Here is a 72,089-nt window from a genome sequence, read left to right as displayed (position 1 = left end):
TTTATTGTAATATTTTAGGTAAGGCAGCGGCAAACAAAGAGGAAATGCTTCTGCCTAGTCTCATCAGTTGACATACATTTCTTAGAATCACAAAAGAGGAAAACATCTAACACAAGGTTGTGATACAAATAACTTCCAAGAGACTAGCATAGAAAACACTCTCTTATATAAAACGTCTGAATGTCTTTAGTCATGTTGGAAGCTTTCCCCTGTGATTTAAATAAAACTCTTTACTTAAGGCTCAGCTGTGCTATGAGCTTAATGCTAACATTGGCATGCTAAAATCCTCCTTTTTGACCTCTACAGCCTTCCCTACAGCCATGCTGCTTGTGTGGTACCACGCAAATTAAAGTACTTCATCAACCAAACACCTGCAGGGTGCATTAAACGTCTCGGATTGATTGTATTTAACAGTGTGTATGGTGAGGGAGAAATTTTATTGTAACAGCTATAATTTTTCATCCTAATGTTTGAGAGCAGCCTGATAATGAATGTACTGAATAAAGGTAAAAATATGAAGTCACTGTACCAACATATTATTAATAGCATTAATCATAAAGGCAATTTAAGGGCACAATGTAAAAAGTCCTCTATCTTTTCATATCTAAAGTGCTTTTTTTAAAATCCGGTGTGTTAATCTCTTTTTGCTGTGTCATGGTGAGAACACTTTTTCTCCTGCTGAGTTGTGTTGTTGTGCACGTGGTGACCTTCTGTTCATACCATGGCCTGGACAAATGCTTGTTTCTAATTGGCCCAAAGGATTCTGTTAATTTAATTTATTCAAGAGACAGGGTGAACATGGCTGGGAGCAGGAAGTGTTTCATATCAGATCATCTCAAGGCTCTCTAGTACCGCAGACTTTAAAGAGTAGAGTCCCCGCAGTTAGTCAGCTTCATGCTTTCTTTTTTCTCTAACAAAACTATGAAGATGAACATTCACATGCACCGGCTTTTAGTTTGAAAACTACATCTATGACTGAGCGTTCACTGCTTTATTGTGAGCCTTTGCATAATTGAAACAAACATCCAAAGCAGTGAATACATACAGTGGTGGTTTACGTCACATTTAGCTCGTTTTACTATAAGCTTTAACTTTCAGGGGACTGAGTGTGTTTTGTTAAAATGAAGGACTCATCAGAGGGATGAAGGTTGATGCAGCTTTTGTCACACAGCTCTTAAGAAGCCTCACTGTCATCAGGATTAGCCAGGATTAGCTGCTGCTAACAGCAAACAGGCACACACCCTTGTACTTGGGATCAGATTAGATAGAGAATTTTATACCTTGTTGGTGGGGATATTACCGAGAAATGGAGAAGTCTGAATGTCTGACTCGGGTCGATATGAATGAGCATTAAATGTCCCTTGAGAGGCCTGGTATTAGCAGAAAACAAATGAAGCTTGATGTGCATGTTTAGATGGATTTGTTGGATTTTGCTACTACAGTGTTATCCATTCAAATCAAACATGCACGTCCGTTCATGTTCTCTTTATATTGTCCCTCCTTTCATTTGCAGCTGATATTAAAGGAAAAGTTTGAGAAATGTTTATGGTCCAAACTGAGCTGCAAAACTTTTGGTGTATTTGTTCCTAATATGTTTTGGTATACAAAGACACTTTGAGATGACTTGCAGAAATATGCAAAACATAAAAACTGTTGTGTTTTTGTTTTAAAATGTCCTTGTGATTGTTTCAATTTGGGGTTTTACTTTACCTTTCATTCATCATTTACCTTTTTAAATACAAACAGAGTATTGAAGCTCTACACTAAAGTCCAGTTCAGACCAAAGATTCAAGATGAGTCACAACTTGCAACTGCTTGCAGCAGGCTACTCCAAAGGCCTACCAGGAGGGATCGGAATTGAGGGTCCCATTGAGAACCGGTTTAAGTTGGTTCAATCCATCGACATCATTAACATTTTGTCTTTAACGATTCCGTTATCGATGCCTAACGCCCATGTGCCATGAAAAACATGGTCTTCCATGATGCAGTCGGCGACAAGAACAGAGAGGTTGAGGAAATAAATCAAGGATGTCAAACTCAAGGTCAAGGGGCCAAATCCAGCCTGTGGTACAGTTACACCCGGCATGCAAGACCATATCATATTCTTATTATAACTGGCCCTAAAAGATTTCAGTTTATTGTGGTACGTCCAGAGATCTAGCATCCAGAGACTAGTTTTATATTTGTATTAGGATTTCATCTTTTAAAGAAAATGAGCAGTAGTGTTGTATTCTAATTCAAGTTCACAGATTGAAGATCCAGAGAGCAATTTCTTTTAACTGAGACATTTCCAATAAAGAAGAGAATTTTTGTATATCTTAGCATGTTCTTCCCCCAAACACTGGATGTTTAACATTTTTAGTGATCCATAAAGAAAATTTACAGGAAGGAATCGATAAAGAATTTAATCCATAAGAAAAATCGAAAATGGCATTGATATCTTATGAATTACCATCCCTACCTACCAGTTCAGGCTGCTGCAACTGAGGGAGATGATAAAACATTTCCAAAGAAATAGCACAAAACACACGGGCGCCTTCCAGTGTGCTTCCAAGCGACTGTCTCCTTTACTTTCTGTGAACAAACTCACACTGGCGACAGCCAGATGCACATGCATGCACTGAGCTCTATTCCTGTTTTTTTTTTTGTTTGTTTGTTTGTTTTTTACAGTAAAATTGGGAACTTCAACTGTGAGTTGCTAATGGGCAGAAAAATCAAACAACATATAATTTAATAAAATAGATATTAAAATAGACTAACCTTCACTTTTTATTCTACTTACTCAAACTTGATATTTGGATACAACTCAATATTAAAACTAAGGGTGGCTGTTTCTTAGTTTATTTAAAGTTTGTTTTGAGAGCATACAGTACAGTTCTAGTTATATTTTTACATTTATAGTTTAAGTCAGTTAAATAATTACATTTTATTTGTAGTTATTTTGTTAGTTTTAGTTAGCTATGACAACCTTGGCTCCTGCAGCCTTGAATTTCTCATGTATTAACTCATGTAGCACAGCGTGTCCTGCTTTCTTTAGGGTAGAGGAGTGTTTATGGCCTGAAGTTTCCATGTAAAAAAATACTGATGTCATCACCTCCAAAATTCCCAGCATGATTTTATCTAACAATATATTCTAGTCCAAACAAATATTTGTCGGTGTTTACAGCCTATCAAACCTCCACTTCCCTTTTTGCATTTATCCTGAAACCTGCTGTTTGCTTCTTAACAAGCTGAATCACAGGAAACATCTTCATCATCATCAGGCAGCCTGATTCAAGCTCCAGCGGCTCGATCCAGACTGCAGTGACTGTTAACAGCAACGTTCTAAAACGGTCTCATTACGTCACAAATCTTTGGTCTGAACGGGGCTTAGGGGAGAAACACAACTATGTTCCTAATTGTGCGCTGTATCATCTAAATATTTCAGAGCTCCAAGGGGATGCACTTCATTTTGCATCAGCATGCTCTGTTTGTGTCTAAGCTGATGAAATGTAAAGTGTGCCCCACATTCCCAGTGTTTGTGTACTTACAGTAATTTTCTAACTCCTCTCTTTCTGTCTCTCTCTCCCTCTTGATTGCACAGCTTTGCATAAACCCAGATGCCTCCCCTCCCTCTTGATGAGCGCATAGTGGTCATTCAGCGCCCTAAAAACTTAGCCCTGTGCGAGGCCTCCCCACAGAGCATCCCGCAGCACTCCTCTCAGATATCAGCCTCTACCAATGGACAAGTGGCCCACCCTCCTCACCTCCACCCCTCTCAGTCCCATTTCTACTCACCCGCCTGTAAATCTCTGACTCTGGAATGCAAGCGCAGAGCCACTCGCGCGCAGAAATTCAAGGGCGAGCAGCCTGTGATCCCAGCGGGTGTCAGACACAACCCTAGCCACTGCCACAGCAATGGCACAGTGACTCTTGGCCCGCGGCTGCCCTCCCACACACATACTATCGATATCAGAGTGACTGTGGACAAAAGCGGACGGGGAGGAGGATATAGCAACTCGTTAGGGCGCAGCGGACCTGCTAGAGTTGGCAGAGGGAAATGTGTCACTTCACAGTGGGATCAAGGGCAATGTGAAAGAACTGCTGGTAAGCCAGGTGGAGCAGAACACAAGACACAGCGAAGCCGCCACAGTCTGCTGTCGTCATCCCCCGGAGGCGTCCTACAGTTTGTCCCGGCTCAGGCGCAGCAGCAGCACAGATTCAGGGGTGATAAGGAAAAAGAAAACAGCAGTTTTCCAAACAGAGGCGAGCAGGAGTTTCACTCTCAAGGTCTCAAGAAGAATCTCAAACTGGGAACTGCCCATCAAAGCCATAACAGTCACAGTCTGCCCTATCACCACAACTCCGTCCCTGTGCCCCATGCTGCCATCCTAAACTCCAACTATCCTCCGTCCCCTCCTTCCCAACACGCCCATGTCCCCATCTCATTTCAGCACCTCAACCAGCCCCATTTGTCCCACCGTAGAGATCACCGTCCTCACATCCTTCATGGTCTCCCCCTCTCCCCCTGCTCCTCCCATGCCGGAGGCTTCCCCAGCCCTGATCATACCTGCACCATCGACTGCACCCACCCTTTCGGCTGTGGCTGCTGGAGGCTGGTAAGATGCAGAGGGTATAAGGGGCGCTCAGCTAGCTGCCAGGGAGGTGGAGGAAGCACTTCCACCTCATTTTCCTGTGCTCACAATGTCGGAGCAGTGAAGAGAGGAGGCAAAGAGATGGGGCTGAGAAATCTTGGGGGGTGTCTCTCCAACGCCTCCACCTCCAACACTTCTTCATCTAACAGCACTGTGTCGGACTGCAGAGCAGGCCTGTTCAAACCTCTCCGCTGTGCCTCCTGCTCTGGTGAGGCAGGGAACTTTGAGAGTCCTGCTATCCTTCGCAAAAAACTGGTAGGTGGATGTCTTCCCTGTACCCCTTTATCCTCCTCAGCCCCTCTGAGGGCGATTCAGAGCTGTGTCACAGGCTGCAACCCGAAAGCCTCGCAGACAGGCAGCTCCACCTGCAGCTACTGCAGCAGCGACCCCATCGTGGTGACATTCAACCCTCGCCGAGGCAAACCCCCAGGAAGAGGCGCTCATCCCATGGGCATGTTCCAGACTGATGATGATGACTATAGCGTGCGTACTATCTGGCCTGAAGAGCTGGCCAAGAAGATGACCCACTCTAAAGCCCAGAAGAATCACTGTGCAGGGATGGGACTAGGAATAGGAAAGACCTGCACAAGCCAGGCACAAAATGGCAGTAGTGGAACGGGCCTGGTCCTGCTTGACTGTCAAAAACTCCCAGAATATCCTCAGTCACAGCTGATAGACCACGCTGGTAGACGGCGCCTTCAGCAGGGAAAAATGTCCACCCTTGACTTTGTTAGCCGCAGGTCAGAATCAGGGTACAACGAAGGCCGCAATTCACTACAGAGGCTCTTGAATAAAGCTGAAATGGGGGATAATCACGAGCAAGACGGAGATGCAGCATATCCACGTTCCCCTTCTCCATGTTCTGCCTTCCCGCCTTCACCTGTGTCCTTTTCACCTCCACCATCAGCCCCCAGCACACTCATCAAACCCAAACCTTGGCAGAGAGAGAGAGAGGGAGGGCACTCTCTGCCATCGGCTCAGTCTCTTCACCTGGCCCTCAACTCCCTGAACAGAGAGCAAGACGAGGAGAACAGCAGAAGTAAGGACATTTTCAATCAATCACTGGGCTAAAGCTGTATTTTTCAACCTGTTATGTACCAAGGATGCTCATCCAGAAATCCCTCACTTGAGGTTTCTTTTATGGAGTGCATCCTGTCAGAGTTTGGCACTAAGCTGTCATGACTCTGACCTCCTTCTCTTTGATGTGCGAAATTATTTGTCTAGGGTTTTAACAGACGCACACATTAGCTTCTTTAGACCGTAGATTGTTTTGTTCACGAATAATCAAAGTGCTTATTTTCAGACATTTTAATAGAGAATAAACGCTCATTAGCTCCTAGACTACAACCCTAATTCCTTAAAGGTTGGGCTGTATTGTAAAATGTGAATGAAACAGAACATGATGACTTACAAATCTTTCAAACAATTTGATCAAACACATTTTATTAGAAATAGAGCAAACATGAGGCATTGGTGGCCTTGTGGTAAGTACTCACTCATGCGACCTGTGGCTCCTTTCCTGCATGTCATACCCCACTCTCTAGCCAATTTTCAACTTTATCTACAGTTTTGTGTGCTCCCCAGAGGCATGGAAAAGGCCAAGATAGTCTTTAAAAAGTCAATACTCAGGAGTTGAAAGTGATATAGTACAGTTTAGAAAAATTTTAGTTTGGAATTCGATGCCAGCAACAGATTTCAAAATAAATTGGTCAGGGTCATCTTTACCACTCTGCAGTATCATCCCATTTCTTAATGACACTTTTTAAGTTTTTGGGACTGAGGAGATCAATTTCTCTTAAAGTGGAAAGAGTTACTGTTCTTGCTTGATGGTGGATTTCAGCAATAAAAGTTCAGGTCTCCTATTTTTTATTTTACATTTCATAATGCTCAAAATATTTTTAATGGGTGACAAGTTGAGACTGCAGACAGGCCAGATTTAACACCAGGAGCCACACTGGGGACATGCTGAGGGTTTGGTTTGGCACTGTCTTGCTGAAATGAGCAGGTCTTCCTGGGCCTTACTGGGAATAATTTCCACCCCAAAACATGTAGCATTCACAAATGTGCACTAATGACACTCCCCCACACACAGAGGATGCTGGTATCAGCTGAGCTCCGATAATGAGTAGTTTTCAGTCAAATATGAGGTTCAGTGTTTTGGACATCATGACATTTAGTTTTTATTTACCTTTTGATTTTACATAACATTGCAGTTTCAACTGTTATATGGTAAAAATCATATTAAAAATAGCCTTGGCATTGTTTTAATTACTGTCATGAAAAAATCTGCTGTGTCATGAGTGTAAGCTCATAATAAATTCTTTTAGAGATGTGTTTCCAGCATCAGCAGTACTGCCTGTGTTTGAAGATACCATAAAAGTGATGACAGACCTCCTATAAATGATGAAGGCCTCGTTTGTCAAATAAAGAACCTGTCAACTTAAGGACTCACTGTTTCGACTTGTCATGATGGCATCTGCATGAAAGAGGGAGGAACAGGGAGTGAGTAGAGAGGGAATGTGGGATGTGGCACACAGAGGTAGAGAAAAAGAGAAACAAGATTTCATTTGATCATCCATCCTAATGTAACTCAGATTACCATTGAAGAGTTGGGACAACTCTACAACCATAAATCACTCTCAGTGCTCCTGTAATAAATGCTCTCATTATTGTATTTTTTTAGACTAAGTTAAAGATACAGTGTTTAGAATTTCTGCCCTGAAATATCTATAATTTAAAAAGTGGCCATTCAAATGTTATTTATTTTGTAATTGCTGTCTTACAGTAGCTCAAATATTTTCTAGTTTTTAAAGACAGAGAAATCCTAAATTTCCATGATTGTAATGGGACGTGTCTTTTTATGAGGCTGCCATAGGTTGCAAGTTCAATCGCCCAAACTCACCTAACTTCTTGTTTGAAATTGAAGACTCTGTTAAATAAAAACGGCACCTTAAAAGGTGTATTTACTAAACAGAAGACTGTGGGGGGGTTTGCATTCATAAATTTGTGAAAATGTGTTATTGTTTTGGTTGCAGGCCCACTGGAATTTTGCATACTGTGCGTTTAAAGAAGTGAGTTCAAATTGCATTAAATTAGTATTAAAAATTGGATACCACCCAACCATTGTAAAATAAATTAGGGGTAAATTGATTAGTGGACTGGTCGATTATCAGGGCTAATATCCAGCATTTGGCTAATTATCTGCAGGGTGTGTCATCCCCTCTAGCTGTGTTTCTACTCTTCACAGTGTTACCCCATGCCCTGCCCACAACACCATCTGATTGGCTATGCATCACATGAGCAAAAGCCAATCACAACTGAAGCCTGAGTAACAATGACACATAAAGGTTCCAAATATCAGACGCTGGTCTCATCAACTATGAGTAATTGGTATCAGTATCTTCCCAGAAAAATAAGGATCAGTCGACCCCTAATGTACATTTTTTTGGTTAAAGGAAGTTTTTAATCTTACGACTCATTTCTGTGTTCTTTTGCCGTATTTTTGTCTCTAAACCCTTTTTGTCTGTCTCACCTTCTACTAGTGCACTTGTCTCTGCCGCTCTCCTCGTCTCTGCCTGCTTCTCTGTCCGATGAGAGTTTGATGACTCCTGATGCAGAGAACGCTGTGATTAGTGCCATCCTTCCCTTTCTGTTTTTGGGGAACGAGAGGGATGCCCAGGACCTGGACTTGCTGATGCGACTCAACATCGGCTACGTAGTCAACGTGACAACTCACCTGCCCCTCTACCACGTCAACTCTGGGCTACGCTACAAGAGGCTGCCAGCCACCGATAACAGCAAGCAGAACCTCCGGCAGTACTTTGAGGAGGTTTTTGAGTTCATTGGTGAGTCTCCCCTCTGATACATTGATTTTTGTGTGTGTCCAGTATGTTGTAGAGAGTCTACGGGCTTTAAAACAGCAGTTTGGTGGTGACTTAGTTAAACAAGTTAATTAGTAAAGCTTTATAGTGATCTGATGATGAGAAGGGATTTTCTGATTTAAGTCATATTTTTACTTTGTTCCTATTGTTTTCCAGTTGACTTAATTTATTGGGTGTTTGATACAAAATTTGATCATCTGTAGAGAGATAATCTAGGACTTCTTTGCTCATCTGACGAGCGAGAGCATGAACCATTAGAGACTAGATGTAGCCACACTGATGTAAATCAATGGTTTGTTCATGACTGTTTCAGTGCCTTAAGCTCAGCAATTTGGCTGTTGCCATCTTGTTTTTCAAAGCCAGAAGTCACAATATTTGCGCATCATGGTGGGTAAGCATTACTGTGTCCCTATATGAGCTGTGACACACTGCTGTGGTTGCAAATTGTCACTCAATCAGTCGATCAATTAACATGCTGCCAAATCGTGACAAAGGTTATTCAGGGGCACTCGACATATGGAGTGGATTTATGGTGCACTGTTCCACCAATGTACGAGCACTTCGCAACATCTATAAGGAAACATTTCCTTTTAACTGGTAAAAAGCTTGAAAGAATCACTCTAAATTGGCCGTAGGTGTGAATGTGAGGGTGCCTGGTTGTCTGTCTCTATGTGTTGCCTGTCTCTATATGTCAGCTCTGCGATTGACTGGCGACCAGTCCAGGGTGTACCCTGCCTATTGCCCAATGACAGCTGGGATAGGCTCCAGCCCCCCCCCCCCCGACCCAGAACGGAATAAGGGGTATAGAAAATGGATGGATGGATGGAAAACTTGTAAGAAAAAGACCCATTGCCGCATAGATATTTGACTGTACCTGTTGAAAACACTTCAGTTTAATTAAAACTTTATTAATCCCTCTAGGAGTAATTTAGCTAGAGTAGTTTGTACATAATAGATATAAAAGCCCTACATAAACTACAAGACTTACAAACAATAAATAATATTAAAGAAGGATTAGATATGAGGAGGCAAGACTGATAAGTGAAAACACAGCAACTGATTATGTGATTAATAGCTTGTTGTACTTTAATGTGGAATGACCCTCTTTGCATTTATAACAGCCTGCAGTCTTCTTTGAAGGCTTTCCACAAGATTGTGTGGTGTTTTTATGTGGGAACTGGTTCCCCTTCATTCAGTGGAGCATTTCTGAGGTCAGGCACTGATGTTGGATGAGAAGGCCTTGCTCGTGATCTCCATTCCAGGCCATCCCCAAAGTGCTTGATGAGTTTGAGGTCAGGGCTCTGTGAAGGCCACTCAAGTAATTCCACACTGAACTAATAAAACCATGTCTTTATAGTCTTTGCTTTGGGGCACAGTCATGTTAGAATAGTAAAAGGCCTTTTCTAAACTCTTGCCAAAAAGTTGGAAGCATAGCTTTGTCTAAAATGTCCTGGTATGCAGAAGCATAAAGATTGCCCTTCACGAGAGATAAGGGGCCTTCACAGTTGGCACAATGCTGTCAGACAGGAAACATTCTCCCAGCATCTGCCAAACCCAGACTCGCCCGTCTGACTGCCAAACAGAGAAGTGTGATTCATCACTCCACAGAATATGTTTCCACTGCTCTGCAGTCCAGTGTTGGTGTACTTTACACCACTCCATCCAACACTTGGGATTAGGCTTGGTTATGTGAGGCCTGAATGCAGCTGCTCGGCCATGGTAACCCATTCCATGAAGCCCCTGCTGCACAGTTTTTGTGCTTACATTAACGCCAGTGGAAATTCAGAATTCTTCAGCTGTGGAATCAGAGCAGTGGTGACTTTCATGCACCATGAATTTTTTTTTTTTTTTTTTTTTTTTTGTAATTTTGTATCACAAATGTTTGCAAATGGAGACTGCATGGCTAGGTACTTGATTTTATTCAGTAGTTAACATGTGTGGCTAAATACTTTTGTCTGTATAGTGTAAGTTCCGGAGAGTGTAATACCGTAAAACACCAAATAAGAGCCCGGGCGTTTATTTGTCTCAATCCCTGCACAGACCAGGCGTTAATTTGGGACCAGGCAGCTATTTGGAACAGGCATTTAATTCCTTTCTCACAAAAAATCTTGCTTAGCAAAAGTAGGAAAAATATGGTAAATTTAATCTATTTATTTACACCAGTATGAATTTCACCTTTACATTTTTAAGACAAGATTACATTACCATAGTTATACTTTTGTCTTCTTCTTTCAACTCAACACTCTCTAAACACTTTAAATACTGGTAAGGAACAAAACAAACACAAAGTTGACGACAGACAGTTTAAAGTTAATGTCATACTTTTTATTTTTTGGCTGCACCGGGGCTAGTGCTGCTATCTCACTTGAGAAAACGAGCAAGGGACGGGGGTGCCCCAGCCAATGAGGAGGCTAGCACTCGCAGCCAATCAGGCTCAGGTCAGAGGGAGCGTTCCTATTGGCTGCTGTAGCTTCCGTATCTCAGCTCAGTGAGATGTTGATTCAATGGCCGAATTACGGCGGTGTTCGGTCCTGTGTAGAATTTGTTCGTGATGAGATGGAGTGTTTTCTTGCCTGTGATTCGGCCATTGATTTCAGTGGAAAAGCAGAGCAAAATCACTCCATGAGCGCTTTGCCACTGTCAGTATTCAGTTCTCACCTGTAAGGAGGCACATAAAGAAGGGGGCGGAGCTACGGAGCTCAAACAGGGAGAAGAACAGGAAGGGAGGGGGAGTTGGGAGTTGATTCTATACGGTTCTCATCTCATCTCAGTCACATATCGGAGCTGTAAATAAATTACACCCGGCATTTATTTGGAACAGGCGTTTATTTGTCAAAATGTACTGCCACACCCGGCAGTTAATTGGGACCCAGCGGTTATTTGGGACCCGGTGAATATTAGGTGTTTTACGGTAAATATTAATATCTGGCCAAGGTGTAGCATGTTTAACTTCTGTAATCTATCAGATGAAGCTCATCTGTTTTGTTGCTCTCTTGCACAGAGGAGGCATATCAGAGTGGACAGGGAGTGTTGGTGCACTGCCAGGCTGGCGTATCCCGTTCTGCAACCATCGTCATCGCCTATCTTATGAAGCACACCCTCATGACAATGACAGATGCCTACAAATATGTGAGGAGCCGTCGTCCAGTGGTGTCCCCAAATCTAAACTTCATGGGTCAGCTTTTGGAGTTTGAGAGGGACCTCAACTCTGGAGTGACTCCTCGCATCCTGATGCCTAAACTGGATGGTGTGGAGACGCAGGTGTGAAAGAGGTCAGCACGCAGGTTTCCCAACAGATCACGATGAAGATTAAAGTGGCATTAACGAGTGTAGCACATTTTAGACAACAGAGGTGACGAGAAATATTACAGTTGGAAGACGGTTTGGCTATTAGTGCACTTTTAATACTGTGAAATGTGAGACAAATGACTGGATGTGTCATTTGTTTAGCTCTTAGACAACCTGATCATCATCCAGTAAACTGTTTATAAGACAATGTGCCAATATTTTGTATAGACCTAACATCAATCTCAGATATCTCAGCTCTTTTTTTCTACCGCCTCATCCTTTGTGTTCCTGTTGTTTACATTTACAGCAGCAGAGATATACAGAATGGCATGCAGCACAGGAACGCAAACATGCAAATGATCACTGCTGAATTCATCTGCAATGAAACTTTCATGTTCTGGCCACATGTAGCAACACAGGTTATAACGATGCACTTTAAACCCCAGGCATTTATTTCATTGTAAGGTTGAGCAGAATTTGTCACGCAGGTCTCTGCCACTGTTTTGGTTCACATTATCATGTCTAAAGGTGTTTTTTTTTATTTTAGATGCAGTGCAATAGAGAAGCATGGACCTAGTCAGTAGCATTCAGTAGCATTTACCTTAAATATGTAAAATGGGTTTATTTCAGTGAAGTGGCCCTTGAATTACTAAACAAAGTGAGATACTTCTGTGTACTGATAACCAACTCATTACAAAAACAAACATCATTAAAACAATCTTAATGTGTGTTTGTTTAAAAAGATGACAACGTTAAAGCATAGACCTCAAAGTAGGAGCTACAATACCTTTAGAGATTTCTATACACACTTTGATTTACAATATGTGACAAGAGTAGTGGTGTAGCAGGCATTGCTTTAAACACAACATACCTTTTACAAACTTTTTGGTTCAATTGTAAGAAAAATGTCTTTTTTTATGTGACGTTAAGCATTTATCAGTCATGATATGATGCATAGACAGAAACTTGCTGACATTTAAAGTGCACATGGCATTTGGATTTATTATCAATGGAACTGTAAAAGAACAGAGGTAATGTTTAACCTGCCTGTTCAGGAAAAGCCACAACAATTATCAATATTTTGGGTGTAAAGACCGTGGGAAACTCAAAGCTAATAACTCTCTTCTTTTGAAATTATGTGGATGACTGAAAGTTTTATTTCCCATGCTTCCAGGATTAGTCTCTGAAACAAATATGAATCTAAAAACCGTAATTTCACTGCTGGTTCTATCTTTACCAAACACTCAATCAGCGCAACACTACAATCCAATTATACTCTGTAGGCATGTAGTCATTTTTATAAAGTTTGAAGGAGTCATTTTTAGTGGGGCAGATCAGATTCATGCCCAACATTAACACATTCAATTTTTTGAATCCCATAAATCGTTATTTTGTTCACTTGGGTGCATGCATAGACTTGTAGCAACTGTAGTCGGGTGGCAGCTGGATACTACTCATGGTATCGTCTTCCTGCTCTCACAGTGCTGGATAATAAGGACACAGCAGCTCTTCTTAATACTTCCTTTCACTTTAAAAAGCTTATAAACAGCTCAGTGGACAAGTCAAATGTCATCTGCACCCTGTGATATCAAACATGTAATTTTTAGCGTTCTCTCTTGCTATTGTTGTTTATTTTTCTTTCCATAGCAAGTTCTTTTTTTCAGTGGTTAAGGTATGTTAGACCTGCAATGTAATAACTGCCCACAAACATAATAAATCACAAACGTAATACAGATCGGTAATTTTTAACATAATTATCCCACAAACATGATTGCAGTGCAGCACTTATTCACATTGTAAATAGTAAAAACAATAACATACATCTCTTTGTATTCAGTTAATTCACAAATCAAGACACTATGAACTAGACATCTTTTGAATTGCAAAGTTATTAAGTGTCAAAGTGATTAAAATGTGACTAATCAATCAAAATTAATCAGGTTAGAAAAATACAATCATTACACAGCCCTAGTATTCAAATTTGATGCTGTTTAATCAGTGTCTGTTTTTAACCCCTGACCATTCTTTTGCCTTAATGCCAGAGCTAAACTTCTACACAGTGGTCCTCATGACTAGGCATCAGTTTGAATATGACGGCTTTTTTCTGATTACAGGTCACATGGTTTACTGTGAACCACTCACTACTCAATAACTATGACATATAGGCCGTCACTAGGCTGAGGAAGATAGCAGAAATTGGAGTTTTACCAGAACAAGAGGCTCCTTCATCAGTTGAAATGTTCAGTCTCTTAAATTTGGGTCTGTAAACACCTTTATAAAAACTGCAGTTTATCCAGCTTTTAAAGCATCCGTGCTTCTTTTCTGTTTCTTTGAGTGAAATAATCATTGATTTCTGAATTATTTCAGCTAAACAGAATTGCGCATTTTGTTGACTGATACCATCCACAATTTGGCAACATGCTGTTTATAAAGAGAGACTCAAGCATTTGCATAACAATATATCTAATTTTTTTGTTTGCATCAATTTTTAAACAGCGTGAAAAGACAGATTAGTACAGAGAGATTCTGTTTCTATATGCAAGAGTGGGTTTTTTGTGTGGGGGGCACTTTTCATTTGTGTTTTATTTAATGTTAAAGAGTTACTAAACCCCAGACTTTTAGCTGAGGTGCATCTATCCTGTCCAGCTTACCTTTTTGTACGTCAGTTACAAAATAATGCAGTCCTCAGATTTGATTAATAGCTATAATACTATAACTGTTCTGGGTAGGCTTACTAGAATTTATCTGAGAGTGAAGCAATGACACGTGCTCCTGTAGAAGACACAAGTTCATATTATGTCCATCTTAGTAAAAGAAAACAGTGTATTTGCTTACATTACCCACATTATAGTGTCATAGCACTACTACAGAGTATTTAAACTGGGAAATGTTGGCATATGGTCGTATAGAATTACAGTTCTCAACTCTAGGAAAGAGAGAGGCCTGGATGCTGAAGGCACATTTCTGACAGCCACTCTCAAAGACCTTTCATCTGAGACACCGTGTATCTCAGAAAAGAAGTGTCGTAATTTGTTGGTAGAATGTATTTCCAGTTATAGATTTTTATTTATTTATGTATTTATTTATATTTATTCGTAAACAAAATCTGGCAGTTACATCCATCAAACAACCACCTTGCGAACATAACAGACTAAGAAACATTTCATAAATGAAACAGAAAAAGATTAGAGGTCTAAGCCGGGATTAAATTATGCCTAGATCCATTTTAGAAGTAGTTACGCCAATGTAGGTCAGTAATCTTTAGCAACATGAGCTTTAGTAAACCCAGCTAAAGCTAATTTAGATAATGCAGATACGTACCTTACATAGCCTTTTTGTGAGCTTTATGGTGTGTTCGATTGTCATCTCAGAACTCATAAACTCTGAACTCCTAGTAGGATTCATCATCAGAAATGGGCCCTGAACTTGGAATTCTGAATCAGAAAGTTGGAGCAACCCCCAGTACCCTAAATTATTACTTCCTAGAAAATGAAACGTATACAACTTGGTTGAAAGGTCATTCCCAGCTCGGACTTCCGAGGTTCATGGAACACAGCATTTGCTCCATTAGCTACATACGTAGCACCATTCACACTGTGACTCTGTTAGCTACATAGCTTACGCAGCTAATGGAATTACATGTGCTATGCTGGCTGCGTTGGAATGATTTCATGGAGGACGAGCTTTTTCCTGTATGCAGACTGTTTGCTGTTTGCTTTATTACATGTTTTGTAATTAGGTTTTGCAGGTCAGGATTTTAACTTTTGGTATCCTTACTGTTACCTTAACCCTAACCCTGAACAGAAGTTTAATCCAATTTTATTTTGATAGTTTTGGCATGCATTTCTGTTCTGAGATGGACAGCGTGAGAGTGGCTGTCAGAAATGAAAGGGCTGCAAATTGTCCTGCAAGCATGAGGACACGAAATCACCCAATTTATTTCTTAAATTTTTCAGTCATAAAAAAATAATGAAAAATGTCTCTTAAGATGGAATGAAAGATGTAATGGGATGAGGAAATGGAGACATGCCCTTCAAATAAAATAATATCACTGGCTTTTGGCAACATTTTATTCCAAGCATACATCCGTGACCCAGTTGAGAACTGTAGAAAAGAAACCTCAATGAACCTCAATTTAAAAAAACGTGGATTACTTGTAATATAACTCATGCCTCCAGTTAAGCCAATAGAAAACTCTGTTGCCGTAACCAGGTTTTAATCTGTAGTGGGCAGTCAATGTGCATAAATCTTACACAAAGTGTAGCTTTGAATACCTTGTACTTACATACTGAGATTAATAGTACTACTAAATATCCATACAGGAGGTTTTCAGCTGAAAAAGTGGTCTTGGGGTTTAGTTTCTCTCTTAGTTAATGTGAAGTATGTGGAGTAACTTTAGAGGATAAATTGTTGAGTATTCTGACTTACTCCAGTCAACCCTCTCCAGATTTTAAGTCGTGATTTAAAAAAATGCCCTGTTTAAGCTTCTTCAACCGAAATGCCTTCAGTTTCGCCTTGTGTAATTTGGTCCTCCCTTGTTGCCGTATTTAGTAAGACTTTGTGAAATGATCCTGAATTGCTCTCTGGGTTTATTTTCTGGCTGAGTGACTTTAATAGAGGCGATATATTTTTCTACAATCAGACTTCTTCATTGCGTTCAGGATGCACAGATACTGTAACTGTGTATTTGCAGTGTTTTTTTTTTCTTTACATGGAGATTTGTTTTGTAATGACATCTTCCAGCTGTGCAGTGATGGTGGGGATATCCAGCTGTACTTTGTGTTACAGTCTTAAAGTTTCACTGTTATCAGACCTCAGTGGGTCAACATACCGTAATCCTGTTTTTACCTCCTCGCCTGTATTTCAGCTGGAGAACCAAACATGCTGTTCACTCCTCCGCGCTCACAGTAGGTGTAGAATTAACCTTTGAAGAGGGCCTGTTGTTGATTTTTATACAGACTTTATATGCAAAAAGGCTGTTAAAGCGTCTCTTTAGCTCCACGCTGAGTAGACTTGCTGTGCAGTAGAGTCAATGTTGACCTCAGTCGTTTGTACTTGAGAGACACATCGAAAGAAACTGAACTTTTTCTCTTTAATTCCTACAAACTGAAGGGCCAGTGTCTCTGTGAGTGTGTAAAAATCTTCTGTTTGTGTTTTGCACTTGAAAAGAGGAACTGTGTTCATGATGATGACATTGTATATCTGTGCATTGCTTATTTGTGGGGACTTAATTCTTCTTGTTTGTATTTTATTGCCCATTTTCAAACATTGTGTTAATTCCTGTACCAAATATTACACTTTAGGATTCATCGAAATGATGAGAAAAAAAGCAGATCACCTCCTTCCTTCCTAACGGGGGTAAGAACTCTTCAGGTACGACTCTCGTTGTAATGCTGTGCTGTTTCACCTCCTCCAGAGACCCAGAAACTCATGTAATCCAACCTGTGATGCTCTCCTGTCGCCCTCTTCCTTTTCATAATGGATTGTTTCTCTTAAGCAAATGTAATATTTTCATATTGTTGTAACTGTTCCTTGTATTTAGACAACATTTTTACCTTCATGCACTGTGACTAATACAATGCTGCTATATCACAAAGACTTTGATTTAGTACGTCACATTTAGCGGACTCAAAGGGGCGATGCATCGCTAAAGGTGACGGATACAAAGTGGGCTTGAATACAGAGGCCGAGCTAACATTGTTTCCAATTCTATCCAGGCTTTATTGTGCTGCCTCGGTGCAGTTTTTTAATCTCAGAGCAACTGTGTGCACAAGCGTGGGATCTGTAGCTGTTCCTGTTGGTCTTCCTCTACAAGCATGGCAGAGAAAAGGCAAAATGTAGCAGTTATATTTATTCAGAGGTCCATCTCATTCCTCACTGTGGCTCAGTAAAACTGTGATGATGCTTTTTCTTTCAATGTTCATTTGTTCTTTATTTTTGTAGAGTTTAACACTTAACTTTTGTTGAACATATAAGACATATAAACGGCAAATATAGGACATTATAAAACCAATCTACACTTAATCCTGAAATGACAAAACTGTTAAAACATTACTCCTGTAACTATGAAAGTGAAAGTGCATGTGTATGTGCTGCAGGGAATACATGTGCAGCTTACTAATGCCTGCTTTAAGATTTCATTTATCATTTCAGTCCAATCAACACAGACTCCAAAGTCACTCTAACAAAATTAAGCATTACTATGTCATGGCTCTGTGCGGATGGCAATATTTGTTCGTTCACCCCTGGCTGAATAATATCAAGGACTATTAAACTGATTGATACGGAAGCCCTAAGAGGATCCATCCATCCATGAATCCCCCCATCCCCCATCTTCCTGTGACAATCAGTTGATTTCAGTTGTTATTTCAGGATCACAAGAAATTAACTCATTATCATCTTAAACTGGTGCTGTTATATTGAAATTATGAGATGAAGATCTCAAGAAAACAACTAGAAGTTTGCTCATTATCACAGGAATAGGGAGTAAATTATAATATGTGGCTGTATGAAATCTAAGGACCTTCATGAAGAAAATGTTTTTACATCCTTTGTTTTTAGGGGATGAATTCTGCTGTCAGTAATCAAATGACATTTGTCAGAACAACACCATGAGTTTGACTTTTTTCATTAAGAATCTTAAAAACTTTGGATGGACAATAAGAACATTTTGTATTTATGGTCCCCTAAAGGCCGGCTCAGACTACATGATTTATTTGGTCGTCATGTCAGACTTTGCGACTAAAATCTTGACCCATCTTGGCCGACAGACTAAACACACTACAAGTGTGATCCTGACTAGTCTTCTGCTACGCTGACATCACCACTGTCTCCACGACTCTGTGCGAGTTTACAGGTCAGGTCAAAGAAAGTGAATCAGCCTGCTGCTACGACAGAAGTGCTCTGTGTGATTATAGCAGTATTTTGCTCTAAAAAGAAGAAAAACAAGAAACAATTATGAACCTGTCCTGGTGTATCAGGAGGGGGACAATATGGACCAGCTCTTCAAATAGATCTTGAGGTGTGACTGTGATAAAATGTCAAGAAATCACTGTATTTAGACATAAATCCCTGGTGGGAGGAAAAACTGGGGACTTGTTAAATACCACTCAGGTAAATGATGATAAAAATGTAAGAGCTATCTTTTGGTAGGCGTCAGGATTCATGTCATTGATGTCAGGTCAAGACGTCAAAATAGGCGAAAAGTTCTGACATGCTTGTCTTGTTGAATCGTGGTTGTGGGGCGTCCTGGATGCGTCGTTGATTATGTCACACTACAAGACCATTTTTTTTCATTCCTGGCATGCGAAATCGGGCCAGCATTGCAGATGAGCTGCAATGTTGCAGTCGGGCAAAAAACTTGCTGAATTTGTGTAGTCTGAGCCGTTCTTAAAGATTAGTGAAAAGCGTCAATTGCCTGAATTATTATCTGATGCCATCTACAGCTTTACCTGCAAAAATTGCCATACCTATGAGCCTTAAGCGTTACTTTTTTTAAGCTAGTTTGCCAGTATTAGTGTGCTAGAGGCACAGCATCAATGCTACACATTTGAGGCTGATTTCCATTTTGAACAACATTTTTGCCCCTGTGATTTTTGGCCTTTACAAGGAGCGCTGCACAGGCATAATTGGAGGTTGAAATGATTCCTATCTGTGTCACCTTTAGAGGTGGTAACAGGCATTATGGAGATTAACACAGGTTTAGAGAGGCAGCTCTTAATTTATATAGTTGTATGGCTAATATCTATATTCTACAGATTAGCACCATCTTAGACTGACTAGTAAATGGACAGTCTGTTATCAGTCTTAACTTCTGTTTCAAATGCTAGTAGACAGTTTTGATTCCTTTCAGAAGAAGCATGTCCTTTCTGGTTGTTTTTGTAACTGTTATTATTAAATCAACCAGTAATGCAATCGTTCTCTATTATAGACATATTTGCTTAATTGTGATTAATCACTGACAAAGTTTATAATTACTTTGATTTTTTTTTAATCAACTGATAGCTCTAGTTTCAATGCTTTCACAAAAATGTACTGTAAACAGTACAGTAACAGTACTACCTGCTACCTCCAGTGGATCAGAAATGATGCTACTTCCCCCAACAATTTCTTCTCCCTGTGGTTCACTTTACAGACGAAGTGTAATGCGAGTAATGTGGCAACACAATGGCAATCTGTAAAGATCTTTTGATGTAATACTAGCTTAACCTCAATGTGCTAGCATTTCTGCGGTCTGTGTTAGCATGCTAAGGTTGGTATTAAGCTCAAAGCACCACTTAAGGCTCATTTATGCTTTATGCACGCACAAAAATAGATGTGTGTTTTAAATGTTGGAACGGTCACTGCCCTCGTACTTCTGAGCATGTTATGTAAGAGCGGACTTTGAAAAATGGATCCTCTAGAGGTCACTGTCTTTTACGGAGCTACACAACTACTTTGTTGTCACTCCATGTGTCCCACAAACTGTAGAAAGAACAGTCCATCCTCTGTTCTTGTAGTTGTCTGTCCTTGAGCCCAGATGAGCTAACATTGTACATGTTTGTATTTTCTAACAGCTCACTCAATATTGGTTGATATTTCCTAAAAAAAAACTTGATTCTGTTATGCCAGTAAAAAAAAAAAAAAAAGATTCTTCTTCACTGTGTTTTGCTTCTCTAGGTTAAACTGTTTGCTGACTTGCTCAACACTGCCCCCAAAGTTGGCAGTGACATTACTACATTTGTATCCATAATCCTGGAGATAACGGACATAAACAGTGACAAAATGAACGCGGAGTACGGACAGAAAGGTCCGTCCATGTGCGTTTCAAATGTAGAACATAAATGAGCCCAAAGTCTTTCTGTGTGTTTCTTATAAGTGACTTTTAACATGTAAAATAACATTATTCTGATTAAAATCTGTACATTTTAGCAAACTTAATATATACAACAACCTACGATTGTTTCATTTGAAATCCCAATTTGATTAAACAGATAATATGGCATGTTCTTTAGGTTGTGCAAACGACAATTATTAGATTAAAAAATCTTGGTTAATTTGGCAACAGTATTAAGTTTCAATTCAATAGTACCTGCTGATGATTTCATGTTACAATGTGATGTCAACTACTTAATATAGACTAATAGATAAAGTGAATACTCAACTACAATAATGCTGTTACAGATTTGTAACATTTGTATTTTAAACTTTCTTTTGAGATTCACATACAACATTGTCTCAGATGAAAAACACCAGAGTTTGGTCAATTTAACTATTTATAATTAACAAATACTGTATATTCTTAGTAAAACAGGCTTATTGACTGTGAGAAGACTTAGTAGATCTCAGACTTTAAAGTCTATCAGTGATAGTACAAAAAAGATATGCATCAAGTCAAGTGGAATTATAATGAAACACACTTCAGAAAATCTGTATTCTGCAAGTCAGCCAGTGCAAATATTTTACGTCAAATACTCATCAGACTTTCATATATTTCTGACTTATTAAAAGGAGTGATGTTCAGAAAATTAAGTTTGAAATTTTTCTGACAGCACCAATACAAAGTTTCAAGGATGAAGATGAAGGAAACTGAAAATCAGTTTAGATGTGACTAAACTTTGTTACATGATGTCAGACTTTAAAACATGCACCGCTGTGTTTGATACAGAGACACTTTCTGCATTAGGTTTGACACTGAAGGTCTGTATTAGAGGAGGTGCTCTGTGGATGACATCTGCTCTGCACAAGTAATAATCTCAGTTCACCCTCGTCCATGTTTGATTAGCAGCGGCAGATTGAACCGATCTCTGTGTTGGTTTCTTTTCCTATCATGTGGTTTTCATTGCTGTCTTGTCTTTTCTTTTGTTGTTTTTAGCTGAATATGATAATGTTACCTTAAAAGCATCCTTAAGTGTGCTGTTCAAAAACCTGATGGCTGGATTGTGAAGTTGTTCTCTATGTTGATTTCTAGTAAACACACTGGAACTGGCTCTTTTAATTAAAAAAAAATGAAATATAATTTTTGAGAGTACTTTGTGTATTTATTTATTGCTCTTTTTAACTTTTTATGTGCTCTGTGCTTTAGTGAACATCCAGTAAACCTCTGCACTGCGATAGGCTGGAGCTCACTGATGCCTGCTGATGAGAAGAGCAGCTCCATGAATGAAGCCAGGAGTGTCTATTTGGAAAGTATTGAGCTGTTGCATTACCGTCAATACAAACAACCAATTGCAATTGATGATTCAGATGATCACCCCACCCAGATCTGCTGCACTCATCGTTACATAAGAGCTGGTTGGGATTCACAGCACCCGGGGGCCCATCGATCAGTGAGAGGTTAAAACAAACCCTGTCTGACTGCAATAACCTCAGCAATAAAAAACAGGAACACTGCGGGCCAGTAGGCTACTGACAGACTTAACTGGCAGGACAGGAATTTTATTTGATAATGACTCCTAAAATTCTGCGTTTATATTGACAACTGAACAAGATTTTATTTTTATGTGTGTGTGTGAAGCTGCTACAGGGACACAGGTATTTTTCTTTGTTCATCACGATAGTCCAGTCTGAAATAACTCAAAACTTTCTGATATATTGCCCTGGGATTTGGTACAGATATCAATGTTCCCCTGAGGTAGAGCAGTGAAATCCTAAGATCTCTTCACTTCTCATCTAGCCCCACCATCAGGCCATAGATGTAATTTCTCCAGTGATTTAAGTCAACGACTGGAGCTCCCATTAGCCTGGAGCTTCACGTGCCAATAGGCAAAGATAAGCATGCTGCCAGTCTGCTACATGATTAAAACTGTAACACTAGAACATAAGAGAAGATCAGCTTTATTTATATATAGGGCACATTCAATTATTACTCTCTGTGGTAGAGCATGCAACACATAGGCTGGAGTACTTGCACAAGCAGGATGCCATAGGCATGCACTGATGGAGAGATGCCAGAGTGAGGAGCACGCCTGAGTGGTTGGGGGTCTGGTGCCTTGCTCAAGGGCACATCAGCTGCACTCAGGAAGTGAGCTGGCACCTCTTCATTAGACCAATTTCCACACAAAGTTCTACTGAGAACTGAAATGGCAATGCTCCAGGTCCAGAACGAGGTTCTTACAGGCCGAGCTACTGCGGCCTTCAGTAATACCATTGATACCTACTACCAATGATAATGAGAATAATTTTATTTTTATAACTCCTTTGCAGCAGTCAGTTAAAAATGAATGTGCTTTGACTGACTAAACAAAAACAAGAAATCAGTGAAAAATAAAATAAGCAAGCATGTAAGGTCAATAACAAATTCAAATGAATAATGAATAAAATTTAAAAAGTTAGAGCAATAAAAATGATTGTGAAATGGCACACAGAAGGTAAAATGATACAAAAAGAAAAATAAGTGAATAAAAATAAATGCAATAATAGACTGTAAGAAAAGGGCATCAGAAGGACAGATAAAAGGAGTATAGAGGATAATTTCTGCTAAATATCAGATCTACATAGAATTAAATAGACAAATTTTAGCATGTAAACATGGGGATACTTGCATAAAGCTCAAAGACACACATATAATATGGACTAAAGCACATTTGCACAGAAGCAGAATGAGATGATTTAATATTTGAGAGAAGGCAGCCACCAGATACTCACAGTCCACCCCGCTTCTGTGCCAAATTCACAAGGATTTGTTGAATCACTCTTCTAGTCTGGTCCCTCCTCTGGGACAAGTAGCTCTGGGAGACCCTACCAGGGGCTTGCTCCCATGACAAAACTGCTCCCAGGTCCACTGAGACACAGAGACCCACCAAGAAAAGATGCCAATAAGGTGGCAATTCTTTTAATGTTATAAATTTTACAACCCCAATTCCAAAAAGGTTCGGGGATGGTGTAAACTGTAAATAAGAACAAAATTAAATGATTTTCAAATCTTATAAGCTCATATTTTATTCACAATAGATCACAGGCTGCATATAAGGTGTTGAAATTGAGACATTTTACTATTTCACCAACAATATAAGTTCAGTTTGAATTAAATAGCAGCAACACGTCTCAAAAATTAGGGTTGGGGCAACAAAAGGCTGGAGAAGTAGATGGTACAAATGAAAAACAGCTGGAAGAGCATTCTGCAATTTGTTAGATACTTGGCAACAGGTCAGTAGCATGACTGGGTTTAAAAGGAGCATTTATAGAGGCAAAATCTCTCAGGATTACAGATGGACAGAGGTTCAACAATCTGTGAAAAAGTGCATCTAAAACTTGCAGAGCAACTTCAGAAAAAAAATTCTCAACAAAAAATTTCAAAGATTTTGAATATCTCACCATCTAAATTCCATGATATCACCAAAAGATCCAGAGAATCTGGAGAAGTCCCTTTGTGCAAGGGACAAGGTTGAAGGTCAGTAGTAAGTGTTTGTGATTTTCAGGCCCTCAGGCAGCACAGCATCAAAAACAAGCCGATTCTGTTGGGTCCAGGATCACTTCAAGAATCCAGATACTGAAATGCCCTGACTGCAGTCCAGACCTTCCATCGACAGAAACATTTGGAGCATCATAAAAAGAAAAGTTGTGTATGCTACACGATGGTAACCATTACCCTGTGCCTACTTTTTGAGATGTGATGCTGCCATCAAATTCATAATGAGCTAATATTTTCATGAAATGGTGAAAAGTCTTCGTTTCAACATCCTATATGCTTTTCATGTTCTGTTGTGAATGAAATATGTGTTTATGAGGTTTAAAAATCTTTCCCCAACCTTTTTGAATTGGGCTTGTACTTGATGTGCAAAGTTACTGACAAAGTGTCAGTTATCCTCTGACTTTCACCCAATTACCACCTGAAAACAACCACTGGTCCAAACATGCTTTTTCTCGTTATTGAGTAAGTAAGCTAGCATCTCCTCTTTTTCTTGCACCAACTATAAAATTCTAATCACATGTGACATACATTTCAGTAAAAGCACTCATATAAGGGACTATATTCAGGTACAGTTAAGTAAACTGATTGAAACCCCATGAGGATGATCTGGTTGCTGTATGATTACTTAAATCTTATGGTATCTGTAAAGCTGTGGATGCTGCTGAAGGCCCTGATCCCGTTTAGATGGAGCTGCTGTTTAAAAAGCCCCTGGTCATTGAACATTAACACTCATATTTGCACAGATAATGCATAGTGCATTTTGTACGCCAATATGAGCACCAAGCTAAGCTCAAGCACCAAGCTTGAAACACTTAATTTCACTGTCAGTCAGCCATCAGCCCCGGTCATGGATCAATGATCCAAATGGGTTCAAATGAAAATCATTTACCAACATTGTTGCAATTTTTATTGACATCAACCTCGAGGCAGACTGCTGAACTATCTGCAGCATGGAGTAACATCAGAATGTCAGCCACGTATCGTCTGGGTCACACTAGATTTATCTGAAACAGGAGTGAGTCTGAGAGGCTCTGATAGTCAGGCAGAATCACGCAAAGACAAAAACACTGATCTCAGTATTACTAATGTTTATATTGTTAGACTAATCACGACTTTAAGTCTCTGAAATGTGTCAGATTTACCAAGGTAATCAATAACATGAGTGAGAAATCAAGTGAGAAGTCTTCTTAAGCTCTGAGCCCTCCACACTTAAAGGCTCCAATGAGAATCAACAGTAATTAAGTTCAAATTAATTAAGCAACATATTAAGTAAAAAAGGACCAGGAGTTAATTAATCTTCATATTTATAGTATAATAGCTAATTAAACACACAAGGAGCTTCCTAATTGAAATAGAAACAGTGATCATTGTTGAAAACATGGCTGATTTCATGTGGTAAGAACTCTGTACTCTAACATTATAGGTGGTTTAAGTCGACCTTTTTGCATTTACATAATTAATAGCTTCCAACAGCTCACTTGTGCATTTCCGTACTGTGATGTTTTTATTATTATACCAGCTTATTCTAATTTAATGTCTTATTTTGGGGCTGGCAGCACTGCAGAACCTGCAGTGATGAAATGAGAGTTCTCAGGGCCATCTGGTGAGCGTTTAAGACATGGCCCTTACAGTCGTGTTCAGGTTTGCACCTGCTGTCACTGTTTGTCAGAGATAGTGCCAGGACCAAAATAACAAAAGGTTCATAAGCCTTACAACTGGTCCTGGAATTACAAGCAATGTTGCCAAGTCCCCACTCTATGAAAATGTGTTCAAATGGTAGAAACCTCGAGAAAACAACATGCACGGCTTAAATAAATCAAAAAGGCAGAAACAGGAGGGAATATTGTTTACTGTATAGTTACACAAAAACATTATCAAACTTTCTGCAGATTACATTAGCATAAAGGTATATAAACAATGATGCATGGCTTTACTTACATTATAACCTGGTTGTAGATGGGATTAAAGATTTTTTTACCAGAATATCATTTAATGTATCAGTGACCTTAACCCAACCTGTGAAGCAGTGCAGTAAATAAATGCTTCATAGAGCAGTGTATCATTTCCATAATCATCTGTAGGGGAAAAAAACCTTATTCACATAGAAATGCCTGGTTTAGAGACTTCTTTTGGTTTCTCAAGAGTGTCTTTAGCAAAGCATGTATGCAAAAACAAAAAATGTTGGTAGCTTTATTCATGTTACACAACCACAGCTCCAAAAGAGTTGGAGCTCTATGTGAAATGTAAAGGAATGCAGAATGAAATGCAGTTTCAATCCTACAGCAGACAAGAATGGGACAACATTCCTCACCCAAAACTCCAGCAACTGGTCTCCTCACTTCCCAGACTTTTACAGACTGTTGTTAAAAGAAGAGAGAATGCTACAAAACTGAGCCTTCACTAAGCCCCTCTCTAAAACAGGCACTGTCCAATCCTAGGTTAGCAACCGTAACTATGCATATGGGGCCCGGCAAACTTTCAACAGACGCTAGTGTACTGAAGCAATAAGCTTACTGGACTTCCAAATCTTTACAGTGGGGTGCTGAATTTTCTGCTTTCACAAAGCCAAAAAAGTGAGAGGAAATGTGTCAGATATGAATAACACAGTGAGGAAGACTGAGACCACATGAACAGAGGCAGCGATTTAGTTAAGTTAGGAAATAGCTAACGTTAACACACGTGTAACAAAAGCTAACTCAACATTAAATTAAAATGTAATCATACCTTAAGTTACTCTGCTGTACAAGAGCAATATGTTTGTCCAGATGGGTCACATATTTCTGTTCGAGTTCTGACCTGAGTCATATACCATACACATTAGCCTAATAGTAAACCTGAGCTGTTGTTTGACAGCCTGACTGTTTACACAGATTACGCATGTTTAGACCCTGAAAATGACTATTATTTCATCTAGCTGTGTGTTAGTTGTTTAAACAAACATAATAAAAAATAAGATCAGCCGTTTCTTATACATACAGCCCCTTACAACATACACACCACACATAAACACCAGCACTTAGCTTCATGTTAGCCTGTTAGCTACTACCATACAACAGCCAAATAACACCCTCCAAGGAAAACACCAACAAACTATTACAAGAAATAATTAACTAGCAGTCAGTTCCCACCAGACACTACATTAAAACTCAGTTTCAACAAAGCTGGTGTCTTACCATTTCATTCTTCATAAACTGAGGAACTCAACCGCAGTTGCTGTTCAGAAGGACTATAAAATCCAACCATGGTGGTCCTATAATGGATGGATTATAGGACTGAGCTGAGCTGCTTCATGTTAATGTAGCTAATCTGTCTGCAGTCCTCCAGGTTTTAGTTTCATTATATCATCCATCCATGATTAATTCAAAATCCATCTATAACGTCATTTTCCTAGTTGTCAGTAGTTTCAATGTCACCAAAGATAGTTTGCCTGATGTCCTCAGTCTCGATCACATCATATACGTTGCCTGATTAGCCATCTGCTAGCTTATAGGTACATCTCAAAAAACTAGAATACCATGAAAAAGTTCAATATTTTTTGTCAGTCATTTCAGAAAGTGAAACCCGTATATTATATAGACTCATTACACATAGTATGAAATATTTCAAGACTTTATTTCTCAAAATGTTGATGATTATGGCTTTTTTTTGTGATGTACCTGTACATGTGGGTCATTAGGTATTTAGCCTAATGCTATCTTCGACGTATCTTCTCACACTCTGTCAACAAATGATATTGTGAATGTAGCTTTCACAAGCGCGTTGTGGACATTTCTGTCTCCTTCTCTGATATTTTTGAAAACTTTTCACCTCAAATTTGATAGTATTACCTTTAGATTACCCCCTACTTACACAGTGGAAACTAGGTATTCAGCACTGCGGGTGTGAAAGCTTCCCCGACATTGCAACAGTAACCAAGAGCACAGAGCTTAGGGAAAGCCCTGTCCTTACTTTTTTGAGATTTGTTGCATCAAATTCAAAATGAACCAATACTGATACTTACTAATACTTTTCATGGTATGGTAAAATGCTTCAGTTTCATTATCTGAAATGTTTATGTTTCAAAAAAGTTTGGGTGCTGTGTAAAATGTAAATGAATACAGAATGATTGTCAAATCTCATAAACCCATATTTTATTTACAATATTATATAAACAACATATAAGATGGTAAAATGGAGACATTTTACCATTTCATGAAAAAGATGATCTTATTTCTCCTCCCTGTTCCAATACTATGACTGAAATTCTCATTCTCATCTTCTCTGCCATTTTTCCTTGACCAGATGCATTGGTTGCTGTCATGTGACTGGCCAATAAGATATTCTTGTGAGTGGTAGTGCAGTTGTACCTCATAAATTGATATGAGTGTAAACTACCACAGTAAATAATGTCATATAGTTGGAGAAACATTTTCTTTGATCAAGAGTCAAGATCAAAATAATGTAAGGGTAATATAAACGTGTAGACTCCATATTTATCACTATTAAACATTTCTCTGAATAAAATTCTCCGTCTGAATTTACCTGAGAAAAGCTGCTGGATCACATATGACTGCAGGCTCTTTGTCCCTGTGGTCTGTGTGGTTCAGTGATGCAGTCATCCTGCCAGCGTCATCCAGCAGATGGAGTCCTTAAACTGTAACTCATAAATCCAAAATGGTGTTTACTCTGTTAGACCTCATGACATCAACTTGCAGCTCCTGAAGATCATTAAGACTTTAATCTGTCATTTGCTGTGACTGTAGACTTCTTTTCATATTGTATGACAAAAATAAATTTCACAAAAAGAAAACATGAAATACAAAGTACTGCTTTGAATGAATGCACAAATGCCATGAAAACTTAGCACAAAATACAAAACCACAACTGAACATTAAAGCGTCTTTTTTTATTGCAGTGTTTGTGCTGGAATTAAAGGTTGAAGCTCAACCTTTCTTCTCTTTTCTTTACCTTTTTATGAGTCTGAATGGACTATTGTGACTCGTTTATTAAATATGTATGCTTGGGCGCCTCATACAGATTCACCGTCTTCTGACTGAAAGGTCACAGCACAATGAATCAGGACAGGGAATCTTTATGACTGGACAACATAATCTTTAGAAGCATAAATTCTTTAAACTGCCTGATATTAAACTGAAATGTTAAACTGCTATTTCAAAAACAGTTTAAATACAAATTCATGGTTCTACTTTTCCCTATAAAAATGCAGATTTGCTCCTTTTCATTTCAGTTGATTTAAGTCTGCTCTTTTTATCAGAACTCAGAGAAAACTTGACTAGTATCATATAATACATATAAGCGTTTCCACTTAGGGATGCTACAGCTTACATCATTGGTACCAAACCTTGTGTTCAGGGACCCCCATTGGCCTGTCTGCTCTGAAATTGTCAAAATAAGATTTGCATCTACATATAGTTTTATCTGGATTGGGCACATTATGTAGAACAGAGTATGAGGGCCATCCGAGAGCTACAAAATAAAGCGCACCTATTAATTTTTGAGGGAGAAAAGTATTTCCTTGAGATTATAAAGTCATGTATTTACAGGACTCTGAATCTCTAAGTTAAGATATTGTAAATTTGAACTAGAAATTTCCAAGTGTAAAAAGTCGTAAATTTTGACGTTTTAAATTCAAACATTTCAGGTTTTTAAAGTCATACATTTATGACATCATAGTCAAAATCAAGTCATAAATGTATGTGAAGCCAAAATAAAATCAGTGGTTGGACAGCCACAGTTTGACAAGGGAGGGCTTAAGAAAAAAGCTTGGGATTACGCATTTAATTCAAATTTTACATAAAGTTCTGAGAACTGAGTTGATACTGAGGGGTTGTACAGAAAAATATCTTTCCTTATTGGCAAGAACAACAACAGAATAGAGGTCAAACCAGGTTGTTCAGACAAAGTCACACCTATATGATATTAAGATTATGGCATGAAAATCTTTTTCATGTTTTCTGATGCCTTATCCACAGTGAGGCTCTCAAAGTTGCTAGTTTAGCTGGTTATTCTTTGGAGAAAAAAAAAGATCTCAACTAAAACGTCTGTTATCTACCGTCTATTTTGGTTATCAGTCTGTTAACGGTGTTCAGACGTTGCTAACTACCGTTGTATCAACGACGGCAAGCTCGAAGGACAAATCAGCAAGAACGCGAAGCTGCCGCCTCGCTACCAGAGATAGTACAACAATAAGATAGGTCGCCGTTAACAAAACAGAAATGAGGAACGTAATGGCAGCGCCATTAAAGTTGAGGTAAAGTCACTAGCTTAGCAAAGATGGCGTCGGGTCATGTTTGATATTTTTGCTTTCTGTAGTGTGTAACATTTAGCTAGCCTCGAGTTTCTTCGGAATGAGAACGCAAGGGAATAGATTTATCAAAATTTCTCTAGACTATTTGTAAATTCACCTTATTTGGAGTAACACACAAAGATTTCCCATATGTTTTAAAAGCTGTAGGTTGTGTTAGGTAAATGCTAAATGTTGGCTACACGTCTCTGTTCTCCACAGGCTCTTTGACGTGAGGGCACTATAAGAGCTCTGTCACTGACAAAATACAACTACTGTGTCTTGTCTTCCAGGAAATGTCAGTTTTTTCTTTTCCTTAAATATGTAATTAATCAAATGTTCCTCTTATCTGTAGCTCTTGCACAGTCTGAATGGGAGCAGAAATGACACAATTTAAGCTGTGATGTAAACCACTCAGCCAGACTGCAGCAGTCCCCATAGCAACAGAGGAGAGGGTGGGCATCACAAAAGGAGCAGAGACCCTCAATGATTCAGGTCTTTGGAGGTCACATCACATGCTGTGGATCATTTTGAGCACATAAACCCAAAACAGCACACCAAAACAGGGAACATGATTTTCTTCAGCTTAGATTATAATGTTCAAATTCAGTCTGTGTTCCTGGGCTATAATTTGGTACAATCCACCCTCATAAGAAAACCATCACTAATGGTTTCCCCCTCCCCCTGTCTGGTAGGTACCATCCAGCACAGAGGGGGTGATCCTATCCATCCACCACAGATCTAGTGCTCATTGTGGCAGAATTGCAGTGCACTGGACTGTACAGAGCAGGGTACCATCCAGGCTGTTGTATGTGAGGGGTGGGGTCCGGCTACACTGATACCACCAAACATAAGCTCACAGAGGGGACACACAGAGGCAGAAGAAGAGAGGAAAAAACAGAGAGAAGAGGGGGGAAGACTGCACCTGAAGAGGAATATTATACGGGTAAGGAGGAAAGAGGGTGGATGGAGGGAGAGGGAAAAAGACAATGGGGAAAGGTCCAGAATGGATCACAGATTTGCTCTGCTTGGCTTTTTTCCTCCTGTTGACAAGCCATCCGGCTTGATTCCTTTTCCATCCATTACACTGTTTTCTTCATTCATGTGCATGTTTATTCATCAATTCATGAGTGTCAGTGAGGCTGCTGCGCTTATTTCGTTCTACATTTGATAGCTGTGCTGATTCTGGCTCATGGTGGAAGAATCAGTGGGCCATAGTGAATAAATCTGACCGTTTGGCCCAGTTTACATGTTGCGTTTGTCTCTCATTAAACATATTTATGGTTTTAATGTCATGTAAGGTGACATGGTGTGGTTGCTGTGCCAATTCTACAACATAATATTGACAAATATTCATGTTTCATTACTGGAGACTGACTGGTCTCATGCTGGTTTTGTGGTGGAGACTGGCTGGTCTCATGCTGGTTTTGTGGTGGCCAAATCTCCCCTGATCTTAAAATCAGAGGCAGGCATTAATGTCCCTCAATTTCGATCATGAATTGTCTTCATTTAAACTCTTAGGTCATGCACATGTTTATGATATGATCAAACACTTAGTATAATGTACTGAGGAGCTTATTTAGCCATCAATCCTGTCACATATTCACATTTTCTAACAAATATGTCTAGTAAAAATGATTTATGGATCAGTCTCTCTCTTAAATTCACTGTCATAAGCAAACACCTGTTTAAAAAAATAAAAACAATCATAAGCATGTAAATAAAAGCATACTTTATCCAATTCAGACCCATAGAGCTTAAATGTTGCTTTGTTTGTGTGTGCTAGGATGAAAGGAGACACCCCAGTGAACAGCACCATGAGTGTCGGCCAGGCCAGGAAGCTGGTGGAGCAACTGAAGATAGAGGCTAGCTTCTGTAGGATAAAGGTAAGACAATCTGAACGCCTCACATTTAAACACAGCATGATGGAGCCAATTAATAAAATCGATATAGAGGATTAGATCACATTGAAAGTCTTTTTTTGACTCCCTGACAGGCTAAAAAAATCCACCTTTCAAATGACAAGTCCAGAAAGAGTACTGTCACACGCTGAACACTTGCTTCAGGTCAAGTAAATGTCACTATAAACCATAATAGTACTACCAAAGTTGTTTTTATGATCAATGCTGCTGCTCAAGCTTTACCCTTCATCACTATAAAAAACAGAGTTAGACATTGATGTTGCTCTTCGTTTGTACACAAAAAGCCTTTTTATATCAAAGTTAGCAGGATTACAGAGAACAATCTGACAAACTTTAATGATCCACACTGATTTACAGATGAAGGAAACAGGTGGTGACCTTCTCAAAGCTAATTAAAGTCAGTGTCTCCCATTGGAGAGTTTCCAAGTTATATTCCGAGGAATCTCTCCTCTGAAAAAACAAAGAAGACATCTGTGTAAATAGTAGAAGACCAATATAAATATTAGCCTATTTTGCTGCATTTACAGACATTTCAAGCACTGTTACACCTGTAAAAGCACAAGTTGAAAGAAAAGTTAAACAGAGATATGTCCAGAATGATTGAATTTGAAAAATATAACTCTTAGGTTTTACATTACATTTAAATTCGTCACTGCAGATTATAGGCATGGATAGTATGGAACTTTACATTGTTATAAAAAAAAGGAAATCCTTGAACAAAACAGAGATGTTCAAAGAAAGATAACATGGTATTTGCACAGATGTTATAATGTCAGGGTCAATTAAATAAATGTATGTAATGTAAAATAATAGATTTAATAAATATTCACCCCCTTTAAAGTGACTGGCCCAGTTCAACAGAGGTCCAGCCAGCTGGTGCTAGTAATCTCACAATTAATGAAATTGGGTTCACCTGAGTGCAGTAAATGTGTCTCAATTGATTATAGCATAAAAACACCTGTGCCTGGAAGGTCAAGTCACTGGTTAATCAGTATTCCTAGCTACCATTTCACCATGAACAAAAGAACACTTCAAGCAACTCAGAGAAAATGTTTTTGAAAAGTACAAGTCAAGGGATGCAAACAAAAATATATTCAAGGCAGTGAAGGTCCCCAGAGTTCAGTTAAAATCATCATTAATAAATTGAAGGAACATGTCACCTGTGTAAATCTGTCTAGATCAGGCCGTCCTTACAAACTAAGTGATCATGCAAGAAGGAGACTAATGAGAGAGACCACCAAGACACTTATGACAACTCTGAAAGACTTACCAGCTTCAGCAGCTGAAATTAGAGAGACTCTGCATTCAACAACTGTTGCTGTTCTTCACCAGTAAAAGTTTTATGGGAGCGTGGCAAAGAGAAAGCCACTGTTTATGAAAACTCAGATAAAATCTGGATTAGAGTTTGCCAAAAGTCATTTGGGAGACTCCATGGTCAAGTAGAAGAAAATTCTTTGGTCTGATGAGACCAAAACAGGGCTTTTTGGCCATCAGACAAGACGCTACACTTTTTTAGCAGCCTTTATAGGGGAACCAAGTGTACCTATCATACCCGAAAAGGATGAGCTACCACACCTCTAGCCATGTTGTATCCACAGACAAATGAGAAATTCTCAATTGATCCAGATTTTACAAAAAAAATCATTAGCTTCCATTTTTGGGCTTTGACATTAAATCACAAAAATCAACTGTGTAAAATGAAGTGATGGGTTGAAAAAAACAGACTACTGTTAATATGAAACTTCATCAGTGAACATTGAGGTGAAAGTGAAGCTGATATGTAAATCTGAGACAAAACTAGGATAATATACATCCAGCCATTTGGCATCAGCACACTGGAAACAGGAATCAAGATGTTCTTTCTCAGCACACTGTAAAGCAGTACAATGATTGTCTTCATACAGGCTCATGCAGACAGATGTGATTGATACAACCCTGTGGATATGCTGTTGGTTTCAATAGTCTGCTGATAAATAATTCCTCTTGTTCTTAGTATTGAGGAGAATTGCATGAAACAGGAGGCTAACTTTACAGAAAAACAGCCTAGATGAGGGTTTCATCTTTATGGTGATTGAAATCAAAGTTATCCCTACAACAATGCAAACAGCTTATCAAGAATACTTTCAATAATGTCTGCCTAAATACAGTATAGTTTATTGGAAAGTAGGCCAATCAATGCACCACTACGGTTGTTTATTAGCTCACCACAAAAATTCAACTTTCTTCTTCTAAACCACAGCCAACACAGTAATAATTTATTATAGCAGACACAAGAAGCTGCAGTTTGAAAGGCACAGACAAACTGATTTCAGATCATTCGTTATATGAAATATCAAAATAACACGTTGCATTGCAGGTAGAGGGAGTGAAAATTATGATCAAACGAACTTTACAACAAAATATCAGCAATCACTGTTTTCTCTTAGGAATTTAAGACTGTATTATCTTTAAAACTGAATCAAGATAACCAGCAAATATTTAGAGTATCATCATGTTAAAAATGTAAGTGGTCTTTGACGACCTGAGCAATCACCAGATGTCATGAGTGGGTTCAACCTGAGCAGCTACAAGCACTAGTTTTAAGGTCAGAATGTGGTGTACTGAGCTAGGGCATAAAACAATAGTAGTTCAGGATGGGAATCACAGGATAACTCACGATACAATACGTGATCCGTAGTCCCAGATACCAAAATTATATTACAATACCGCAATCTCTGATAACCAACCAGTCCAGGGAGGACCCAATGACAGCCAAGATAGTCTCCAGCCCCACTGCAACCCCAAACAGGATAAGCAGTAGAGATAACTGGTGGGCAAAGCAGTCTTGTAATGATACAGTGTAATTTCAAGTTCATCTCCTAACCTCTTTTCACTGCTGCTAGACATTATTCCACTGTTAACTGCTTTTTTGGGCAGTTAACTCTGTCACAGTATACTCATCAGCAGAAGTAATGAGGTGATGGCATTAAGACAGAGTTAACTGACCAGTATTGTCATAAAAGTAAAATATTTGGAACCATTAATTTAGTAATTTATCACTTGTCGGGACAATGATGTATGATGTAGATTGTGGATTTGATGTCTTGTTGGCCAGAAGGTAAGTTTAAGTATTACGTATTATAAGAGTGAAAAGGGTATTCACTCATCAGCCACTTAAACTTTATAAGCCAGCCATAGCTAGTGTTGATTTCCATTCAACTGTGGTAACCCCACTTTCCTTCCCAGCTACATCTTGGGACTGTTGGCTCAAGACAAGATTAATGCTGGTCTATCAAAATAGGCCAAAACAGGGGGTACAGTCTAGACCTGCCCTCTGTGTAAAGTGTCTTGAGATAACTTTGGTTATAAATTGGTGCTATACAAACAAAGACAAAGTTTGAAAAGCTCTCACCAGTGCTTCCACAGAAGTCTCAGAGCTGATATACTCATTCATGTAAATTGGGCAAACTAGTCAGACTCTACAGGAGACTGACTATGGACTAAATGGAGTCCTTTTTACAGCTGGTTTGGCCTTTCTGGCCTTTTCAGACCAGCAGAGCTTTGTGCTGGTTCTGGTTCCTGAACCTAATTTTGAACCAGCTGGTGTGTTCAAACCCCCCAAAAATTGGTTCAGAACCTAAATAGTTAGTTCCCAGCTGGAACAAAAAAATAGTTGGTTCTTCCTCATGTACCGTGATATCATCAGTGGGTGTTTCAGGAGACAAAATGTTTGGTTGCGATCTGGGCACTGACAGAATTCCAGGTGAAACTGGAGAGTAGTACAAGAAAGTTAAATGTCAAACTGCTGAGCTTGCAGATAATCAGTGCGATCCGCCATCTTGCCGATGTTGTATTTACTTCCGCCTTAGTAGCGTGGAGTAACGGCCTCCCACTCTGGTTCCGCTTAAACTGATGTGAACACGGGCTGGTTCACCAGAAAGCACCAAGGTTCTGAGACTGAGACAGAACCGTGTCTGTCTAAAAGCACTAACTTAAAGTTCACCCAAAAGACTCTCATGTTTTACTTCAACTTTCTTTCCGAGATGACAACATCTGCAGAAACACCTCGCTGTGCCTCGTGGTTTTCAAACGTCTTCTTTCAGCAAGTTCCCTGGTTCAGCGTTCAACAACCATTGCCCTCTATGACCTCAAATATATAAATAAAAAACTAGAGAAACTTAATTGTTGCCTAATGAAAGATAGGCTCTGTCTTGTTAAACCCAACCTTGCTTAAATCTTCACAAGCTTACAGAAAACAAATAAGTAATTAAACAGATATTTACACTCTTTTTCCTGAATGAAAATAATTCAAAGAAAGCAGATTCCAGGTCCTCTCATCACTTTCAAAAATCACAAGTCTCAGAGTGTGTAACTGGCTCTGTCTCTTCCCTACCTCTGATACTTCGACTGAAAGTGGTGGACTTAAGAGACCAATTTAACTTTATATTGTCCATGACTCTCCCTAAACCTGATCCTCTTCATCTGCAGGTATCAAAGGCAGCGGCTGACCTGATGGCATACTGCGACGCACACTCCTGTGACGACCCCCTGATCACCCCCGTGCCCACCTCAGAGAACCCTTTCAGGGAGAAGAAATTCTTCTGCGCTCTGCTTTGAGACCAATCAGGGATTGTTATGATCAAAAGTACAACTGTACAGTATGTACATGTATGTACAGTGTGTACATGTACTTCCAATCGAAATAAGACATCAATGTACTATAGTAACCTTGCATAAAAGCTGCCGATGTACAGTACATTATCAATTACAACAAAACATCTAGATCCAAATTCTTGAACCGCTAACGTCCGTCTCAGTGTTAGAGGGGAGGTACTACAATAGAGTGGGGATTTGAAACAAAACTTAAACATTTACTCAAATAAAGAGTCATATCAAAAAGTATGAAAAACATTTAAAAATAGCTTTCATGTGGATAAAAACCTACATTTCATGCTCATTTCTATATTACAGGTAACTGCCAGACAGAAAAGTCTGAACATTAAGTGTCTTAACAGATTCACGTGGAGTCTGCAGCATTTGAAACCTTGAACTTTTGTGTTAACTACGGAGCCTCTGAGGGGACATGGGCTGGAGATAAGAGTACATTTCAAAAGAAAAAAATAACCAGTGAACAAGTGAAAGGTAACCATGCTTATAAAAAGGTATCGTATGAATGAAAATGTTTCTGATGCTCATGAGAAAATATTTCACTGTCACTTTGAGGTATTGTGTGAGCACAACAGACTGTACAAAAACATGGAAAAAGTCTCAGTGATTTCAGAAACTGGTTAGTAAGGGGGACTTTGAAGCCTGTCAGTGGTGGTTGCCATATTGGAAAGATGTGGAGCCTCCTGTGTGATCAGCCACACGTATTATTCATTGCATATTATTTTATTCTTGCCATCTTCTTAATCTGGAAAAGTCTGAGACTGCATAAAACCTGTTGTGTGCATACCAGAAACTTTATATGCAGCCCACGTCCCTCTAGGAGCTCCGTAAAATTCCCCTACTAGGTGACTTTTTTTGATTTAAGGTGGTGCTACCCGTTCCAGGTGCTGCTCTGATTGGTTTCGATCTGACATCTGAGAAAATGATGAGCCTATGTTAGGTTATGAAGTAAGCACATATCCCCTGATCGACAGTGTTTCCATTTGTGAAAGGAGCTAATAGCATTTAGATTGTCCTTCACTTCTCATTCATGATCAACTTTTTTGTACTCTTTAATATCCATTGCTTCCTGTTTTGGCAGTTACTTGTATCTACCAGCTGTCTCTGACTGAATTATGATCGTTTATTTATTTCAATGTTTTATTAAGATTTTGCTCATTTCTATACTGTTGCTGTAGTGTGAATGTGTGAGTGTGTGAGCATAGGTGCTACTGTGAAGCATTGATCCTGATCATCTGATCACTGTTCAACAAGATTTTATAGCACACAGACCCATTGTTAAAAACAACATTCCAAGAGTTATCCATCATAAATGTATTATCAAAGCCATTCAAGCTAAATTCAGGCTATTTGGTTAAAGAGTCTCTCACAGGAACAATTTTCTATTTCCTGAAGGCAAAAACAGCAGTTATAATGTACTTTTAAAGACAGGTGTGCATCATCATGTTAACCAATTAGAAAGCTCCAGAGCAGGGGTTTCCAGGAAATAAGAACCAGATGAACATTGTATCTCTTTCGATTGATGAATTCCTGATGTAATTAAATGTGTCATTTTCTCCATCTTAACGTTTAAGTTTCCTCATATCATGATGCCCACAACATATGACATGTTTAACCTCATGGGAGCCCCCTGCTCTAGAACAAAACTCAACTAGTGTGATTAAAATATCTCGCAGATAGGAAATTACGAGCTTTGGTGAAAAGTAATCATGAAATATCAGGCACTGAAATAAAACATCCTGTTACCAAGTGTCTTTTGTCATTCGTGATTTTATTTTAACATGTTTAGAAAAAAAAAACTAAACATAAAAAGCATGTTGATATGATATTTTCCTTTTGTTATAACAGCGTTATAAAAACTGAAATGTTTTCACAGTAAGATGCAAACACATCAGCCAGTGTTTTTAACAAAAAGCTGCTACACAAAGGTTACATCATTAAACAGCTGGTGATGTGAATAATAAAGACAGCATGGTCATGCACTACAGCAGGTTTATACTTATCTGGATAAAATAATTAGACTAGCATGCTTTAAGGCATCTCATGTTTAAAAAGATAAAGATAACATAAACTCAACTAAGACAGCCCGTCTATATCAGGCTGGTTTGTGTGTAAAAATATTTATGTAGTTTCCAGTTCAGTTTAAAGGGATATTTCTGTATTTTTGAAGTCAGGTTGTATAAGGTACTTGGCAATAGTAGTGCCATTAGCCTCCAGTGATTGCAGTGAGCGTTGGCCCATCAAACAGGACAGGTTTTGAGAAATTAAGCTATGCAGCGTAGCAGCATGTAGTTGCATCATGTAATCCTACGAGTTTCAGGCAAGAATGTGCCAAAAGAAAAAGCTGGCACAATTGTTAGCTTCTTCAAATATTTTGAAGCGTTTTATTTTTCACCCAGGAAGCTGTTCAGATACACTGAGGCGGAAGAACACTTAGCTGGTAGCCGAGGCTCGCATTGCAAAATAGTGCCAAACACTGACACGTTCTGGGTGGAAAATAAAAATATTCCAAAAACTTTCTATATAGCGTGCAGTCAATTCAACATTAACTGGCACTTTACCTTAGACTTGTAAAATTACACTGTAAAAATGTACCCATCTGCTACACTGTATAGCCTAGCTTCCCCAAGCAGGTCCTGTTTGAGTGGGCAATGCTCTCTGAAATCGCTGGAGGTTAATGCCACTACTATCACCAAGTGCCTCAGACAACCCAACTTCAAAAATTCTGAAATATTCCTTTAAAGCCACATATAAGGGATTTATCATATCGAGATCATTAAATGGGCAATGATACAGATCTAGCAGGCCGACCACATGTCTTTTTGGATTAGGGGTGTCACATAGCCAATTTTTTAAAATCAAGATCAAATGATCTTTTATATCTTTTTGATACCACTGCGACAGAATAAAAAATCCTAGGTGTCCATATTTCTTGTTTAAATTACAATCAAACTCCTGCACATGATTTCTATTGCAAAAGTACATCAAGTAAGTAAAACATCACCACTCACTTTGTTCCTCCCTACTGATTTTGGCGTCAGGTTTTTTGTACTTTCCAGTACTACCAGTCATAATAATGGGTATTGCATTATCTTTAAGATGTTATCTAAATGAATTGACATTTATCTACCTCAATTGTATTTTAATAAGAAAGAGTAACACACAGCCTATACTGGAGCTTCAAATACATTCTAGAAAACAGCAAAGGATGTTACTTCTTCAGCATGTTAATGAACAAGCAGGGTAAAGACTACTATGGCTACCTTAATTCTGACGCTTATGGATCAAAACAAAGAGGTTTTCTCACATTATCACACCAAGGTGCACCAATTTGAATGTGTTACTCTCAGCACTTCAGGCAAGAAAAAATGCTCCAAGAACTGCTCAAACACTTAGCAGTAATGTCTAGCTTATTTAGGGGACACATAAGCTAAAGCTAACAGCTAGCTAATCAGCAACAGAGCAACAGCGTTGAGTTTGTTGTAGAGGCATCTTTATTTACATACATTTCAGGTTCAAACAAGCTCTGAGCAGACCAGAAAACTGTGCTTCTTCAGCGCAAACCAGATATGAATTAAAAGTTTCTATAAGATTTTTCTTTAAAAACCCTTCTTTGCTCAGTCAGTGTCATATTAGTTTTGAGGTTTTGTTTTTGTGTCACAAGAGTCATACCTCCTGCAAGACAGCTCTTCAAAGAATCACATGTTGATGCACATACAGTACATGATACTTAAATACGGTAGGATGAGCTATTTAGAAAAATACAGCTTACATTAACTTTCCAATGGCTTTAAAAACAGACAAACAGAGCATTAAAGTTGAAATCTGGCCTGTGTATTAGTGTGGATTGTACCGGTACATCCCATTAAAGAGAAACAAAAAGATACGCTCTAAACTGAAACAAACACTGTGTCTGAAGGTTTTAACATTCTAACATTGAAACAAACTCACCATGTAACTGTATTTGAACTGTAAAATTGTTTGCAAATGAACACCACCATATAAACCAAACATTTAAAATTCATCTTGTACATGCCATATGATGAACACGAGCAGCTTTCTCTAATCTGGGCATTAGACATTCAATCTGAAGCTCCTCAGTAGACATTTTTTCCTTGTCAAACAGGTTCACTAAGTAACACATATTACATCACATCTAAACCTAAATGACCCATCATAAATTTAGTGAGATTTACCTGTTGACATGCCAAAATGAAAGTGGCACACCAATTTAACATGAAAGACATCCAGATTAATCGTGGCCAAAACCAGGGGTTGAAGGGGCAAGGAATTTAAGAAATACAGAAATATCATGGCTGCCAGTATACTTCAAAACCTTACTATTGTGTACAGTGTCAGTCCAAATGTATGGTGCAGCAGAATTTAATCAAAATCAGTGGAGGTAATGAACAGTTTGGACTTCAGACATAAAAAAAAAATTGACTTGAAGATTTATAAGAAGGCGTCACACCATTCTTTCAGACATCCGTAGCAGTCACCTTGTTGTTTGGCGTTTGCCCCACATGTGTCCTTCAGCCAGTCCCGGAAGAGCTCCTCGTCTTTCTTCAGCACCAGGAACTGCCCGAGGACAACGTACGCCTGAAGAGAGAATGCAACAGACAATCAAATTAAGACAGGAATTCTGGGAAGTAACTTGTGACACCAGTGATTCAGGTGACAGGAAGCTGATGTTTAAATATGAATCTTGAAGAACTCTACTAATATTGTAAAATCTGGAATTTAAGTCTCTACATGAGGGTCTCCCAGAGGAAATAAAATGTTTAAACTGAATCTTGCAGTGATCATTCCCTTCAAGTTCACTGCAGAAAGTCCACAGCGTCCAGTAACTGTGCAGCAGTGTATTTCTTTTAGTACCATCTTTATTCAACATATGGAGTTTGCAATCTGGTTTTAGCTGAGCTGTCAGCCTTTAATCTTTGCTGCTCTCTTGTTGTCTTTTGATAAAGGAGACTTTTCCATCATACCTGTGCTCACACATTAAAATGTATATACATTCCAGTAAATCACTGTTTCTTAGATGTGGGGTGAAGGCCAAACATGGGAGAAAAGTGGTGCCACTAGCATGGTTTACATCATTTTGTATCCCAACTTGATCTGTGCAGAGTACCATCCACTTACACAATAAATGGAGGTGACTTTTGCATCACTATGGGTCACATGCAGTGTTTAAAGGAGGTGACTGTTTTCTAGTTAATTGGTTTATGGGATGCAGAAAACTGTCTAACTGAAAATACAGGGGTTTTAAGAGTCTAATTCACCAGATATTAAAGTTGGTGTTTCATGCAAGCTCCACAAGACACATTTTTTTATAAAACTGGAACTCTCAATATTACTTTATTCATGGAAGGATTTTGATGGATTTTTGAGTCACTGAGACCATTGCTTTTACCAGCATTATTTGGCCACTTTCTTATGAGTCTCAAGACACTACTAAAAAACACAGTTTTTAAAGAGTACCACAGTTAAGACAAGTAGCTTCATAATTGTGAAAATTCTGTCTGAACAAAGAGGTGTTGCTTTCAACATCTCACCTTATCAAAGCCTTTCTCCTCCAGTCTTTTACCGAGAACCTCTCCAATTCCTGCAAGAGCCATCACAGACTTCTCCCCCATGGGCTCTGCCACAAAGTCTTTATGCTTCTGGGATGTGGACGACATGGCTGATTGGTAGCTGGTATCAGATCAACAGCTTCAGGCTGAAAGAACAAAGTAAAAAAAAAAAATTACAACAGAATTCACTGTAACCTCAGCATTTAGAAGACAGCTCAGTCATCAAAATGTTGTTTCTCTCTTTAGTTACTTCAGCTCAACTAACCTATCTGAATTAACTGTGGGAGGCAGAAGACTGGGTTGAACAGACACCTAGTTTTAAGTACTTTTATTCACAGTCCTTACAAGATTTGTTTGTAATTTAAGATTACAAATATAATGGGCAATACTGCAATATGGGATTATGACATAATGAATAAATGGTATCATGAGTTTTTGTAGTACTGCTTTCAAAAATAATTCTGTTCTGCAAAATGTTTTTTTATTTCCTCTTTTGAAAATAAAGGTATTTCTACAAAGTGCAAAAGTAGTGACAATATTGTAAACTAAAAGGCTTTTTTGCATATGTGCAAACCTTTCAAATATTACTTATTACAAAAATAATTGCAGTCTTCTGTGAGATTATGTAACTGCACAGCCTAGCATCGCAATTGCGCTTAGATTAGTTGTGAAGCACTACATCAGATAAACATGGCAATTCTAACGCCAATGTCCAAAGTCAATGAAAATCCTTGCACAAAGTCTGACCTCTGTTATCTCCCCTTTGAAAGTCTGGTACTATTGCTTCGTCGTTGATGTTTCTTGTTGTAATGTGTTGCTCACCTCTAGATTGAAATGAGTGTTGATGATGTGTGCACGCATCAAAATGTTTGTAACTTTAATTCTTTCCGATATTTCATCTTATCGACAATATAACCTTAAATATGCTAATGAAACCTAGTTTACAAGCAGTACAGATCATTCAGAAAAGCCATGTCTATGTAAGAGAAATGTAATTAGAAGAATTAAATCAAAAATGGTTTCACAAGACAGAAATTTTGAAAATGAATCACATTGTGCGGTGATTGGAACATTAAAATTATAGAGCTAACGGAAACAGATCGTTTTTTGGTCTCGTACCGTGGGCGCGTGCATCTACAGCTGAAACTGAAAGTGTGCCGTCCAGGGTTATTATCGAAAATATGCAACAATATTATCACTCCCTGCTAAATTCTGTGGTATATACAAAAGTTAAAGAACAACAGGATTGATCAAACACATTGCCTCTCATCGGTAAACGTCGCAGACTATATAAACAGAGTCGTATCAACATTGTTGAATTGCGCGCGCAACGAAACCAAATGCTAACAGCTTTAGCATGAGCCAGTGTCTACAAGCATCACAGACTACTCTACGACGACAGGCTACGAGCGTTACCATGGTCTGCCCTCCATTTCTTTTAAAGTATGACGTTATCTCTCAGCAATCCTCGTCGTCCCGGTGCAGCTTATATGGATAACATTGATGGCTAGTCGCTCACAATTTAGGCGCCTTCATTTCAACTGAATGCTAACGTAGCATCAACGTTAGCAAGGCAAATAACTACTCCAAACTTTACTTCATCTGATTTCCTCGTGGAATATATTCGCCACCATAACAGCGGGGATCGCGAACACCACCCAATATTACAGCTGTGTTTCATCTTACCTTCAATTGTCTTGTCCCGACTTAAATTCGAAATAGCTCAGTGAACAGTCGTGTGGTCTCTGTTTCCTGCCAAGCACCGGTGACCACAATGCATTGCGTCTGCCTTTTGCGCCCTTACGTCATGGGGTGACGCTTACAACGCCCTTTCCCCTTTGCCATCACCGATTCACACTAATTATCAGGCAAATTCCTCATCCATAAATGTACATTTAGACGTTCAAATTGCAATGTTACTTTATGAGTTCCAACAATATAAAAAATCTATCAAATTCTCTGAAAAAAGCTATAAAAAGCTGTTTCAGCTTATGACATGTCTGAAAACTAAAAACAGACGGATACCCCCTGTGATAAAAAGTGCAAAAAAGTTTGGGAAAAAAAAGAAAGAAAGAAAGAAAGAAAGAAAAGAAGAAAAATCAAAAGAAAAGAAAAAAAATCACCGACTCATTTTTTCTATACCCCCTTCTACAGTCTAAGGTCAATGCTCAACATCATAGGCTATTTTAGACCCTTTTGGGAGTGCTGGAGCACCACTACATTTAATCTCAACACCTCTTAAATAATTATCACAAGACCAAGTTTCTAACCAGAATTTTTTAGATCTAACAGAAATGTTGCAAATACAGTAGTTCTAAATTTTAGAAAGCATAGCACTAAGTTCTAACTGATTATTCCATGTCAGGATGCAGGGGGCAGTCAATGCTACCTTAATAAATGAAAAAAAAACTGAAGTTAATATTTCCAAAGGGAGTTTATTGGGATGTATTATTTATTTTTAGGCCCTTGTTTTAATATACAGGCTTTCCAGGTGGGGGGGCAAAGACTCGTATCATTTGCTGTAGAAAAAGACATAATAGTACTCAGTGTAGAATACATTAAAAGTCCTGCATTCAGAACATTGCTGATATCACGGTTTAGTAATTAAAGATGGCTCATCAATGATGATCAGACTTAAATGGTAGTGGGAAAATATTTATTGTTCTCATTAAATGAGTGTTAAGGATGATGATTGAACACTTCAAATGAACTCTATATGTCACATATTTCTCAAGAAGCTGAGCATCCCTGAAGGTCTGACTCTAAAATTGCCCTTGCACAGCATACCTGGGAATGATCAATACAAGTTGTGAACAAAGAAGCGTATTAGGCCATCTTTGGACAATTGCAAATAAACCGTGGTTCAGCCTTTAGCATGAATGTTTCAGGCAACCTAATTGACAACAATTACTTTTTGTTGAATAATAAACAACTTCAGATTAAGATTATGCATGTAAAGGGGAAATGAAGTTGCTGGCTGGTGCTAAATTAAAGCTTGAATCAAGAAATTTTCCTAAGGAGATTTCAGTTTGCACTGATACCAGTAACGGGTCTAGGTGCTGATACCAAGCCTAAGTACCTGTGCTAATAAAACACTGCAGATACTATACTTGGTATCTTTTAAAGCATGATGTTAGCCTCTCATTATGCAAGTGTGTAGTCAAAAGTTGGGGCCATATCTGCAGTTTGCTATTTTAACATAAATGTGGATGATAAAGTGGAAAAAAAAAGAAAACTATGCACTGTTAAATTGTCAAGAGGAAAGATGCTGAACATCTGTTGAAGATAAAACAGACATGCAAAATAATTTTAGAATTTTATGGTATTATTAAGTACTAACATTATTACTCTGTATCTGTGACTATCCAAATGTAAGTACTTGTTCTTGGTCTGGAATAATATCAGATCACCCCCAGTTTTATGTACGCCTATTTGATACACCTTTTAAAGTTAACCATTTATGTACCCTCTCACAATAAATTCATGAAATGTTTGCATCACTTGCTTTCCGTTGAAAGGGGACATATTATGCAAAAATCACTTTTTCAAACCTCCCTCCTTTCAGGTAATGTGTGCTGAAACAAGCCGTTTGCAGTTTCCCATCACTCATGTGGGAAGTTAGCCCCGCCCCCAGGTTCAGTTGGCCCTCCCTGCTTGGAAGAAAGTTCTGCCCTCCTCTTCTGGTCTTCCTCTCAGCTGGCAGCTGAGGTGCTGGATAGCTCGGTGGGTTACCCTGCTGACTTTGGTCTGGGAATCCCAGTCAGGTCCTTAACTTGAGATAAAAGCATCTGTAACATTGTAACATCAGGAGTGCAACATCCATTTCCTGAGATGGGTCAGGGGCGGAGTCAGACAGATCAGTACCATTTAAAGCCACAGACACAAAAACGGCTTGTTCTGAGAAGGGCTGAAACGGGGGATTTTAGACATGCAAAAATCCTATACTGGAGTGTTTGTTTCAGCAACAAACTTCACAGGCATGTTTTGGGGACCTCTGAAAACAATACAAACTTGTCTTAAAAGGGTAAAACATGTCCCTATTAAAACACATATCTGACTGCCTTTCACACTGACATTTATTCCTATAATCAAAACATATCATTTTTGGAAATAAGTAAACATGTATTTTAGCACATTTTCCTCTTGAACCCTGAAATCATCTTAATGCAACAATTATATGCGAATAATTGTATTAATATGCCTCTTTAAATATATTTTTGAGGTGCTATAGATGAATCTGTTTTTTTTAAGTCCTTTATAAGTAAACAGGGTGTTAATCTGTCTCATGAGATCTTTCCCAGGACCTATTCTTCAGATGGTGGAGGTGATCAGTACTTGAATCTATTGCTGTGCATGTTTGAGTTTAAAAGTCTTGACTGTGCTGTTAACCTTAACACAAAAAAATCACTTTTGCAGCATTTATAATGATAATAATAAAAAAACATGATTACACAGTTAATGATCAATAATCAGTAATTTACACTATGAGCTAAACAGAAAAAAGGTGATTATTGCCTTCAGGATGATCTTTATTTTGATAGGAGTAAATGTATACAGAGGATTGTTGTGATTCATTTGGATAACCATTCAATTCAAAGTTGTGCGCATTAATAAGCCTCTGGCTTTTTTTCATTTTTGCATCCGTCTTCAGGAAAAAGAGAGTGGTGGACGAGGTTTGTACTGGGTTTTGTAAGTGCAACTTTTACAGTGACTCAGTGCCTGTAATTTGGGTTAAGAAGATCTAAATAAGTCTACAGATCAGACAGAATATTGGAGACCAGGCTGCAGGTCAGTCCAGTGCCATCAGGCTCCACACTGATCTTCTTCACAACCCCATCTTCCACCAGCATGGAGTATCTGAAACACAGAAGGAATTACACAATGAGCAAAAGCTATAACCTTAATTGTGCAAAGAAACTCTTACTGTGAAAAACCTGATTTAAGACTAATCAAAATTTTACTGACTGTAAAAAAATACTCACCACAATTGCCATGTTTATCATATCTTTCCCCTTTTTACTTATCACAAAGAGATACTCCAGTTTTTCTCCTCAACAGTCTACTCTGTGTTAAGGCAGTGCTTTGAGATTTCACACAGGGAAATCCCACTTATGAATCAGTGGAACACCCTGATTTTTTTCAATAGAATAATAGAATTCAAAACACTGCAAACTGTTATTGCAAGGTTCTGCTCTTTCCAAACACCATCTATGGGCTGGCAGATGTGAAATATACCCCATACAGTGGATATGTGACCCAGTCCATCAGGGTTGTTATGTTAGAGAATTTATTTGCAAAGATCTTTACCCCAAATTAAATGGAGGGTACCTAATAAAAAACAATTATTAAAGCAGATAACTGAATTCTGCAGATAACTGACTTCTGCAAACACTGCTTTAAATTTTTAAAAGGGGTTAAATAGACACACCATTGTTTCAAAACATTAATATTTAAAAAGGTTGATTACCTCTTGGATCGCTTGTTCCCAAGTACCTGCACAATCTGATCACTGTCAAGTAACAGGTCAACCGCCTAAGAAAGAGGCACAAAGAAAAAGAATGACTTCTACTCACTGTGAAATCAAATAAAATTGAAATATATATATATATAGATAGATAGATAGATAGATAGATAGATAGATATGATTTACCTTTGTAAAAGCTCCTGTAGGATCAGCCAGCATTCGAACCTGCAGAGGAAAGTAAGATTAGTATCCTTAATATCTGAAACATGCAGAAATTATGTGCTTTGTGTATCAGATTTTATAGGACACAAATATAATAAAATATGAGACAACTGAAAACATAATAAGTCATGTAATTTTCCTATCATCTTCTACTGTCTCTATGCTACTATCAAAGGTTTGTGCAGGTGCAGCTCTTAAAAAACCTTTGTTGTTCACACAGCCCATTGCACTATGATAATGTTAAGCAGATTGCTGTGACTAACTATTGGTAAAATCTGCCACAAATACCCGCTAAATAAGGATTTCACTTTTAGTTAAGTCCTTCAAAGGTCCAACAGTAAAGGTCCAAAGCTCTGTAACGATCAACATTCTAAAAATGACGATGTCTAATCAAACTTTTCACAATTTGACCTGTTGTCAGTTGAAACAGAGATTTCTCCTCACACAGAAAGCAATCTTTACCTTGCCATCTGTCCCGTGCTCTTTTCCCCATGCAGCCATGACAAATGCATCGTTGACAGAAATGCATGCAACCTCCTGAATGCCTTTACTCCTCAAGTCTCCAGCCTGCTGCACAAAACCTGGGAGATGAGTCTGAAAGAAACAAGAGAAACTCTACGTCAGCTGATGCAAAGATTGGTGTGAAGAAGACTCTGCAAACAAAGAGTTGAGAGCGTGAGCTGAACCTTTGAACATCCTGGGGTGAAAGCTCCAGGTACAGCAAAGAGGACTCCCTTCTTCCCCTTGAAGAGCTGATCCATAGAAACTTTGTTTCCTGGTTCATTTTCCTGGACCTCCACTGCAGGGAGAGATTCACCAACCTGTGAGGGATAGGAAGGGCAATTTAGCTTATTTGATTATTCCAGGTCTTATCTTTGTTCACATCAAATTTGTATTTCCTTTGTTAAATATTTGCTGAGTAAATTTATTTTTTGTAGTATGAGTCATTTAATTTTGAATAGTTACTGCTAACACTGTTTGTACCTGTAGCAACACAAGTAGACAGGCATGTAGAGGACCAGCATGCACCTGGGTGGGCCTGCAGTTTTTGGATACATTTCCTTTGCTTGTGTGCTAGCTTTTTGGAAAATGAACCAACAGAAACAGGCTTTTTTATGGATAATGGAAATTCTTCTGCTTGTGTACACCATTTACTCATGATGGATCAGAAGCACTTTGATTAGGATTATTTTATTGGTCAAACAGCCACATTAAATATACTTGTATAAAATGCATGGAAAAAACGTGTAAAATAAAATTATCTCACATTTTTTCGTTTCAATTTTTTTTTTTTGGCAAGGCTGATTAAAGTTTAGTACGTGTATGAAAGTATATAACATGATCAAAATAAGCACGTTATTTTTGCAGTTGGCCACTGGATGGCGACAAATCCCGATATACATGTGCGTGTCTCATGGTAAGATGGCTGAATGCCTATATTAAGCCCGACATTGACTCACTTATAGTTGACATACTTAAAAAAGAGGCGTTTAAGCAAACATAACACAATCTATATATATCTTAAACAATGTTATGATCTTAAATACTTTCAATAAAAGAGTACCTGCTAGCAGAGAAGCAGGGAATTAACAGGCATGCTGTCAGATAGTTGGTTGTAACCTTATCCTTGAAAGTTAAAGTATTACTGACGCAACATTATAGAAACTATGACAGGGACAACTCGACTTATTAACCTAGCTTGCTTTATATTAAAGCAACCCTCCTTTCCTTGTCTTCTCATATCATCAGCCATTTGACTGTACGGGAACACTATTTTATACATATGACAGCTTACATTATACAGCGTACAGATCCACTTCTGTAGGTGTTAAAGGAACTACGGAGTGGACGTTGGCGATTGTAATAAACAAACTAACATTCGATCACCCCTTTCAGCTAACGGCTGTCATGGCGACAGGAGGACCGTTAGCATGTCCGGCTCACAGAGAAAGCCTAGTAATACTTTAATTCTCCGTATTAAACTCCCGCAACGCCACTCTTCCACACAGTTAGCTCAACAGCTAATGCTACTTAAACGAACCCAAAATCTCACCTGAATTGGCATATTGGCGACCAAAGACGTGTGCAGCAGCCTCGCGCACTGGACCACACGAGTGTTCTTGATTAGAGTGGATGAGATGGAGAGCATTGTAGCGTTAGGTAATGTAAGCTAGGTTAGCGCTGCAGGATGTATGCTGTGCTGCGCTTGTGGTCCCAGACGCAACACAACCTGCCTGGCACTTTATCTTACTACTTTAGTATTAGCCCCAAACCGCGTCTCACACACAGTTCGGTTTCAAGGATTTAACCTAGCATCCAGAAAGGGGCCTGCTAAATCTTTATTTACTGCGCCATCTGCTAGCAAGAAGCTAGACGTCTAATGTAATGTCTGTAAGGCTGATTGATTTATTTCAAGACTTCAGAGCAGCAGGTGAGAACATGACAGTTTACATACAGCCAGAAAAAAGAAAAACTTTTATGTTTCACTTTTACAGCGAATAACTGCAAAAAGCAAAGAAAGTTATGGGAAGGCAGTAATAGTCAGTTGAAGTTTAGAAAGTCAACAAGCAAGACTACTTGGTCCTCTCTCCCAGGTTGACCATACAGGAACACAGTGACCAAACACTCAAACGTATAGAGGCCTTTTTGTAGTGTTTAGTGTAAAAATTAATTTGTGGTGTGATAATGTTTTGTGACAGGTCACCAATTTTGCCACCAGTTTACTGTTTACATGCACTGAATAGCAAGGCTGCCCATAAGGGGAGAGCTCTCTGGGGCTCAGCCAAATTGGGGGCACATGGAGGTCTTCAAAATCATAGTCCACTGTAAAGTTAATTTGTGATAACCACATTTTATTTTCAACCTGAATAATAACTACTGTTATCAAAGACACAATATATATTTATGTATATATTTGCTGTTTTCCAATATAACCTTTTTCAAAATGTAAACCCTTTTGTTTAAAACAGAATTATATTTATTGGTGATGTTTACAATATGGATGGGCACAATAAACTAAACCGTTTGGAAAGTAATGTCAGACCTTACACCTGAGCCATGATTAGGAATTTAAAGGTCACATATTTTATCCTTTTAAGACAAGTTTATATTGGTTTCAGAGGTCCCCAAAACATGCCTGTGAAGTTTGTTGCTGGAAAAAAAACTCCAGTTTTTTAATTTTGCATGTCTAAAAACCCCCTGTTTCAGCCTTTCTCAGAACGAGCTGTTTCTGTGTCTGTGGCTTTAAATGTTACTGATCTGTCTGACTCCGCCACTGACCACACCCCTCTCAGGGAAATGGATGTAGCACTCCTGATGTTACAATGTTACAGATGCTTTTATCGAAAGTTAAGGACCTGACTGGGATTTGAACCATTAATCTTCCAGACAAAAGTAAGCAGGGTAACCACTGAGCTATCAGCATCTCAGCTGACAGATGAGAGGAAGGGCAGAACTTTCTTCCAAGCGGGGAAGGCCAACCGAACCTGGAGGCGGTGCTAACTCCCCACATGAGGTCATGAGTGGAAAATCTGAGAACAGCTTGTTTCAGCACACATTATCTAGAAGGTGGTGAAAGAGAGGGGAGGAGGGAATGGATTTTTTTTTTTTTTTTTTTTTGTTCTTTAGGGGTTGTGGATAGGCCAGAGCACATATATTTATTAGAAAACCAGAAGAAGTGGTTTTTGCCCCTTTAAGGATGTCAGAATAAAAGTAGGCTCAAATGAGACAACCTTAATGGAAAATAATTGCATAATAGAGAAAAGAGGTACAAAATAGGCAAAAAAAAAAAAAAAAAAAGGCTGAAATTGGCAGACAAGGGGCAAACATGGACAAAAGTGTTCCAAAAATAGGTTAATAGTAAAACTGGTGGAAATGGTAAAAATTGGATATAAGCTGCAAAACAATGGCATAAAAGGGCGTAAAATTGGTTCAAAGTGGCAAAACTTGGTGAGAAAGGGTGAAAACAGCATAAATGGGTTTAAAGTGGCAAAAAGAGGTAGCAAAAATGGGCCTACAGTAGCGAAACATGCAAACATTGGTGACAAATTGCAAAAATGGGATTAAAGTGCCAAAAAAGAAGTGGCCAAACATTGTCCAAAAAATGCAAAAATGGGCATTTAGTAGTGTAAAAGAGGACGTAAAACGGGACATAACAAACAAATTTTACTGTTTGACAGAGCTGCAGAAACTCTTGAAAATATGTGGCAATGTGGGTCTCCTCTAGCAAAAACAAAGCAGAGTAGCCAGTTATACTGATGAAAAATACACACTATATATCTTTTGGGAGCACCTTAAGTCACAGGCGGCAACCCTAACTTAGTGGATAACTTCAATCATGGGGCAAATGTGTCTCGCATCAAACACAAGAACAATTGACCAACAATCCTCAGCTCATCTACCGATACCGCAGAGCAGCAGAGGCTACTGAAGAAACTGTAAACAGAATGCAGGATGCTTTTCAAAAAACAAAGAATATTTTAAAGGCGTTAAATTTTATATTTTACTCATTTTTAATAAAAAAAAACATATGCATAAAATTAGTTCAATTAAAAAAAAAAACATGTTAACATATTCTCTTGTGAGATTCATGCTAAAAATCAGTCATTTTTGCAGATAACTTCTCTTGAATGTGCATTGCTGTCACCTATAGCTAAAACAACTCTTGGGGACAGTGGAGGTGCTGGTGTCTGGCACTGTTATGTATGCTGAAAAGTATGGGAACCACTAATCTATGTCATAACCGTGCTGATTTTCCATACAGAAGCACTGCCTCACTTGTGATGTTACTTAAGGGCCTTACTGTTAAGATTACATAAAAATTAATTTATAGTCAGATTATCTAAGTTAGCGTGATTGTAAAATTACAAAACATTATGATATCACTGTTTGCTGATGTATGGCATTTGCATTGTGAAATGCCTAATTTTGCTGGCAAATGCACAATCTTAGCTGGTTGTATACTTTGGTAAATAAACAAGCAACATAATTTTTTTAGTGCATACAAAATCCATAGTTTGGCACAGCTTCCCCAGGTCTACCGTATGTGTGAATGTTGTATTTTCACCAGGTAATTGTTCATATTAACCATGAAGTTGTAGGTCGTTTTCGCCACTCTGGCTCCACTCAAAGAAACACATGTACACATAAAGCCACATGTATATACACACATAGACACAGGGAGAGATGAGGCCAATGATATGTGGTGGTGGTGTGTCCATTTATTACACAACACAAAGCACCTACAATTATCCACTCCCTGTTGCGTCAGACAGTGGAAGATCTCACTTTTTTCACAGTGATTTTTAATGTGGACATGTTTAGACACGGACATCAAACTGTTTTATCTAAATGAAACAAAAAAAGGAGCCTACACACAGAAATTCACAGCCAATATCACACACAAAAATAAAGCAGTGTCAACAAACAACAGTAAATTGAGTAAAAAATAGAATTTAATCATTTAAATAGTCTTTCAAAATACAAACAATGATCTGAACTTCTAAATTATAGAACGTTTAATAGCTAGTCTTCATTATAACTGGCAATGTTAAATGTACATCGTGGCTATACAAGGAAATGTGAGGTTTGGTAATTTATTGTATTGCTCATTTATATTAATGCGCACATATTTAATAAAACTACAAATGACTAGATTATTTTAAGAGTGACACTTCAAATGACCCTGCATTTTCCCTAACCCCCCCGTACCTAAAACATATTTGTATGCTAATGAAAATACTACCTGTATGTAAATGACCAGGTTTGACGCAGGCATCTGTATTTTTGTATATACCTCAAAATTGTGATTACGGTTTGAGAAAATATATTAGTAAACACATAAGAGATCAAAACATTTTTTAGATGGCAGTAATATTTATGATCTAACCATGAATTCAAAGCCAAACAGGTGAATCAGAGAGATCATCCCTGCTCCACAGTATTAGCTGTAGTAAATGTAAGTATGAATATTTTGCTATGTGAGCTGTAAAATGGCCTCCAGGTTTTTCTAGCTGCATCATTATTACCGTGAAACAGACAACTGTCATTCAGTGAGACACTTTGTACCATGGGACATCTCTTAAAGTCTGATTAATGAACCACATTCCCCTGAAAGTTATTAAAACTAAGAAAAAAAATCATCATCTCAGGTGTTTGCGCAACTGCAAACACTGACTAAAACCCAATAATCAAATTGTTTAATCAAAATATCAATGTTTGTCTCCACAGTTTTTTGGCCGTCAGGCTTACTGTGCCTCCTGAGGTAGCCCTCTGTAACCTCAACATGCTGCTAAATCTGTAGAGCCATGTTAATTGATCCCTAAAATGACAATCAGCTTCAGAAAACACTCCACATCTTGCATGAAAATAAAAACAATTAGTATTCATCATGTCCTGAATGGAAAAATTTAATACCAAACCCACAACAGTGTCACAATGTAAATAAAATACCCTTAAATCCTAGAAAGGAAAATGTATGAAAAAAGAAAGTTTCAAGTCTTTTACAAATTTCAGAACACTGTAAGCTGCACAAATATAATTGTAATGGGGACTTTGTGTCACATTTGCTGGCTTTATTATCTCTCACTAAAAATTGCATGTTTATTTAATGGAACTGTACATGGCTAAAGGTGTAATGGCCCTTTGGCCACTAAACATTCTAATGTATCCAACTCTGACATCAGATACAGTAGCCTTGCATTGCATTTGAAGCTTTCTATATTGATCATTTCTATTTTAAGTATACAGACCTGCTGAACAGAAGGACGACTGTCAGGATGTTGTCAAACAACAAATCAACATCCAATAGAAGGATGTTGCGTACATGTTGTTTCTTGTCCTGAGCCCATGAATGGCACTCTCAAATTAAAGTTCAACAGAAGTACATACACAAAGAATAGATCTTACATAGAAACAACTGAGATCATTAATACGACGTTCTTAACTGCTGCAAAAAATGCAGCGAACCCTCATCATACACCTATCAGTCATTTAGGTTAGCATTAGCTGTTAGAGCCTACAAACCAGAAAGTCAGACTGTTATTTTAAACAGCACAGCTGCTGAAGTCAAAAATAGTGGTAAGATCAAAAAAGGGGAATAGTATAAAAAAAAAATCAGATGAGGCATATGCATTTTTGTTCTACGCACTGTTGTTGCCACACTGGCTTTAATGTCAAAGAGTTGTGTTCTTCCCTGATCTCAGTGCAGCTCATTGGTAAGACTGCACACAAGCACACGTTTGCCTGTATTAGAGCATGTGTGCCAGTTTACATACAACACTGAACCTTCTTTCCAGGTGGAGAATCTTCTTGAGCACACAATCTTTTCCTGGACTACACAACAATTGCACAACCGTTTATAAAGAATCCTGCACCTGCTATGTACATCAGTGGTTCCCAACTCCAGGATTTTACGCTAAGAGTGTTAGTGGTTTCTCTCTAAATCTACTCAACTGGCTTTCTCTACTTGATCCAGTCTCTACTGGGAGCAAGAATTTACACAAAAAATTCAACACTTTAGGGTCCTGAGAGTGGAGAACTCCTGATATACAACCAAACATTGATGTCTCTCCTTTTTATCCACATTTTTAATGTGACAGACAGTAATCAAGTCATTATATTGCTTTAACATATTGCAAGTAATTCCTATGGATTTGCCTACAGCGGCACACTAAACTATAGTAAATACAAGCCCTCCATGTGGATGTCAATCTGACCCTTAACTGGACCCTCAGATCTTTCCCCAGATATGTTACTATGGCTTTCATGAGTTGATGTTGCATTATTTAAAAACCTTAAAAGCCACACGATTGCAGCCTGTTCTCTGGTACCTAAACGCCATTCTTCAGTGTCGATGCAGCTGCAGGTTGATGCCATGGTGAAACACATCATGAAAAATGTTGAAACTGAGCAGTTCTCTGGCATTTGTGTTAGATGTTTGCACTCTTGGAGCCTCTTACTGCTGTTTGGCAGTTACATCTTACTGTACGTATATAATCAACTCCCATTTAGGGACATGAATACATGAGGTTTTCTTTTCTCATATTATTTTCCTTAGTTTGTGTAGCCTAGAAAAAAATGGAACAAGGGTCATTTTCCTTGTATTAGTTAACTAATAAAATCTTCCATGTCTCACAAACCCCTCATCAAGTCTAGATCTGTGGCAGGTCTTTCCTCTTGTTGCATCCTCTCTGATTCAGCCTCTTTCTGCTCTAGGGAGAGTCCATCATGGCTTCCAGCATCTCCAGGAATAGTTTGTGCATGGGTACACCACCACGGGTCTTAATGCTGTAGAAAGTGGTCAGAGCACGACCAGCAGTCTGTCGGAGGAGAGGCAATGTTAAAAGGAGGCGTCCTGCCCGCTGGGGGTCATCTGGGCGCCGCTGACATTCCAGCTCCAGCAGTGCCTGGTGAAGGAGGTCCCGCAGCTTCTGCACAGCCTCCATGTCCTCGATGTAAACAGAGTCTGACAGAACAGCAGGGAGCACAGGGTAAGAGACTGTAGGTTTATAATGTTTTAGTTGTTGCAACAAATAGAAAGCATGTGTGGCCCAGTGAAAGAGGATACACTGAATTATCTGTTGTTGACAGACTTTGATGAATCTTTTTGGGATGTTTGCAGAAAAGGTTATTATTAAGAAACTCAACTGTACATACCATTACTTTATATCTGCAGAAGACTAGAAGACAATAAGAAATAAATAATCTTTATTTTTGCAGTGTCATTCACTGCACCCATCATTACCATTACAAGATCCGTCTTCCTGGTGTCCTAGACCTTTGGTGCAGACATCACATAATCTCATCAAGCTAAAAGGCTAAACTATTGACATTGACTGTATCCCTCCTCTTAATCCACTGTTGTGGCTACATTAGGCAGTTTGATGAGGACTGATTAAATTAATTAACCAACCAGCTTCTTAGATGCACTAACCCACATTTGTGGACCATACTTGAACAATAATGTGTATGGAAAAGATCAAACTGTGGGCTCAACAGAATAACTGACGAGACGTGAATTTGGTACACAAAGTACAAACTAACCAAAAAGTTAAAAACGTGACTTGCTTGAAATGATTTAGGATGTGTTGATCATTCAACTTTGTGGTAATTTTAGTGCCAATTGACATCCACAAAATGAAGCCTTCAGAATGACTGCAGTTTAAACAACACTTCTCATAAGCACTGTTTAACCCTCATTCATTTATTATAGGTCTAATTTACTACCAATAACAGTAACCAAGTAATCCACTATATGCAGGGTTTACAAGGAAACTGATAGTGCTGTAAGCACTGTCCTTTTATAATGCCAATATTTTATTTCATAAAAATGAAACAGTTTTGTATCACTTGAAGATGATATATCACAGGTAAGATGTTGGGATGTGGGCAGTTTCAGTTCTGTTAAATCAGGAAGAATTATTTTAAAAACTAAAAAAAAAAAAAACTCAAGTTTATAGGTCTATATTTTGTATTTGAGCACTGTCCTATAAAATGCAAAAAAGTTGCTTTGGACACTATGTCTGCACAACTCTTCTATTACAAAAATAAAAGTACCTGAGTTAGTAAGTGCGATGGCTTTCAGCATGACAAATTCCTCCCGGTCCACATTTAATGCGCGGAAACGGCGAGCGAGTTGACTAATTGCTGCATTAAGCTCTGTCAGTCCTGCAACACGCGACATCTCCTCATCGAGGACAAAATCCTCTGCAAACACCACCTCGTCCTCACAGCCGAGCGAGCGGTATGCTACACCCAGCACCAGCACCTCCAACCACACTGACTGCAGCACAGACATCTGGTCTGCTAGGGACAGAGACAGGAAGCCTGCAGGGGAGCACAAAAATTTAGATACAGAGGGGAGAAACAAGAAATGTGTTCATATTTTCAATTACACAGCAAGCAGTGCTCCTGTTTCTTTATGGTGAATAACATAACACCAAAACACCAGCTTGAAGTTCAGTAAATCATCAAGACATTTACATGATTTTATTTATATATATATCATTCCAAACATCTTGCCAAACCTATTTCATAAGTCAAAATAAGGCTGACTTAGACAATTTATAACAGTCAGCATCCTAGTTCCCATAAAAATAAATCCAGATGTCATGACACAGCCAGTAAGAGATGGAACAATACATCTCCTCTATTCCCGCCCCACTATCACAGCCTCTCCTCCCACAGTTTATCTTCTCTGCATCTCTTACCGGGAATGTGTTTGGCCCAGCCAATGATGACAACCAGCTCACGGTCAGCGAGGTCGCACAGAGTGGTGAGCGTGCGCTGGGCTGTGTCAGGCTGCAGAGGGTCAGGCATCGCAAATAACTTCTCTGGCTCTGCCACGAGAAGGTGGGACACAATAATATTGGAGGAACCTATGTGACAAGATAGAAACAGCACAACGGATTAATACGATGCACATTTAAAACCTGCAAAAGATTTTCAGAGACTTACAAAATATCAACTCTGTTCACCAAACTAACATATTAAAGTTGATTCTCCTGCTGTGCAATAAATGCACAATACACTGCACTATATTCATATTTCTGGTTTTAGTTTTTCAATTTCAGATGTTGACTATACACTACAAAAACAGTCTTACTAACAAACACAGATTTTTCTTGCTTTATGAGAACCTGAATCAAACTTGCTCAGCTTCTCATTCAAATGTAAATTAATAAATAAGAAATTTTAACAACATTTATATCTCAGACTGAAAAATTCAGTCTGAATCACACACACATTTTAGGCAGTAGAGGGCGCTGCTTACTTCTCAGATAAAATATGTTCTAAGTGTGCTGCGGCTGTACTTAGGACATCTTGTGTTTGACACATCCAGCATACCCTGCGTTTGTTGGAGGGACTCTTTGAGCTTCACGATGTAAAGGTTTAAAGGTTCAGCTAGTAGCAGATGAACTCTCTGTCTCTATATTTGAATCTGAGAAGCAAATAGTGCTCCCAAAAATAGTTTGTACTTGTTCACTGTGTAGTTTACCAGAACCTCACTGATGAATAACAGATAAAATGTTATCTAGCTGCAGCAAGATAAAGTCACAGAAAAAAGAGCAAGCTCTTTCTCAGACATCATAAAGTCAGTTAGCATAGAATAATAGTGCTGTATATGTGCAGGATGACTGCAACTTTGTTGTATGGGACAGTGCTGTGTGGCATTCACAGTCCAGCATTTTTGTCACAGAGCCACTCTTAACTTATTTTGATTATCATGATACAATAAAAGTAAGTTGCCTGTTGTATACTTCAAATCTGGCAATAAAAATTAAACCACTCCCTGGTGGTTAAACATCTCCATGAGGTGTAAAGTTACCATGCAGTGAAAGTACAGTGGTCATGAATAAGGGCTGGTGTAGTTTTTGACCTTGAACCTCTAAAATGTGTTCAGTTTATTCATGAGCTGTGGTGTATATTTATGCAAAGTTTAAAGAAAACCCCTCAAAACATTCTTGAGGTATAGCATACACTGGCAAGGGATCAACACAAGGCACAATGACCTCGACCTTTGACCTCCAAAATCTAGTCAGTTCATCCTTGAGCTGGAGTGAAATTTGTACAAAGTTTAAAGAAAAACTCTCAAAGTATTCTTGAGATATTGCATTCACAAGCAAGAGATCACCATGGGGCCAAGTGACCTCGACCTCTGACCCATGACCTCCAAAATCTAATCAGTTCATCTTTCTCAGTACATCCTTCAGTAAGAGTAGACATCTGAGATACCATGTTCACAAGAATAGTCCATATGGACAACCCAAAAACATGACGCCTCCAGCCCTGGCTATAGCTAGCGCAGCATAAACAGAATATGAATCCCACCTTTTTCACTCTCCTTTGTGAGTGGTAGAGGGGCACTCTGGTATGTTGCATTCTCCACCTCTGGGCGTCTTTTGTATTTCTGCCTTCCACCTCTGACCCTGTCAAGACGTACTCCTGGTGAAAAATTAAACGGTGAATGTTAATATCAGGCAAATATAAGGAAAATAATTTAAAGCAGAACTCACTCCAGATCTAGAATTATAATTACAATGTCAATGAAATGCTTTTGTCAAATGCGACGTACATCTGAAAGCAAGTACAACACAAGTATTGAATCAAAGTTCCTCTGCACATAACAAACACCCACCCTCTTTCAGCATGCCTACTTTGAGGCACTTGGTGAAGCGGCATGCCTGACAAGCCTTTCTGCGCCTTTTGGTTATCTCACACTCATTTGATGCTGGACAGCTGTATTCAATGTTTCCTGTATGGAAGAGCACAAATTAACACTCATCAATTCTGTGAAAAACTATATCATACAAATATAAATGAGCACTTTGACTGCACATGTAAATGTAAAATCTACTCACTACACGGAATGTCAAATAACTACCAGGTGACCATGGTTTGAATGGACCAGTACAAACCAGATTGAATGGTGGTGGATTTAAAGAACTGAAGCATGTTTAACAATAACACAGATAATGTGATGCAGGTCCCTACTTACTCAGTCAGACTTTCTCACCTCTGTGCATAAAATTATCCCAGAATGGAACTTTATTTAATGAGGAAATATTTTTGAATTTACAGTAACCTTCATCAAAATTATCATATTCTCCAAAAGATTCAGTAGTTCCACTTTTTTTTATTCCATTCTCTACTAATACTCCCAATACATGATATAAATTGGTTACAGATTTGTATTCTAATCTGTACACAACTTACTCCCCGTCTATTTTCAAAATGTTTTTCAGTTAAATTCTCAAATCCTAAAACCCTATAAATTCCAAAATTATAAATCAAATTCATGAGAATTTTTTAGAACTAGTATATCTTAATTCCCTCTTCGGCCTTATAGGAAGTATTGAATCTTAAAGCCACTGTGATAACTACAAACCTAGATCTCGATCTGCCGGAGTCTTGCAGAAACACAGCCCTACTGACAATGATTTAATGATAAATATAAATTATTCGTACCGCTCTTGTACTAGTTCTTTTAATGTTAACAGCACTCTTTCACTTAAAGTTCAATAAAATCATTAAATTGAATATTAGAATATGGTCAGTGGGCTCTGTGGAGGAAATTTAAATATAAAAGATTTGGAAGATAATTATGAAAAACCTGTTGACATCTTAAGTCAGGGTTTTGGTTGTCAAGATGTCAGAAGGAGGTGTCAGAAGGAAACCATGAAAACAATTAAACATCACCACAGCACCCACCTTGAATAGTTCTTTTAAAGAATGCTTTGCAGGCCTCACATGACGCCACGCCATAGTGGTAACCTGACGCCACATCTCCGCATACTAAGCACAGCCTCTTGGGTAGCGTGCTCAGGGCGTACTTGCATCGCCCTGCTCCATTTCCAGTGGAACCCTCCTCTGCCCCATCTCCGCCCTCGTCTTTGAAGTGGCAGCGCAGGGCGGGCGTGTAGAGCGGTGGGGAGTATCGCTTCGCACCGTCACCTCTGGTTCCTCCACCTCCACTTTGAGAGGAGTCTGAGGAGGCCCCACCAGGGCTGGTCCGACCTCCCCCGCCTCCCTCTGGACTGCTCGGTTCTGCCTTTATGTAGACATCTGACCGACGCTCCCTGGAAGACATGATGTCTGCAGGGAAAAAATAAACAACAAAGAAAGGTCATGGTAAATAAAGGCCTGCAACCTTTTGCCCGCATCTTCGTGCTACCTAAAACACAACAGGACATATAGCCTATGTTTGTTAACCTTTAAAAAAAAGATCTTATTTTGCAGGTGTTAAATTTTATGGAAATAAAATATCTTTGATATAAATAAGCAAAGACTGGCATTTGCGTGATCAAATCAGCTTAGATCAGAAAATGTTGATCTTTTACAATCACTTTTGGCAACATGTAAATACAAACATACAATTTTAAACCCAAAATGTGACACTAACATCTGTTTTATGTTGTCCATGTTGTTTTATGTTTTATGTCCATGTTGAAGCTAAATGGACACAAACAAAATGTCTGATTCTAATTAATTTTACTTTTTATTTTACATCAGGGTAATATTTATTTGTACTAACAAAATAAAATGTTCCCTTTAGCAGTACTTGTGATGCTGGTGCCATTATTTTCTCAGATTTGCATTATATGCCATTGAGAAATAAAAAAAACCACACCAGAAGCTTTGACGCATAAATACAACCCTGCAGCCCTCAGATCATTCCTGCAGTGTAAAGTCTTTGTCTACGACTTTGTAGACATTAAAATAGCCAAGGTGAGTGAATGAAGGTCACTATGCTCATGAACAGAGCAGACACATAACTTATGTTCAAGTATGGCAGTAAGAGCACTGCAGCAACCTGCATGCCTGCCAATAGCTGTCTGAAGTACTCAATGTAATTAAAGGAGCAGGCATGATAAATATGTCATGGGTGGTGATGAAATTCAGTATTAAACATCCAAATAAAAACCCAGTGTACATGTGTGTCCAAGAGTTTGTGTGTTGTACCCATAATGTGTTGACTGACAAAAACAAGTCAGTGGCTCATTTTAGCCTTGCAAGAGATGGCTTCTCATTATCAAAGACATTTATCATTGAATTGATTCATATAATTTCTCCACCTGTACAAGATATATAACACCACAAAATAGTTCTCTGAAAAAACTTATCACATCATATTCTTACAAACTGACAACACATAGACTTAGCTGAAAAATTAAAAAGGAATGTTGTGGATTTAAAAATAAACCACAAAAAAGTTAAGATGCTAATTTTTATGATTGGACTAAACTGACTGTAGTTTAAGCCAAAATGTCAATTCTTGGAAAACTGGTTGAAACTGGTTATGGCTTAAAATACTGCAACAACTCATGGGCGAGGCATTCGTTCACAGTTGTTTTTTTTCACAACCAAATGCAAATCTTCATACTGAGGTTTGACCACTGTGGGTAAACTGCCTGTATGCTCTCAAGCTGTGATGCAACTTCCAGTAACTAATTTCTAATTGCATCAATTATAAATGTGATAATTATCCTAAAAGCTGTTTGATCTCTTTTCAAACATACAGTGGGAATAAATGTTCACATTTGACCACAGGCTTCTGGCCCTTATTTAGTAATAATCCATTCAGTTCATTCAACCACCCCAGTACTACAACCTTTTAAGAAGACAGAGTATACGGATCAGCCACAAATAAAGGAACATTATAAACAGGACTTATTGACAACAAAAAGAGTTTTTGATGCTGTTAAATGAGTATTTCAACAGTTATTCAGGAATCAGACGACTCTGTAAAAACTAAAGGGGATCAGCAATGCTATAGCATGAATGGTGGTTTTTGACCATCAGTGGACCCATTACTATAGAGCTTCATTTGTATATTTGTGCTTATTTTGCTTCTTAATAGATGACTGTGTGCAAGTGATGAGATTAGATTTCTGCAGTGTAAATAGTCTCAATCCAATTAAGATCTAAAAATTGACCTGTGATTTCCTCATTATGTATAGACTCTGGCAAACAAAGTGTCTGCTAATGCACAATTTCCTCCACTTATCAGTTAGCTTATAATCTGGCTGAACTCAGTATATATTCACTTTATATATATATATATATATATATATATATATTTAAAAAAAAAAAAAAAAAAAGAAAAAGTTATAATTTAAATGCTTGGCTCTGTTGATGGTGGACTGCCTGAATCCCTCAGCCAGTCCATTAAGCTGATCCGATATGCACACAAGTGTCATGTAAGCTTATGGGTTATCTGGTTTAATATACTGATGGTAATGTCAGCATAATTTATTGAACACTTTAAGTATGATCTTTTATGCATACTAAATGTACAAGAGATGATTTTCAAATGAATTTAATTTTGTGCTGCTGAGTAACATTGCTTGATCATGTTCTATTTAATTTTACTTGCAAGGGTCACATTAGTTATCATACATATGGCAACATTATGAAGGTTTGTGGGATTAAAATCAATAGGAACTCAGTGCTCACCAAGGTTGTTGTAGTTAACTAAAATAACTAAAATATAATTAGGGATAAAATATCCTTAGTTGTTTTCTTTGTCATCTGCAAACTGACTGAAACATACCCCGTGGAAAAGTAAAATGGCCTGATGGGATGAAAAGTCTTCTCATTATGGATTTTAGGTCATGAGTTGTACTCCAACATCAAACTTTAAAGGTGCAGTGTGTAATATTTAGCCTATCAGCATTTGGCAAAACAAGCTTGGTTAAAATGAAACATAACATTTATAAGTAGACTGATCTAAATTAGTGTTGACATCTGATAACACATTTTTAAATTTATGTTTTAAATTAACCCAGAATAAGCCTTTTATTCATACATAGGGAGGGTCCCCTCCAAGGAAGCTGCCATCTTGGATTTTTGCATTTTGCCTGTTTCTATGGCACCATAGGAGGAACCAAATAACAGTTAAGCATGTATTGATTTTTAAACTTCACTGGTTCCCACAGTAATCACCAGAAAAATGAGCATCACACTCCAGAATTGACTGTTAGATGTTGACAGTCCCATTTTTACACACTGTACCTTTAATACATAAAATGAAGAGTTGTCAATTTGAATTCTGTTCTGTTTTTGTTTTGTTTTGTATTCTGTTTACTTTTTCTGGTCCTTTTGTGTCTCCCCCTGACAAGAATCCCATATTGCTGAAACAACTAAAACTAACAGTAAAACTAATAAAAACTAAACCAAAACAAAGCATTTTTGAAAAATAAAAACTAAACTAACAAACCAGCAGTAAAAACTACACTGAAACTTAAAACAAAAGATGAAAAATATATGAAACAAATGAAAACTCCAAATCTATTGTAACCTTGGTGCTCTCTTACTGACTCGTGTTTGTCCATGTCCATCTATTGAGCAGGTTATAAACTCTGTACTGTGTGATTATTATGATTAACAGGCCTTTGCTGATAACTTTACATTAGATTTTTTTATTGGACAAGCCTTGTAGAAAAGCACGATTTATTAAACTTAATTCTACGATCAATAACAGTGTCTGTATCAACTTGAGAATTATAACTGCAATAATCTGCTAATATAACTCTGATAACACAAATATTTCACAACTAAACATATACTGAATGTTCTTTAGGGTTGTCAAAGATTCATATTTGTAACCATGATTAATTTTTCAATTTCTGTAGTTAATCACAGTTAATCACATCCTTCTATTGCATTTAAAGATTCCACTATTTTGCATTTACTGTTTTTGTATCACTTTGGATTTTGCTACTGTCTTAAACTAAGGGTAACTGACTTCCTGTTTGGATACAGAGCTGCTTTTCAGTGGTAGAATGAAGACCTAAGCATGAACTTAACCACAGAAGAAGGAATTAGTTATGGATTAAAAATGAAATCAGAGACCATTAAAAAGGTGCAGATGACGTTTGACTTGACCATTAAGCTGTCTGTGAGTTTTTAAAGTGAAATGACACAGTGGAGAGCAGTGGTGGACTTACTTTTCATCACTGTGACCACATGGAGATGGTGATGGGCATTGACCCAAGTGTTTAAAGGGACAGTAGGGCATGTGATAAAAAAAAAGGGCACTAATTTTAGATCTTGATTAATCATGATTAACTTGATTATTCTTGACAGGCATAATTTTCTTATATCATAAAACCTTTTATATTAATATATACTACATTGGTTTTTTGTGCAGTCACCACAATTGGGATTGCATTTTTTATTAATTACAGATTAAAATCAAACATCAGTAATACTTTTTCACTCACAAAGCGAAAAAATACCCTTTGGCTTCATCAGTGAAATACAGAATCAGTTTATTAATCATAGTAACTTTTAACTTGTAAAAATGTTGTTCTGAGGTTTGATGCCAAATAAGAAACTATTATATTGCAAGATAGCCCATATTTAGCTCTATTTGACACCTTTATCCAATAGTCAGCCAGTCTGTAGACATGAGAATGAGTTTTCAGCATGACAGATGTTTAATGTTTGGAGTATAAACTAGGATTTAGACCCACTAAAGGAAAAGAACAAGCGGTGTGTCTAAGTTGATAGTATGACAATGGTTGAGTCCTAGATTTAAACTTGCAAACTAAATTTTACATGGTGTACATGCTCTACAAGTACACTATTGGCATGTAATACTAGGAAGTATGGTTGTAGATAAAGACTTCTACCATTCAGTCATTGGGAGAGGTACTTGACAGTAACAACTAAGCATGCCTTTATCATATTTACAGCTTCAGCCGATAATGAACTCCTGTATGAGCTAGCAGTCCACGCTTTGTTTGGAGTTTGCCCCCTCCAGACCTGATTGTAGGGCTGTTTGGAAAGGAGCAAAGGGGGCACACAGCAAACGTAGCCTGTTTAAAGTTTTGCTTACTTTTACTGAGTTTACATGTTCTGTGAATGGATCATCAGGGCGGGTAAATGAGCCCAGATAACCATCAAAGTGCCTCTGACACAGAACAGCAAATATCCCTCTACCATGTGCACCGCTGGCCAGGTCCACATCTGCTCACAAATGAGGGACATCGACTGTAGTCAAGAAATGGTTACATCCTCTGCCTATGTAGTTTCTATTCATTTGATAAAAGCAGGTTTAACTGAGCAAAAATCTATAGATGTTGGCTGACAGGCTTTGTTATGTATACAGCTCACCTTTAAAGCGTGTCATGTGTACTGTAAACTGAGCATGTTTTGAGTAACGTTAGCATTAGCTTTACCCCAGCTAACACATTTTGATAACAGCAGGTTAGCTCCTCTATGCTAACTAAGCTAGCGGTGGTTAGCTCGCGTTAATCCTGGCTGACCAGCTCTCGCCTCCTCTACTCCTCGGGTTTATTTTTGTCTCTCTAACCCGGACTAGGCTGCATCTTACCTGATAGTGGTGAGTAGTACAGCTCTTAAGCCTCCCGAGGGTGTGATATCATGGCACAGGTTTGACTGAAAACTGGTCTCCAGACTGCCAGCGGCGGCTAGCTCGTGTCGGCTGTGAGTGGGAGAGATGGGCCGGGCTACAATCGGCTTTCTCTAACAGCTGGTAGATGATTATGGATAGCTGTACTGGAGCTAAAACTCATTAGTTCAAGGAGCTCTGTGAACACGGTCTGACATGACATGGTTGTCTGTCTTCTTTTTTATGATCTGCCAAATGGACTAAAAGTTAGTTACTTTTAACTTTGCACTAAGGCTTTTAGTGTTAAAAAAAAGAAACCCAAACTCACATGGTGGAAAATCACAAAAGCTCTTTGTTTGGAGTTTAGAAGGGGGAATTCACGGTTTATTCCTAACAGTAAACTTCACATTGCCCTACATTTATTCAGATCTCTGACTACAATAATTGCATGACAAGGTCTGTTTTTGTTTTTTTCATTTACTATATTAAAAGACTTCATGGGCATAATTTTAAACACTACAAATGCAATTTTTCTTCATATAATTCATTAGCTTAGTTTCAAGGTCATAAATTAGTTCACTATCAGTGTATTAGCCATCCTGAGTCCAAAGTCTGCACTTATTGAAACTGCAAGAATACATGAGATCTTCAAGGATGAGTGGCAAAGTTCAACTAATCTTTTTACCAGCAAGTGGCACGATTATAATAAATAATGTGCACTGCAAATTAGGGCACTACAGACATTTGTAGGTTTTAATCCTAAAAGACAAAAAGTGCAGAAGGCATTTTTTTTTCTTTTCTTTTAGCCACATCAAGCATCCAAAAGATAAAGATTTTCAAAGTTCAACTTAGGACTTATCCCTTGATTGTTCCGTTGTCCTCACTCAGGATTTTGGACATTCTCCCATCGATTTATACTGCAATCCTCCCTCCCCTCTGTACACTATTTGTCCTTCATTTATCCGTTTAGGCTTTGCAGGACTATCACATCCCATTTCAAATCACAGCACATCCTATGCATTGCTTGACTGCAAAAGATACATACGCACCAAGCCGTCAGTATCTCCTTTTTTTGAGAGCATGTTTTCTTTTGTCATTTCGGCATGTCACTAACAAAATACCATGTTGTCTATTGGGACTTAAAAAAAAAAAAAAAGACCTTTACCATCAGCTAAAAATCGATGAAAGCCTTACAAGTTGGGAATATGCAGCAAACAAAACAAAACATGGACAAAATCACAGTGGAAGCACCTATGTGTGATATTGAATCAGCATGAATAGGAGAAACAGTTTACCTGTTTGCTGAGCTGGACTGAGATGCCTTTATGTATTTGTGACTCCTGGTGGTGGCTCAATGAGGCAATATTGCTTTCTGTTTAAGTCTGCAGCTCTCAGGACTCCTGCAAAGTAAGCAAAGGTTTTTGAGTGCCATCACATAACTTACGGCCAAGTCACTTTTCATGTTCCCACCTGCCATTTGTCATCTTAATGGCTGCATACTGTCCTGCCTAATAATACTCTTTGAAGTCTGAGGACTGGCTGTATATATTGGATTATTAGTAGTGCCAATCTCCCAACAAAGCCTCTATTAGCAGAAGGGTTGTTTCCACTATGGTAAGTTGTGTTTTTATCATAACACTGACTTTCCTTCCTGAAATACATATTCCACTATATCTATCCAGTTTTGTGCATACTGCTTCAGTACCCTCCCCCTTGCGCTGCGTGACAGACTCCAAAGGTCACAGTCACAGGAATGCTTGAAGGACAGGCAGAGTAAAGCCAACACCTTGTCTCTCACTCATGCAAAGTCATAAGCTGAAGTTTAGAGATAACTCCCTGTAAATAATTAAAGACCAGACCCCTCTTAATTTACATTAATACAGAAAGCAATAATGGAAACATCAGTTTAGTCACTTTTTAATATAAATGTGGCTATGGGTTAGAAATATTATAGGGCACACAACATCAAAATACAAATCAAAGCTTTTTGGGGAAACTTAACATGGGTAACAACCCTTCATCTGTTGCAACAAACTCAGATGCAAGTGATCATAACCCACAGCTCTCTTTTTTAAATTGACATTTCAGAAAAAGAATATGCATTTAAATCAAATGTATCAGTTAGAAAATAACAGTTGTAAAATTTTAAGTGACTGGCTTTTATACATCATCTCTTAATACACCGTTCCCCATATATAAAAGTTACCGGCAGAGCACTAAGACTACCCCTTCCTTTTCTCCCTTTATTTTAAAGCTGTTTTTGACAGTTCTGGTAGGGGGCATCGTCAGTCTTTGTCACTGATAGTGCATCACACTGACAGTACATAAAACTCAGTTTGAGGGGTTTTAATGCGGCGCACTGTGGAGACAGCGAGAACAGCACCCAGGGGTGACCTTGCCTACTGATCTCGGACCGGTGAAAGGTTAATTGCCATAGTGGATTATGCCTTAAGATCGGTGACCTCAATCCTGGCCTAGCATGCTTGGTGACTTGCAGAGTTCAGTATGTTAAGACGAGGAAGAAAGAGTAACTTTAAGGGGTTAAAATGCATACGTTAAAAAGCTGCGGCTGAAGTGTGGACAGTTGAAGTGCTGGGTGTTATTGTGCAAGCAGAATTCGCATTTTAAGTGACGATGGCGTGCTGTAAGCTGTAAGCGGACATTATTATCCGCTGCATCGTACTCAAGCATGGCCCTGCATTCTTAATGAAGCCAGTAAGTGACCACGCGCGCTGTTTATTAGGACAAATTATCGACATATCAAACACAAGCCATGGCACAGAGTGTAATAGCATGTATTTGTGCGTAAATTAGTCCGGGCATAGTTCATAAGCGGGGTTTAACCTGGGCAAAAAGCTTGCACTGCAAATTATTACACAATGTAATTAATATTTATCCAGCGGCTCGTGCCCCCTACCCCCATTAACGTGGCCACGCGAACTTAGCTCTGCCTGGAGATTGTGCGTGCACATAGCAACTGCTTAAACAGCTGACATCTTTCAAATATCTTTAAAGCTATTTTAATATTACATAAATAAAGCCCAAACATACCGCGTGCTTTAAATATGCAGTGAAAGGTACGTGAAGCTACTTACTGGGAAATGTTAAAACATCTCAGGGCTGTTTTAAAATCTGAAGTCAGTCAAGTCTTTGCGGCTGACGCTGACGCTGTAACCGGTCTAACGGCGCTGTCCAAGCGTCGCTCGGTTTCCCTCATTCCATCACTACGTTACCGTGTAATAAGGCGCTGTCAACAACCGGAGACAATCCGCCTGTTCGGTTCGCTACCCTGGTGTTATAAATTTTCGTCTTCGGCTGCCACAGTCGAGGTTGTAGTTAGTCACAGCAAAATGAGTCAGAGGAGAAACACTACATTTCCGGTTAAACGTTTCACAATAAAACTTCAGTTAGCATGTACATTCATTCCGTGCTCAACAGTGTCCAAAACAAAGACGGTGTCAAATGTAAGATCGCAACTATCAATTATAAAAAATAATACACATGTTCAAAAATACTAATAAACACCTCATATTTAAAAATTAACTCACGTTTCTGTTTTATGTTTTTAACCATTGACTAATAACATCCGGCGGTTGAGTAGCTTTTTCCTGCTGGCTTGACCCAGCTTCGTGACGTCATCTGTATCCCGTGCCTTCTCTCCTCCCTCTGTCCAATTTGCGTCCGCTGAGTCCCTGTTACGTCCATACGCACCTTCCACTCGCGTCATCAGCATTATAATAAGAGCCTGCAACTCGTGAATAAAAAAATATGACCTAGTAATCCCAATGTGGTCCAGGTATATTTATCTAAATACGCTGAAAAAGAGCGTTAAATCCAGGTTAACTGTTTACATACCAGCTGTTAGTGCTGCATGACATAATCTGATTATATATCACCTACAGAAAATAAAAATATGAAATGACCACTGGGGCTTATTTATACACCTACGTGTTTAATTATTAGTTTAAATCGCCTTAGACAACACTTCCTCCTCCTCATGTTTTTCTTTGTTATTATAACCTTAAACGGTTTAGTATCAGAGTGGTTGTACATAGGGCTAGTTGCTGTTATCCCAGTTATGAGAGCTTTAGAGAACTGCTGCATAGACAATCAAGACAGGCTGCATGTCCCCTGCTGCACACCTCTATGGAAAATATAGTCATGCTGCCGGTCTTGTGACACTAACCCGGCTCACTCCTCCACTACACTATTTGGGCAGGAGCCAAGGAAGAGGAGAGCAAGGGCTCATTGCAATGGGATGAAAAGTGGAAATAATCAAGGGATAGTAAAGGAAAAATAACATAAGGCTTGAAAAGAGTTGTTAAAAGCTTTGTTAACACCTTGACACACATCTTAGATATGTAATACACATGCAACTTGTGTTAAATGTAGCAAACGTGGATAATAAAATGATTTTTCTGTCTAACTTAGTAGCTACTGCTTCTCGAAATAGACTGTCCCTGCTCTCTCCAACATGCCTGCTAACAGCTGGGACAGAGAGGAGACAAGTTGTCACAGAATAGTTGGCAACCTTGTCTTTGAATTATAAAAGAAAGAGAATAAAACAGGACGCAGGATGAGACGGTGCCGTTTGGATAAGTGAGCGTTTCCTCTGAGATCCCGGAATTATCTGGCTGTAATTATAGACCAATAAACCTCAGTCTAGTCTGTTTAAACCAATAAGCGCTAAAGCCACACTTCCATTCCCCAGTGCTGTCAGTAGTGCAGGACAGCAGCGCGTTTGTGTCTGCGTCTTGATGTTGGTCACATGCAGTGTGCAGCGGGCTCGGGGCTCGGGACAGGCTTTGTGGCGCATGAGAGGAAAAACTGACGGCAGTGTCATTTCGACCTTGAAGCAAGGTCATCCAGTCTCTGCTGCAGACACTGCTCTTCTGCGGAGCTGCATCACACTGGTGCAGAGTGTGCACCAT

The 72,089-nt window shown here is 38.6% G+C and overlaps 4 protein-coding genes across 5 annotated transcripts; 1 reads left to right on the top strand and 3 right to left on the bottom strand.

Annotated features, from left to right (window-relative positions):
• The first annotated feature begins 31,255 nt into the window (after positions 1-31,255).
• gng3 (guanine nucleotide binding protein (G protein), gamma 3) lies at positions 31,256-38,777 on the top strand. Its single transcript, XM_041801432.1, has 3 exons — positions 31,256-31,423; positions 32,264-32,363; positions 36,867-38,777. The coding sequence occupies exons 2-3, from the start codon at positions 32,265-32,267 to the stop codon at positions 36,993-36,995; spliced, it is 228 nt and encodes a 75-aa protein (XP_041657366.1). The 5' UTR covers positions 31,256-31,423; position 32,264; the 3' UTR covers positions 36,996-38,777.
• Positions 38,778-40,522: 1,745 nt separating this feature from the next.
• Positions 40,523-44,413, bottom strand: banf1 (BAF nuclear assembly factor 1). Its single transcript, XM_041801431.1, has 3 exons — positions 44,303-44,413; positions 42,599-42,762; positions 40,523-41,645 (listed from the first exon to the last, which is right to left on the bottom strand). Exons 2-3 carry the CDS (start codon positions 42,722-42,724, stop codon positions 41,499-41,501), a joined length of 273 nt encoding a protein of 90 aa, XP_041657365.1. The 5' UTR covers positions 42,725-42,762; positions 44,303-44,413; the 3' UTR covers positions 40,523-41,498.
• Positions 44,414-47,124: 2,711 nt separating this feature from the next.
• Positions 47,125-50,570, bottom strand: prdx5 (peroxiredoxin 5). Its single transcript, XM_041801511.1, has 6 exons — positions 50,356-50,570; positions 48,989-49,123; positions 48,765-48,896; positions 48,267-48,305; positions 48,084-48,148; positions 47,125-47,473 (listed from the first exon to the last, which is right to left on the bottom strand). Exons 1-6 carry the CDS (start codon positions 50,449-50,451, stop codon positions 47,368-47,370), a joined length of 573 nt encoding a protein of 190 aa, XP_041657445.1. The 5' UTR covers positions 50,452-50,570; the 3' UTR covers positions 47,125-47,367.
• Positions 50,571-53,501: 2,931 nt separating this feature from the next.
• On the bottom strand, positions 53,502-70,492 carry esrra (estrogen-related receptor alpha). Of its 2 annotated transcripts, XM_041801612.1 has the most exons (8): positions 70,254-70,492; positions 68,454-68,558; positions 61,512-61,895; positions 60,439-60,555; positions 60,132-60,245; positions 58,511-58,678; positions 57,858-58,127; positions 53,502-56,766 (listed from the first exon to the last, which is right to left on the bottom strand). In XM_041801612.1, the coding sequence occupies exons 3-8, from the start codon at positions 61,888-61,890 to the stop codon at positions 56,513-56,515; spliced, it is 1,302 nt and encodes a 433-aa protein (XP_041657546.1). In that variant the 5' UTR covers positions 61,891-61,895; positions 68,454-68,558; positions 70,254-70,492; the 3' UTR covers positions 53,502-56,512. The 2 variants fall into 2 exon arrangements, with proteins under 2 accessions (XP_041657546.1, XP_041657547.1); XM_041801613.1 differs by lacking the exons at positions 68,454-68,558; positions 70,254-70,492 and adding an exon at positions 67,141-67,277.
• Positions 70,493-72,089: the final 1,597 nt, after the last annotated feature.

This window comes from Cheilinus undulatus, linkage group 12, assembly GCF_018320785.1.
Source record: "Cheilinus undulatus linkage group 12, ASM1832078v1, whole genome shotgun sequence".
Classification (NCBI taxonomy): Eukaryota; Metazoa; Chordata; class Actinopteri; order Labriformes; family Labridae; genus Cheilinus; species Cheilinus undulatus.
This window is presented reverse-complemented; position numbering and strand designations above follow the sequence as displayed.

Bases quoted from the DNA above. Each gene is read 5' to 3' on its own strand.
- gng3 (XM_041801432.1), top strand. From the start codon at position 32,265: ATGAAAGGAGACACCCCAGTGAACAGCACCATGAGTGTCGGCCAGGCC. The intron at 32,364-36,866 runs GTAAGACAATCT...CTTCATCTGCAG, and splicing joins CTAGCTTCTGTAGGATAAAG to GTATCAAAGGCAGCGGCTGA.
- prdx5 (XM_041801511.1), bottom strand. From the start codon at position 50,451: ATGCTCTCCATCTCATCCACTCTAATCAAGAACACTCGTGTGGTCCAG. The intron at 49,124-50,355 runs GTGAGATTTTGG...TATCCCTCACAG, and splicing joins TCGCCAATATGCCAATTCAG to GTTGGTGAATCTCTCCCTGC. The intron at 48,897-48,988 runs GTTCAGCTCACG...TGTTTCTTTCAG, and splicing joins TCACCCCAGGATGTTCAAAG to ACTCATCTCCCAGGTTTTGT.
- banf1 (XM_041801431.1), bottom strand. From the start codon at position 42,724: ATGTCGTCCACATCCCAGAAGCATAAAGACTTTGTGGCAGAGCCCATG. The intron at 41,646-42,598 runs GTGAGATGTTGA...TTCTCTCTTCAG, and splicing joins AGGAGAAAGGCTTTGATAAG to GCGTACGTTGTCCTCGGGCA.
- esrra (XM_041801612.1), bottom strand. From the start codon at position 61,890: ATGTCTTCCAGGGAGCGTCGGTCAGATGTCTACATAAAGGCAGAACCG. The intron at 60,246-60,438 runs GTGGGTGTTTGT...ATTTTTCACCAG, and splicing joins AGTAGGCATGCTGAAAGAGG to GAGTACGTCTTGACAGGGTC. The intron at 58,128-58,510 runs GTAAGAGATGCA...GCTCCCCTGCAG, and splicing joins CTGGGCCAAACACATTCCCG to GCTTCCTGTCTCTGTCCCTA.